We start from the raw sequence: 58757 nt of genomic DNA, 5'->3' as shown, positions 1-58757 counted from the left end.
CTGAGCAGAGAGCCTGAAGTGGGGCCTGATCTCAGGACCCTGAGATCATGACCTGAGCTGAAGGCAGACGCTTAACCGACTGAGCCACCCATGTGTCCCAGGAAACAAACTTTAAATGACATACTAGACCAGATGGACTTAACAGGCATATACATGACATTTCATCCAAAAGTAACAATACACGTACGGTCTTAAGCACTCAGAACATTCTCCAGGATAGATCATATGTTACACAACAAAATAAGTCAATAAATTTAAGAAGATTAAAATAATTAAGCATCTTTTCTGACCATAATGTAGTGTGAAACTAAAAATCCATTACAAAAGAAAATGGAAATGAGTAAGTATGTGGAGATTAAACATGCTACCAAACAACCAGGCTTTTTTTTAATATTTTATTTTTTCATGAGAGACACAGAGAGAGGCAGAGAGAAAAGCAGGCTCCATGCAGGGAACCCGACGTGGGACTTGATCCTGGATCTCCAGGATCAGGCCCTGGGCTAAAGGCAGCGCTAAACCGCCGAGCCACCTGGGCTGCCCAAACAACCAGTTTCAAAGAAGAAATCAAAAGTTCTAAAATACCTTGAAACAAATGAAAATAGAAATACAACATACAAAAATTTATGTAATGCAGCAAAAGTAACTCAGAAGGGAACTTTATCTTTTTTATTTTTTTCTTTTTAAAAATACTTTATTTTTTAAAACAGATTTTATTTATTTATTCACGAGAGACAACACAGAGAGAGAGGCAGAGACACAGGCAGAGGGAGAAGCAGACTCCATGCAGAGAGCCCAGTGTGCAATCCCAGGTCTCCAGGATCACGCCCTGGGCTGAAGGCAGCACTAAACTGCTGAGCCATCGGGGCTGCCCAAAAATACTTTATTGAAATTCAATTTGCCAACATAAAGTATAACATTCAGTGTTCAGCTCATCAAGTGCCCTCCTTAGTGCCCATCACCCAGTTATCCTGCCCCCCATTTCCCTTCTGCAACCCTTTGTTTCCCAGAGTTAGGGGTCTCATAGTTTGTCTACCCCTAGTTTTTCCCCACTTAGTTTTTTTCTTATTTTATTGATTTAAGTAATCACACCCAACAGGCTGGAATTCATGACCCTGAGATCAGGAGTCACACCCTCTTCCAACTAAACCAGCCAGGGGCCCCAAAGAGGGAAATTTACTAGGAGTAAATAGTTACACCAAGAAACAAAGATCTCAAATAACCTAACTCTTCATCTCAAAGAACTAGAATAAATATTAGTAGAAGGAAGGAAATAACAGGAAATAAAGACTAAAATAACAAAAGCTATGAAACAGCTGGCTTTTGAAAAGAGGAAAAAGAAAAAAGACAAACCTTTAACTACACTCACCAAGAAAAAGAGGACTCAGAATCCAAAGGAAAGAGGAGACTTTACAACTGATAGTACAGGAACACAAAGGATTTTAAGAGACTACTATGAGCAATTGTACACAAATAGAACAACCTAGAAGAAATAAACTCCTAGAAATATACCAACACTGAGTCATAAAGAAATAGAAAATCTGAACAGACTAATTATTAGTGAGGAGTTTGAATCAATAATCAAAACTTCCCAACAAACAAAAGTCTAGGATTAGATGGATTCAATGGTGAATTCTACCAAACATTTAAGGAAAATTAATACCAATCCTCCAATTCTTCCCAAAAAACAAAAGAGGCTGAAACACATAAAATTGTTTTACAAGGCAGGCTTTACCCTAATAACCAAATCAGACAAAGTCACCAATAAAAAAAAAAATTTACTGGCAATGTCTCTGACGAACATTGATGCAAAAATCTTTACTATAATATTGGTATACCAAGGGCACCTGGGTGGCACAGTGGTTGAGCTTCTGCTTTTGGCTCAGGTCGTGATCCCGGGGTCCTGAGATTGAGTCCCACATCAGGTTCCCCACAGGGCGCCTGCTTCTCCCTCTGCCTATGTCTCTGTCTCTCTCTCTCAGTGTCTCTCATGATTAAATAAAATCCTTTAAAAAAATATTGGTACACCAAATTCAAAAATTAAAGGATTATAAGGATTAAAAGGATTATAAACCATCATCAAGTGGGATTTGTTCCAGGGATGCCAGGGTGAATCAACATCTGCAAATCAATCAATGTGATACAACACATTAACAAAATGAAGGACAAAAATCTTATGACCACCTCAGTAGATGAAGAAAAAAGCACTTGACAAAATTCAACATCCTTTTATGATAAAAACTCAGCAAAGTAGATATAGAGGGAACAGATTCAATAAAGGCCATATACAACAAGCCCATAGCTCACATCATGCTCTAAGGTCAGGAAGGAGCTAAGAACGTCCAGTCTCACCACTTTTATTCAATAGAGTATTAGAAGTCCAAGCCAGAGCAATTAGGCAAGACAAAGAAATGAAAGGCATCCAAACCAGAAAGGAAAATGTAAAACTGTCACTATTCACAGATGATATATTACATATAGAAAACTCTAGAGACTCCACCAAAAAAAACTTGGAAGGAATGAACAAATTCAGTAAAGTTGCAGCATACAAAATCAATATGGAAAAATGTGTTGCATTTCTGTACACTAATAATGAACTATTGAAAAGAGAAACTAAGGAAAACAATTTCATGGTTGCATCAGGAATAAAATACCTAGAAATAAATTTAACCAAAGATGTGAAAGATCTGTACACTGAAAACCATAAGACACTGATGAAGTAAATTGTAGAATATACAAATAAATGGGAAGATATTCCATGCTCATGAATTGGAAGAATTAATATTGTTAAAATGTCCATACTACTCAAAGCAATCTATGGATTTAATGTAATCCCTATCAAAATTCCAATGGCATTTTTCATAGAAATAGAACAAACAATTCTAAAATGTGTATGGAAGCACAAAAGGCCCTGAATAGCCAAAGCAATCTTGAGAAAGAAAAACAAAGCTGGAAAAACAAACACTCCCTGATTTCAAACTATTACAAAGTTATAATAATCAAAATCAAAATAGTATGGTATTAGCTTAAAAACAGACACATAGGTCAATGGAACAAAATAGCAAAGAAATAAACTCACAAATATGTTATAGCATGAACAGCTAGCTATCTCCTCTAAGCAAAAGACAAGAAAACAATAAGATAATATTTTCAACTTACAAAGTGTCAAAAATGTGAAGTTTTAAACAGGTGTTAGCAAAGCAGAGATTTAGGTATACTTATAACTTTTTTTAAGATTTTATTTATTTATTCATGAGAGACACAGGCAGAGGGAGAAGCAGGCTCCCTGTAGAGAGCCCAATGGGACTCAATCTGGGGCCCCTGGGATCATGACCTCCTAAGCCAAATGCTCAACCATTGAGCCACCTAGGTGCCCCTACTTCTAACTTTAGGTAGGATTTATATTTGAAGAAGCTTGTTTTGGAAGACCATTTGGATTTCAATCAAACTCTAAATGTATAACACTGAGTCTGGAACTTAATTTCTAAGACTCTGTCTTAAAGAAATGGTCATATATGAAGACAAAGATGTATAGATATTCATTTGCAGCCCATTAAAATTAAGAATCAGCCAGTGTTCTATATGCCAGGGGTTCAATTAGGGTACATCCTTATGTAAAATGCTAAGCATCTGTTAAAAAGAAGTGGTTCTATATATATTTTGATATAGACAGAGTTCCAGGAGCTGTTAAGTGGAAAAAAAGAAATCTGACGAACAATGCATAAGATATAATCCCATATATGTTAACTTATATGTTTAAAATGTATACATTTACATATGTTTTAATTTGTATATATTCACTAATCGCTCTCATTAAGTTGCATTGTTCTAAACATGCTAAAGAATGATCTCATTTCATTCTCACAACTTTAATACACCATTGTTACCAGTGAGGAAACAGAGGCACAGAGAAATTTTTTTGTTAAGATTTTATTTATATATTTGTCAGAGAGAAAGTACACAAGCAACAGGAGCAGCTGGCAAAGGGAGAAGCAGGCTCCTTGCCCAACAAGGAGCCCATTGTGGACTCGATCCCAGAACCGTGGGATCATGACCTGAGCCAACGGCAGACACTTAACTGACCTAGCCACCCAGGCGTCCCAAAGAGGCACAGAGAAATCAAGCGACTTTCACCAGGTAAGATTTAAACCCAGGCATTTGACTCCTGAATAACCATTAAACTACAGAACGAAAGAAAACTGGAAGGAGGCAGTGTTGAGAGTATACCCGAGGAAGGCAAGGGGAGTTGGGGAAGGGGCATTTGAAGGTTTTTCATACATTTCTATATCTGAAACTTTTACACAATGTGTTCATCATTTACTTATATACTTCTTTAAGTTCAGTAATTTTTAAAAAGATTTTATCTATTTATTTTAGAGAGAGAGAGAGCAGAGGAAAGGACAAAGGGAGAGGGAAAGAAACTCAAGCAGACTCCATGCAGAGCGCAGAGCTCGATGCAGGGCTAGATCCCAGGACCTCAAGATCATGACCTGAGCCCAAACCAGAAGTCCAATGCTTAACTGACTAAGCCACCCAAGTGCCCCTACTTACATATTTTTAAGGTGGATAAAGGATTGTCAAGGGGCTCACCTCTGTTCCGTTATGTCAACAAATTTTAAAATAATTCATAATTAAGAAAAAAAACATGGAGAACTTTTCTCCAAACATTTTCCAATTCCATTTGCTTAAATTGTGTGAGATGTTTGAGGTTTTTGTGTTATCTCTGTGGTCTTTAAATTTTTGATATCACATTAGTAAGCCGTATATTGATTTAATTACCATAGATAACCCAGTTAAATATTAAGTGTTAATAATCATTTAGCATTTTATAACCTAGCTGTGGTTATAAAGTAGGGATTCCACATACTTCCTAACAGGTCCTTGAAAATGGAGCTGGCTTGGAACTCATTCTTTATTGTCTTCCTAAGCTTTTCATGCTGGGGCTTGGATTGGGAATCTGATAGAAACTTCATGTCAGCTGCTGGTCCTCTCACCAATGACTTGCTATACAACCTGAGTGGTTCACTGGGAAACAAGACTTCTAATTTTGCAGCAGAAGACAAAAGCATTTATGTTTGTCAACAACCTGTGCCTGCTTTCCTGCTGGAGTATTTCAGCAGTGTTCGTGCCAGTGAGATCACCCATTATAAAGTATTCCTACCGTGGGCACAACTTCTCCCAGCAGGAAGCTCCAAGAACCCAGACAGCAAAACAGTGCAGTGCTACCGGCGATTCCTTGAGACCCTCAAGGCTGCACAGCTTCAGCCCCTGGTCGTTCTGCATCACCAGACTCTCCCTGCCAGCACTGTCCAGAGAAGTGAAGTCTTTGCTCATCTCTTTGCAGACTATGCCACATTCGCCTTCCACTCCTTTGGGGACCTGGTTGAGATCTGGTTCACGTTTAGTGACTTGGAGGAAGTGATAAAAGAGCTACCCCACCAGGAATCAAGATCTTCACGTCTCCAGACCCTCACTGATGCCCACAGAAAAGCCTATGAAATTTACCATGAAAAATATGCTTCTCAAGGTAAGTACACATGACCCCGAAGGCTGACCCACTGGCAGTCCACCCAACTTCCCCAATCCTCCTTAGAACAGGACTTAGCGTTTCTTCCTATTCCCCTTCATATGTATTCTTTAGTGAGAAAAAAACATTGTATTGAAAACTTCCCAATGGAGAGAGGCAGAGGTGGCTTATATTGCATAGTGCCTGGCACTTCCTTTGAAAACTCCTTTTAGGGATCCCTGGGTGGCGCAACGGTTTAGCGCCTGCCTTTGGCCCAGGGCATGATCCTGGAGACCGGGGATCGAATCCCACGTCGGGCTCCTGGTGCATGGAGCCTGCTTCTCCCTCTGCCTATGTCTCTGCCTCTCTCTCTCTCTCTCTGACTATCATAAATAAATAAAAATTTTTTAAAAAAAGAAAACTCCTTTTAAGCTCTCCTGCCCCAAGTCTTGAGTTTGTGCCACCACGAAGTATCTTCCTACCCTTCCTTCTACCGTCCTGCCTCCCTTACTCTCTAAGGCTTTAAGATTGCCCAGCCTCCCTCAGTCTCCTCTTTTACTCATGCAAACCAAGGTATGCATTCTTTAAAAAAAAAAAAAAAAAAAGATTTATTTATTTGAGAGAGAGACAGAGGAAAGACCTGGCCAGGGATGGGGGCAGAGGGAGAGAGGGAATCTCGAGCAGATGCCCAACTGAGTGTGGAACCTGATGTGAGGCTCAATCTCGTGACCCTGAAACCAAGACCTGAGCTGCAATCAAGAGTTGAATGCTTAACTGATTGAGCCACCCAGGCACCCACAGGTTATGCATTCTAACTGAAGTTTACATTCTAACAAAGAAGACAGATAAAATAGTGATATACTGATAGGTAGTGAGAAGAGCAAAATTGCAATGGTTCATATTCTGCTTCAAAGTTGATTCTGATCCAGGGTCTGATTCGGTAGGTTTGGGCAGGATTAGTACATTTGTGATTTTGATAAATTCCTAGTGAATCTGAGATACATCAGTTTTGAGAACCAGTTTTGGATTGTATATGCTTTCTGGCTTTTATTATATACTGCATCTATATTTGTATACATAGTATATAACATATTTGCATACTTGTGTATTCTACTTTTTAAACAAGATATTTTATGAGTATATTCTCATTTTATTAAAAATTCATTGAGAGAGAGTATGGTTTATAATGGTCTTATAGATTCCCATCATATGAAGGGATCACAGAGTTTTAATATTTCTCTCATTTATATATATATTATTTTATACATAAGTTTAATTTTCATCATTATGAATTACATTGCGATAAGCATTTCTATACATAAATCTTTGCCTACCTTCCAATGAATTCTTTCTGATTCTTTGAATTGAAATTACTAGGTCAAAAAATGTACATTCTTTAAAACTCTAAAGCATGTTACCAAATTACCTTCCAGAAAAATTATAATAATGTATACCAACAGTTATAAAACTATTCTGACCCTACTCAGCCTATCCTCAATGATGTAATCATTTTTGTTATTGGTAATTTGACAGCTGAAAACTATTATCTCCTTATATGCTTCATTTGCAATGTATTTGATTATAAGAAGATCAAACATTTTTTCTATGTTAAAAATGAAAGCAGGGGGCACCTGGGTGGCTCCATTGGTTAACTATCTGCCTTCGGCTCAGGTCATGATCCCAGAATCCTAGGATTGAGTCCTGCATCGGGCTCCCTGCTCAGCAGGAAGTCTGTTTCTTCCTCTGCCCTCATGATATCCCTCCCTTTTACTCATGATCTCTTTCTCTCTCTCTTATTCTGTCTCTCTCTCAAATAAATAAACAAAATCTTTTTTTTAAAAAGTGAAACCAGGGGATCCCTGGGTGGCTCAACAGTTTAGTGCCTGCCTTTGGCCCAGGGTGTGATCCCTGAGTCCTGGAATTGAGTCCCATATCAGGCTCCCTGCATGGAGCCTGCTTCTCCCTCTGCCTGAGTCTCTGCCTCTCTCTCTCTCTCTCTCTGTGTCTCTCATGAAAAAATAAATAAAATCTTAAAAAAAAAAAAAAAAGTGAAAGCAGGGCAAGGGAACAAAGAATGTGAGTGTGGACAGAGCCATTTCAGATAGGGGTATCAGAAAGGCTGTGTCCTTAGAGACGACAGCAAGGGAGGGAACAAGCAAATAGATTGGAGCAGAGGATTCTAGACTGGGAGAAAGTACCTGCATGGGGACAGCAACAAGCCCAGCAGTCAGTTTAATGAACTTGGAGGAGATGGGGGTGATGAATAGAAGCTGAATTTGAAAATGGATTCTTTGGAAAACCTGTCTTGGGGAGGGTGAGCAAGTAAATGTTCGCTGTAATTCTACTGAAGAAGCACTGGGTGAATGAACTTTGAGAGAAGGTTTGTTCATCTCAAAGGAAAATCTATCTTGTTTTGAGGACAGTCTCCGTAGACTTATTTTGATTATAAAAATATATAAACATGTTTATTAAAATGTTTGCAGATTCCATTTTTAATCTTTATCAGGTTACTAAAGACTATTTTTTATACTTGTACTTTCCTTTTCTTCTTCTGCTCATTCCTCCCATCCTATATTTTGTGTTTCATCCATATCACTAGATTTTCTACCCCAATATAATGCAGGACACAAAATAAATTTTTTCCAGTCTCCTTCCTACTCCAAAAGGTGGTTTTCCTTCTCTCTTTCTCTCTCTTATCCTCCCTTCCCTTTTTAGTCCAATCCTGTAGCTTTTGTTCTTTTTAAAATATACCACCTAATATACACAAAAAAGTTGTATAAATATGTTTGTTTAAAGCAGAATACTATTAAAAAATTACTGAACTGCTTTTTTTTAGAAGATTTTATTTATTTATTCATGAGAGACACAGAGAGAGAGGCAGAGACACAGGCAGAGGGAGAAGTAGGCTCCATGCAGGGAGCCCGATGTGGGACTCGATCCCGAGTCTCCAGGACCACGCTCCGGGCCGAAGACGGCGCCAAACTGCTGAGCCACCTGGGCTGCCCGATTTTATTTTATTTTTAAAGATTTTTAATCATTATGAGAGAGAGCACAAGCAGGAGGAGGGGCAGAGGGAGAAGCAGACTTCCCGCTGAGCAGGGAGCCTGATGTGGGACTCGATTCCAGGACTCCAGGATCATGACCTGAGCCGAAGGCGGATGCTCCACCAACTGAGACATCCAGGCGCCCAAAGATTTTATTTTTAAGTAGTCTCTGTACCCAACTATTATCCTACTAGCCCCATTCCCCTCTCCCATGTCAGCCCTAAACAACCGCTAATTAACTTCCTGTGTCTATAGATATCCCTGTTCTGAACATTTCATATGAATGGAATAATATGTGTTTTTTTGTGACTATATTGGGATCTGTTGGATGTTCCTTTCATGGATAGGCTGAGATTATGAGTTTTAAGAAGGAAGATTACAGAATAAAGTGCTATTTTCATCATATATCAAAGGTACATATTATCAACATGATTTATGCTGTTGTTTTTTTTAAAGACTTTACTTATTCATGAGACACACACACACACAGAGGCAGAGACATAGGCAAAGGGAGAAGCAGGCTCCCTGCAGGGAGCCTGACGTAGGACTCAATCCCGGGACCGGGGGATCATGCCCTGAACCAAGGGCAGAAGACGCTCAACCACTGAGCCACCCAGGCATCCCTATGCTGTTGATGTTGACCCTGATCACCTGATTGAAGTTGTATTTGTCAGGTATCTCTAGGGTAAAGTTACTCTTTTTTCCTCCTCTCATACTGCACTCTTTGGAAAGAAGTCACCATACACAGCTCACACTGGGGAATTATGCATGCTCTTTTTTTTTTCTTTCTTTTTTTTTAAGTAGGCTCCACATCCAGTATAAGGCTTAAACTCACAACCTTGAGATCAAGAGTTGGATGATCTATCAACTGAGCCAGCCAGGTGCCCCAAGTTATGCTCCCTCTAATAAGCAGCTTTTAAAAGTTCTTTTCTAGAGATGCCTGGATGGCTCAGTCCATTAAGCATCTGCCTTCAGCTCAGGTCATTATCCTGACATCCTGGGATTGAGCCCTGCATGGAGACCCACTTTGGGCTCCTTGCTCAGCAGGGAGTCTGCTTATCCCTCTTCCTCTGTCCCTCCCCACCCCCTACTCTCCCCATCCCCTCTGCTCTTAACCAAGGAGGCAAAAGATTTGTACACTGAAAACTTTAAAACATTGCTGAAAGAAGGTAAAGAAAAAAAAATAGGAAAGACATCATTTGTTCATGGACTGGAAGACTTAATACTGTTGAGATTTCAGTACTGCCCAAAGCAATCTACAGATTCAATGAAATCTCTGTTAAAATCCTAGTGACAGTTTTCGTAGAAATAGAAAAATCCATCTCTAAATACATAAGGAATCTCAAAGGACTTCAAATAGCCAAAACAATCTTGAAAAAAAACAAAGTTGGAAGATTCACACTTCCTGATTTAAAAACTTCCTACAAAAAATAAAATAAAATAAAATAAAATAAATAAATAAATAAATAAATAAATAAATAAAAACTTCCTACAAAGTTACAGTAATCAAAATAATATGGTACTAACATAAGGATGGACATATATATACCAATGGAATAAAATAGAAAGCCCACAAATAAACCCTTGCCTATATAGTCAAGTGATTTTCTATAAGAGTGTGAAGACCTTCCAGCTGGAAAAAGAGTCTTTTCAAAAAGTGTTCCTGGGAAAACTGAACATCCACTCATAAAGGAACAAAGTTGGACCTTTACCTTGCACCATATACAAAAATTAACTCAATCATGTTGGAAAACAGATCAAAGCCACAATGAGGTATCACTTCACATTCATATGAATAGCTGTCATTTTAGAAAGGAGAAAAACAGGTGTTCATGAAGATACAGAGAAATTGTAACCTTTATGGATTGCTGACAGGAGTGTAAAATGATGGAAAAGAGTATGGTAGTTCCTCAAGAAATTAAACATAAAATTATAATATCATCTAACACTTGTGGGGACATACACAAAGGTACTGAAACCAGGAATTTCAACAGGTATTTATACACCTATGTTCACAGCAGTGCTATTTACATAGCTGAAAGGTAGAAATAACCCAAATGCCCATGGATGGATGAATGGATAAATAAAATGTGCTATTTATATACAATGTAATATTGTTTGAGCTTAAAAAGAAGTGAAATTCTGACACATTGGATGAACTTTGAAGACATTAAGCTAAGTGAAATAAGCCAGTCACAAAAGGACAATTATTGTAGGATTCCACATACACAAAGGACCTAGAAAAATCAAATTCACAGAGACAGGAAATAGAATAGTGGTTACTAGGAGCAGGGAAATGGGGAGTTACCTGTTTAATGAATATAGAGTTTTAGTTTGGAATGTTGGAAAAGTTTTGAAGATGAATGGAGGTGATGGTTGCACACAAAGTGAATGTACTTCATGCCACTGAAATATACACTTAAACATTTTAATGGTGGGGCACCTGGGTGGCTCAGTCAGTTGAGCTTCTGACTCTTGATTTTGGCTCAGGTTATGATCTCAGGGTCCTGGGATTGAGCCCTGTGTTGGGCTCCACACACAGCGTGGAGTCTGCTTGTTCCTCTCCCTTTGCTCCTCCCGACACTTGTGTTCTTGTTCCCTCTCCCAAATAAATAAAGTCTAAAAATAAATATAATAATAATAATAATAATAATAATAATAATGGTAAGATTGCCTGGGTGGCTCAGTTGGTTAGCATCCAACTCTAGATTGCGGCTCAGGTTATGATTTCAGGGTCATGAGATTGAGACCTACATCAGGCTCTGTGCTCAGCGGGGAGTCTGCTTGAGATTCTCTTTCCTTGGGAGAAGCAGGCTTCATGCAGGGAGACTTATGAGGGACTCGATCCTGGGACCATGGGATCACGCCCTGAGCCAAAGGCAGATGCTCAACCACTGAGCCATCCAGGCATCCCTCTTATATATTTTTTACTAAAATTTTTGAAAAGTTCTAATCTTTTATATTTGTTAATAAAAAACTATTTGTGTGTTCAATGTGCTGCCTCTGGGGAGGATTCAATGGAAGGGAGGATTCTTGACGGAGAGTTGGAGGTTGTGGAGAGTGGGAACATCCTTCTCATGGGAAGAGTAGGATTATATACAGCATCCCCCACTTGTACTAGTGTTATAACACTAGTAATACCAGCCTGACCAAGCAGTAATAGGTGCTTGAAGCATTGATATTGACAGTTCAGTATTGCCCAGATTACTGGGCATTTGGAGCATTTGAGGCAAAGGGAGAAGAAACAAAAGGAAAGCGGCTATTTTTTGTAGACAACTGTAATGGTTTTTAGTGGAGTGACTTTCCTTTGTGGTGGAAACAGGCGAGTTTATCCTTTAGTGAGGACTAGCAATGCTTAAAAGGGACATGAACTTAATAGTGCTATTAAGTGATTTTTGGCAGGCAGTGATTTTTTATTAAAAATATTTTATTTGTTTATTCATGAGAGACACAGAAAGAGACAGAAACAGAAGCAGGCTCCATGCAGGGAGCCCAATGCAGGACTCGATCCTGGGACTCCAGCATCACGTCCTGAGCCAAAGGCAGACACTCAACCACTGAACCACCTAGGCATCCCTATGCAGTAATTTTTGATGGAGGCTTAAACCCACAGCAAATACCAATTTTGAGCTCTCTATATATGAACACCTATCTTTAATTATGTCTAACAAAAATTGCAAGATAAATTATCCTAAAGCAGAGCAATTACCCCCCTTTCAGTCCCATAGAGAACATGAACCACAAGCTTAGTGTGAGACTCTAGTTTTGAGTAATCTGGATTTTAACAGTATTTTAAAAAGTATGGTTTATGCTTACAATGAGAATAGGTTGGCAACCACAGTGAGGAAGTTTGATTATTTTGTATGATACAGGAATTTCTGGAACTTCAAGTACATTTGTTCCTCTACTTCTAAAAGCAGCTTGCAAAGTCAAATAGAAATGATTCGTGAGTTCATTCTGGATATATGTACTCTTATTTCATTTCATTGGCCTAACAATGACACTAAATTGTACACTTTAAAATGTTAAACACAAGTCGTATGTTCCATGTGTGCTGATGTGATGAATGGAAGCTCGGAAATCTGTGAAAGGCCAGATGGAACCATTAAACACAATCACTGAATAACTAGATAATAGTGCTATCTTATCAGAACAAGGACTCCTTGTCTCTAAGTGATATTCTCTGCTCAAAAGATTTCAAAGTTCTATTATGTTTATCAAAATAAGCCCCTTTGGAGGCACCTGGCTGGTTCAGTTTGAAGAGCCAGCAACTCTTGATCTTTCGAGTTCTGAGTCCAAGCCCCAGGTTGGGCATAGCGATTACTGGAAAAAAAAAAAAAAAAAAAGAAAAGAAAAGAAAAGAAAGAAGAAAAGAAAGAAAGAAAGAAAGAAAGAAGAAAGAAAGAAAGAAAGAAAGAAAGAAAGAAAGAAAGAAAGAAAGAAAGAAAGAAAGAAAAGAAAAAAAAGCCAGCCACTCTTGTAGTTGTTAGTGGTGGCTTCGTTGTCTCAGCAGATCTTCCTCCTGTACAGAATTTGGATGAAATGAAGTCAGGCACACAGCCTTACAGTTTAACTCTCAAACTCTGGTTTTATCCAGTTTTTATTTAGTGTTTCCAAACTACAGGTCTGCTATGTATCCAGTGCTGAAGTTGGTATCTGGAGAGGTTAAAGAAATGTTTAAAATTTTGCTCCTCAATGAGCACACAATCCAGTGGGAGAGAAAGACGCAGGTGCAGGAAAGAGTCACAGAGCAAGACAAACAGCTGAAGAATCGCTGCCGCGGCGGTGGTTCTCTAACAGTGGTCTGAGGACCACTGCATCAGGAGCAGCTGGGAGGCTTGTTAAATACACTTGTTGCCCAGCTCAGCCCAGTGGGGGAGGGGGATCACAGCAAGTGGGTACACGCTGCAGGTGTCCTCTAGTTTTCCCCTCCATTGCACCGTAGGGGCTGAATTGCAGTCCCCACGGTGAACAAGGACCAGAAAACACCAGGTCGGGATAGCACCCTGCCTTCAAAGAGAAGGTAAGAAAGCCGTTCCCACCTCACTGTCTTTACACTCTGGAGGGGCAGCGCAGGGTCATTGCTTTTATTCTGAAAGAGTAACAAGTGTCTTACATTTCAGAATCCTGCTTTAGATGAAACATTCTCTAAAGGGACTTTTTTGGGTGTTTGTTTTTTTTTTAGATTTTATTTATTTATTTATTCATGAGAGACACAGAGAGAGAGAGAGGCAGAGACGCTGGCAGAGGGAGAAGCAGGCTCCTCACAGGGAGCCCGAAGAGGGACTCAATCCCAGGACCCCAGGATCATGCCCTGAGCGGAATGCACATGCTCAACTGCTGAGCCACCCAGATGTCCCGGGACTTTTTTGTTTTTAAAGCCCCCCTGTTATCTAAAATGTTTCAGCTAGGGTAAAGTCATGTAAGTGATGTCTTCAAAAATCCTGTTTAAAGTGGTGAACATTGGGACGCCTGGGTGGCTCAGCATTTGAGCGTCTGTCTTCCGCTCAAGGAGTGATCCTGGTGCAGGCATTGAGTCCCACATCAGGCTCCCTGCGGGGACCCTGCTTCTTCCTCTGCCTCTCTCATGAATAAATAAATAAATAAATTTAAAAAAAAAAAATCGGTGAACGATTTTTCGGAACAGGGAATGAGTCCCCAGGCAGCTCCTGCAGTCCCAGCATGCAGCCTTGCTCACCTGCAGCTCACCTGGTTTCTCTGGTTGGTTTTAGGTGGAAAGCTCTCTGTGGTCCTCCGAGCTGAAGCTATCTCGGAGATCCTGCTGCAACCCTCCACATCTTCCCTTGCCAAGGTAATGACAATCTCGCCCCCCCCCTCCAAAAATAGCATTTGTAATGTCTGAGGAAAGTTGTGATTTTACTTTTAGAACACAAACGAAGTTTTCATCGGTTGGCTTGACATTTTTCCAAGTGCCTCTTCAGAGTGCTGTCCATTCTCTAGATTCATGTTTGCAAACCAAATCTCATTTGTTGCAACCCCAGCTCTTGCTTGGCAAGTGTTAGCTTTTACCTATGCAAAGAAGTCAAACGCCTCTGTTTGCTCTGAGGTTTTTTTAAGATTTTATTTATTCATGAAAGACACAGAGAGGCAAAGATGCAGGCAGAGGGAAAAGCAGGCTGCCCAGGGGGAGCCTGATGCGGAACTCAATCCCCAGGCCCCAGGATCATGACCTGAGCTAAAGGCAGACTCTTAGCCACTGAGCCACCCAGGCACCCCCAATTTTTTATTAAGAGTCCAAAATAGCTTACTGGAGGAGAAGCCAGTTTATATCAAAACAGATAAAAAGAAGAGTAAGGGATTTTGTTTTGTTTTTTTATTTTTTATTTTTTTTTATTTTTTTTTTAAATTTTTTTTTTTTAATTTTATTTATTTATGATAGGCACACAGTGAGAGAGAGAGAAGCAGAGACACAGGCAGAGGGAGAAGCAGGCTCCATGCACCGGGAGCCCGACGTGGGATTCGATCCCGGGTCTCCAGGATCGCGCCCTGGGCCAAAGGCAGGCGCTAAACCGCTGCACCACCCAGGGATCCCTGTTTTGTTTTTTTAAATAATGTTCTCCCTAGAGCATCTTGGTTTCTGCCTCTGCTGAACATAACTTTTTAACTATAATTTTAATAAGAAAAGTTTAAAAATCTGAGAATTGAATAGATTTGGACTTTGTAAGCTTGGCTGCTGGGAAGTAGGAAAGTCATAAAAAAAAAAAAAAAGCTGATTTCTGTCGTTTTGCAGCATTTTACAGGGTGCTGTATAGATACCACAGTACCATATGCCCGACACTGGTGTCTGTGCTCTGATGGAGGCCCCATAGGTCAGGGTCCGGTCTTGAAATTTACCAGCTCAGGAACTTAAAATCCAGATGTGATAAGGTTCTGAATAACCAGCTCCGAGGCTGACTGGCCAGAAGGCCATCTAAATTGATTTATAAGAGGTAATAACCTCTATCAGTTATGAAACCAGACGACCAAAGTGCTGATCAGAAAATTGCTTGTTGAGCAGTAGCCTTTGAACAGATCTCTTCTCTTTGTCCCAGTTTATGCCACCTACTGCTTCTGGATTTTTCAGGAATACAGTTTTTATCACTTCCTTACTGGGAAGCTGCACTCAGTACTCACTCAGAGATTTTAAAATGCATTGCATGGGTGGTGGGTGATGGTGGCACAACAATGTGAATGTACCTAGTGCCACTGAACTTGGTAAGTTTTATATTATGCGTATTTTGCCACAGATTGCAGGAACTGGTGCAGATTCCTCAGGGCCTTCCAGAGGGTGGCTCGGTCAGGCTGTCTTGCTCTCTCTCAGGTCTCCCCTCCTATTTTTCCCAATGTGTATGCTGTGCTTTCCTCTTGCTCTCTGGCATGCACCCTCAGTGTGCTTCCTATCCTAGCTTTGCTCAAATCTCTGCCAACAAAATTCTGGATATATTTGACATCTTCTATAATAAATTATAGAAAAAATTACAACATACATATGCATATACTTTCCATCCAGAGGCCTCATTTAAATAATACTCCCTTGCTCAACCTGATGTGCTCTCTCCCCACTTGGAACACCTAGCCCTCTGTTTAGACCAGCACTTCCCAAGTATTATGTATCAGACTCACCTGGAGAGCTAGCAAAGCGCATACAGGTCGAGGCTTAATGTGGAGAGACTGTCCTGAGTCTTCATAGGCTTTCCAAGATTCCCAGGTGAGTTTGAAGACCACTAGTATGGACTTTGCTTTTAACATTTTTAACTCTGTATTTTCTCATGCAATTGGTGCATTTACTAATACCCTCCATTAAGTTGTAAACTTCTGTGGTTCTCCCTCTTTAAATGTGAATTCTTCATCCACTGTGCTGAGCACAGTGATTTTAAGGGTAGGAACTGAAGGACTCTGTGTTGTAGAGAGTTGACAAAGTAAGAGTTGAGTGCGGGGGGAGAAGGGTTGGGAGTGGCACTCAGCAAAGTGGAGCAATTGTGTGGACTGGTAAGCACTGATGATGACCTGATTAGGAAAGCCATAGAGAGCCAGTGGTGAGTCAGTTATTGAAGGTCCAAGGGCACTTGGTTGTCATCAGATGCTATTATCCAGGGTCTTTGTTCCAAGGGAACAGATCATCCATGAAGGAGAGATGATGGGTGATGATCTAGTCATGATAAAGGCAGCGAGAGAATCATAGTGGTATGTTTATGTGTTTAGACTCTGTAAATCTGAAATTCTTAGAATATGTGCAAGCCAGAGACCGTGTTGAGGGGTATGTCCAGGACCATGAGAGCTGTGTTCTCAGATAACACTATGGACCAAGCTAGGGTCCACTAGGGGGGGGACTTTAAACTGTGCCCTGATAGTGGCTAGTGACTATAACCTACAATTAAAATGAAACCCAAAACACCAGTAGGTTCTGGAGAGATCACTGAGGTCCTGTGGGTGTCTGAGGACTCCACTGTCTCCATTCCAGCAAAATGGAAAGGCTGTGAGGAGGGTGTTGACCAGGGCAGTTCTGGCCTCTGACTCTCTTAGTGTTCACCTCTTGGGTGGGAACCTACCATTTCTGGCATACTGTACTTCATTCATTCACTCATTTTATCATATTCATTTATCCAGCACTTACTATGTATCATGCACTTTGCTGAGTATGTGGTGATATATTCCCAGCAACATGCAGGCACATCCCCCACACACATTCTTATCAGTCCCAGCTTGTCCTCTGCCTGCTATTTCCTTGAAAAATCTCACTTTGGAGTATCAGTTTAGTAATAGGAGGAGAAAGGAAAAAGGATATTTCTCAATAGTGGTTTGTCTTGAAATTGCTTATGTTCTAACGACCTTATTTACTTATTTCTAGGATGCTGTTGATTTCCTCTCCCTTGATGTGTCTTATGAATGCCAAAGTGAGGCAAGTTTGCCACAGAAGCTAAGTAAATTACAGGTAATTTGATCCATTTCCCATATTGATGATGAGTGGAGAGGGTTCCTGGCAGCATATTAGACATTTAATGTCCTGGCTGATGTGTAAACTGGGCTTGCACCCATGGGCAGCAGAGTTGCGCCAGGAGAGATCTCCTGAAAGCATTGCTGGAGAACATTGAGTGGTCAGGCAATCTTCCCTGGAAGGGATAATGAAGGTTATCTTGTTAAATATTTACATGGGTGTCTTGTGTAGAAATCTACTGAGAATTGAAATTCTGGTGTTCTAAGATTTAAAAAGGCATTTTATGGATGGTGGTCATGGTTGTACAATGAAATGAATGTACTTAATGCCACTGAACTATACACTTAAAAATGGTTACTATGATAAATGTTATGTGTATTTCACCACAACTGAAAAAAGACCTTTCACATCCAGGTCTGCTAAATCAGATGCCAGCTATGGGGACCTTCCTGTAACCTCAGGCCCTTTTTTCCTGTTCCTGGTATAGTTTTCCTTAAGTCTAGTGATTGTGACTAAAGTATGTTGGATGCCACCTACCTGCCTGTTAGCTTTCTCTTCTATGCTTGGTCTCTGCTGAGCAACTTCCTTGAGGAAGACAAATTCCAAATTCCCTGGAGTCCTGACCATTATCCCACCTTCTGACAGGTTAGAATGGATTGTACATCCAGTGGCTTCTCTTCCGCCTTTCAGAGTCCTAGCAGCATTTTTATCCTTACTGCCTTCTCATAAGCCTCTCTGGGGATGCCTGGCCACCAGCATTCATCCCTGCCTTCCTCTTGCTTCTGCAGGGGTGGGTACAAAGCCACTTGTGTAGATTTTTATACAAGATTATATATATATATATACACACACACACTCACCTCTCTCTCTCTCTCTCTCTCTGTGTGTGTGTGTGTGTGTGTATATATATATATATAGAATTTTATATATAAATATATATACACACATATATGTGTGTGTATATATATATATATATATATACACACATATATATATATAGAATTTTTTTTTACCTTAACAAGATAACCTTCATTATCCCTTCCAGGGAAGACTGCCTGACCCCTCAATGTTCTCCAGAAATGCTTTCTCGCAGTGCCATGCTGCATCTGCTAGCTTTTCAAAGCTGAAGGCACCTTATCTGTAAAGAAGGGACATTGTTGCAGGTGACTCAGAAAATAATGTGCCTGCCTGACTGCCTTTGGAAGTTGTTTTATCGGTGTCTCTCAGGGGCCCTTGACCCCTCAGACGAGGAAAAACTTGGTGTTGGAAAAATGACCAAACCCAACCTCCCCCCAAAAGATAATTTAGGGTTGACATGACAAACAACATGTCAACCTTCAAATGTTTCCTTTGAGAGTGAAATGGCTTAGAAATGGGAGAAAAGTCACACTTGTTCCATTTGAATGAGGACCTCCTCTTTTTACTTTTTATTATAGAAAATGTCAAATATATCCAGACTTAGAAGGAAAAGTATAATAAGCCATCCCCAACTTCAAAAGCTATTGGCTCATGGCTGATCTTGTTCCAACTATCACCTACCTTCCCCTTCTCAAGCCAGACTGGGGAGGTTTTGTTGTTACTATTATTGTTTTTAACTCCCGACCCTGAGATCAAGACCTGAGCTGAGATCAAGAGTCAGACACCTAACTGCCTGAGCCACCCAGGTGCCTCTTGAGCTAGATTGGTTTGGAGCAAATCTCAGACATTCATAAATACTGTTATGGTGGCACCTGATTAAGCCTCTTGTGGTAACAAAGGCCCCTAACACGAGTGGGTGGCCTTGTTCCTAGTCCCAACGTGGTGCTTGATTCTGGGAGGAGCTTTGTAACATGTTGAACCTCTCTCTTTGCTGGTGGTCAGTGAGGAGGGTGGCTGATGTTACTGAAAAGTGTAGATTGTTTTCCCTCAGAGCCTAGAGTCTGCCCCCTTTATTAATTGACCTGGCTAGAGAACATTTCCAAAACCAGAGTGTTTATAGCTTCTCATCTTGAAAATTTGTCTATATTATCAAAAGACTTACTCTAGGCAGTTTCCATTCACTTGCTGGCTTTTATTTTTTTCAGACTATTGAGCCAAAAGTGAACATTTTCATCTTCAATCTAAGATTCCAGGACTGCCCTTCCACCAGGAAGAACTCTGGGCTGCTCTTTAGCATTCGCAAAGGTGAGTGGACCATTGATGGAGAGGTTTGTTTCTTTCATTCCAAGTTTTTATTTAAATTCAAGTTAGTTGACATACAATGTAGTGTTGGTTTCAGAAGTAGAATTCATTGATTCATCACTTACATTAAATACCCAGTGCTCATCACAACTGGTGCTCTCTTTAATGCCCATCATCCATTTAGCCAATTCCCTACCAATCTCCATCAACTCTTCTCTATAGTTAATAGTCTCTTATGAGTTGCCTCTCTCTGTTTTAACTTTTCCTTCCCTTCTCCTATGTTCATCAGTTTTCTTTTCTTTTTTTAAAGATTTTTATTTATTCATTCATGAGAGATACCGAGAAAGAGAGGGAGGCAGAGACACAGGCAGAAAGAGAAGCAGGATCACGCCCTGGGCTGAAGGCAGGCACTTAACCGCTGAACCACCAGGCATCTCCATCAGTTTTGTTTCTTAAATTCCACACACGAGTGAAACCATATGGTATTTGTCTTTCTCTAACTGACTTATTTGGCTTAGCATAATACTCTAGTTCCATCCACATCATTCCAAGTGACAAGATATCATTCTTTTGGATGGCTAAATATTCCATTGTGCATAAATACCACATCTTCTTTATCCATTCATCTATCGATGGACATGTGGGCTCTTTCCATAGTTTGGCTATTATGGACATCGCTGCTATAAACATTGGGGTGCAGGTGCCCCTTTGAATCACTGTTTATATCCCTTAGAAAATACCTAGTAGTGCAATTTCTGGGTCATAGGATTGTTCTATTTTTAACTTTTTGAGGAACCTCCATACTATTTTCCAGAGTGGCTGCACCAGCTTGCATTCCCACCATGGACAAGAGGGTTCCCCTTTTGATGGAGAAGTTTTGAATGACATTTGGTGCACTAGCTTGGGGAGTAGCAGTGTTAAAAGTCTGGGGTTCCAATAAGAAGAAGGACCAGAGGAGGGACCAGAAGAGGGACTGGAGGAGGGCCGGTTGAGAGCCCACCCCAAATGGGTTTAGTGTCCCTTGCCTTTGTATTATTGGTCCCTTACATCCCATTAACTCAAAAAAGAAGAGAGGCTCTGTATAAAGAGGACAGAGATGCCTTCATCTTGTGGAAATAAAGACCATCAGGCTTCAGGCTTCAGGTCTAAATATGGGAACTGCTCTGTGCCTGAGGGTCCCTTTTCATTACCCCTCCCTCCAGGATCTCTCACCTTGGCCCACCTCTGCTTACCCTTGTTCTTTCTCCCATAACCTTAGCTTGCACATGGCCCTGGTAGGCACCTTGCCGAACCCACAGCTCATGGACAATCTTCTCTGTGTCTCTTAGTTCAAATTCATGAGAATGAATCTGATTCGTGGGCCATGGATCAGGAGATCACTCCTGGTCCAATCAGGTCAAGGAAAAGGTGAATTGTGTTAAGGCATCAGGGGCTGAGGGCTCCTAGAGAAGGGCAGGTTCATGGGTGTCCTGATATTCATTCCAGTCACCCTATAAGGCAGTGTATGGCAGAAGTCAGTGCCCTTCTACCTATAACCAGGGTTCGGCTGGCTTCACAGGCCTCATGCCATTCCCCAAAGATACAACTTAACTCTCACCCTAACTCACTTTTGATGGCATAATGATTTCTGTTCTTAAGTTCAGTCCCTTTCTAAATGGCTAAAACAGTCAATTTTATATTTATACATAGTTCACTACAATTAAAAAAAAATCCATCTTTTTCTGTTGAGTTCTTCTGAATTAATTGTTCTCCATGTGCGGTCTTCAGACCAGCAGCATCAGCATCACCTGGGAACTTGCTAGATAGCCAAATCTTTGAGCCCTATGTCAGATGCACTGGATCAGAAACTCTGGGGATGGGGCGAGGTGTCAGCAATTTGTGTTTAATGAGCTCTGCAGGTGATTTGGATGCACACAGAGGTTTGAGAACCATTATTCTAAGTACATGGAAATAATTCCTGACCTCCTTAGATCTTTAGCCCCTGGTATTTTCAAGGGAGCTTAGAATGATTGCTTGGAGTCTGGGTGTGTTGTATAAATAAGAAAACAATTGATTGTAGTCCTGAATATTGTTGGTTGGGTTTCAGAGAGTGTTAATTAAACTTCTTCTTTTACAGCCATAAATGAAAACCAGAATCTCACCATTGGGTTTGATCTTAATACTTTCCTAAGCTGTTCACCAAGTTCCAAGAAAAGGTAATGTTAGATTTCCTGTTGAACTATCAATAGCTGATATTTGAAGAATATCTTTCACATGTGTCATTTAATGGGACTGTTTTCATCTGCCTCTTGGCCAGTGATTTTGTTTTGTTTTGTTTTATTTATTTATTCATGAGAGACACAGAGAGAGAGAGAGAGGCAGAGACACAGGCAGAGGGAGAAGCAGGCTCGATGCAGGGAGCCCAATGTGGGACTCAATCCCGAGACTCCAGGATCAGGACCTGGGCCAAAGGCAGGCGCTAAACCGCTGAGCCACCCGGGCATCTCTTGGCCAGTGATTTCTATCCTGGCCACTGTGGAAGTGAGAAACAAAGGCTCAGAGGGACAGCAGAGAGGGAGCGAGCCTGGCTCTATTGCATCTTACCCTGGGCCCACATGTTTCTGCATCCTCACTTCTCCTTCCTCATTCTGCACTTGTGAACCTTGCAGTTCGCCCAAGTGCACACAACAAGCTGGGTTGGGACTTGAACTGCCTTCTAGTTGAAGATCTTGTAGGAGGTAGAGTTAAAGATAGATCTGACCACCCCCTGAGAGTACATGGTCTGAGTATGTGAGGTGAGTTCTCTGCACCTGTTTCCTCCTACGAACTGTGAAACCTCTTTCCCACAAGGAGACAGTGTAGGCAGGAGATTCAGCTGTTGCAGTGGGGCAAAAGCCTAACTCAGTGACTTTTTTCACATGAGAGGTTTTATTTATTTATTTATTTTAAGATCTCCCCGGTGCCATGCTGCATCTGTTATTTCTCAAAGCTGAAGGCACCTTATCTGTAAAGAAGGGACATTGTTGCAGGTGACTCAGAAAATAATGTGCCTGCCTGCCTGCCTTTGGAAGTTGTTTTATCGGTGTCTCTCAGGGGCCCTTGACCCCTCAGACGAGGAAAACATGGTGTTGGAAAAATGACCAAACCCAACCTCCCCCCAAAAGATAATTTAGGGTTGACATGACAAACAACATGTCAACCTTCAAATGTTTCCTTTGAGAGTGAAATGGCTTAGAAATGGGAGAAAAGTCACACTTGTTCCATTTGAATGACGACCTCCTCTTTTAACTTTTTATTATAGAAAATGTCAAATATATCCAGACGTAGAAGGAAAAGTATAATAAGCCATCCCCAACTTCAAAAGCTATTGGCTCATGGCTGATCTTGTTCCAACTATCACCTACCTTCCCCTTCTCAAGCCAGACTGGGGAAGTTTTGTTGCTGCTATTGTTTTTAACTCCCGACCCTAAGATCAAGACCTGAGCTGAGATCAAGAGTCAGACACCTAACCGCCTGAGCCACCGTGCCTCTTGAGCCAGATTGTTTTGAGGCAAACCCCAGACATTCATAAGTATTGTTATGGTGGCACCTGATTAAGCTTCTTGTAGTAACAAAAGCCCCTAACATGAGTGGGTGGCCTTGTTCCTGGTCCCAACGTGGTGCTTGGTTCTAGGAAGTAGAGGAGGAGCAGAGGGGGAGGGAGAGAAAGAAACCCAAGTAGACTCCACACTGAGCACAGAACCCAATGCTGGGCTTGATCCCATGACCCATGAGATGACAATCTGAGCCGAAATCAAGAGATGGGCGCCTAACAGACTGCACCACCCAGATGCCCCTGAGAGGTTTTAATCTATGGTGGGGTTGCAAATAATTTCTTACTGAATGACTGAAGTACCCAAATTGTTAGTGGCATATTAAAAAAAAAATTAGAACAGGTTTGAGGTTACTCCCATAATGACACCCTCACACACTCATAATCTAACATGCTTCTCAAGTGAGCAAGCAAAGGATGGTATGGAAACCATCACGGGTTGTTCTCCAGAACCCTCAGCCTCCCGTGGGTATGTTACCTGCAGGAGCTTCATGCACCATGTGTTGACGAAGGTCATAGACTGGAAAGAATCATTTGGCTTCCCAGACTTTCAGCTAGAGTTCTTGCTCTTCACCTTAGACTTTGCTGGGACAGCCCTGTCCCAGGCCATATGCTTCTATTGCTACCAGCTCTTTGTACTGTTCCTCTCCCAACACTTGTATATCTCCTTCTGTTTTGTCCTCTCAACTCACTTCAAGCCAGCAGGTCAAATCAACAAACCCAAAGCAGTTGCTGCATGTAAGGCTTTGTCCAGGGAGTATGAACGGTGGAAAGAGGAGATAGGTCAGAACTTCTCCCTGACCACACTCAGAGTCAGTGGAGGAGTGCTGGGCTATGTCTTTTCAGAAAATAGAACTCAACAGGCCATAATAAAAGGGTTACCCTGAAAGCTTGGGGATTGCAAAATAACAAGATGTCATGTGATACCAGCTCCAAGGTTCTTCCTCTAAACCTTGGCCTGAAGCAAAGGTCCAAAACTGGCTAACATTAAACTGATAGCCGGGGGTCCTCATTCAGATGGACGTTGGTGGAGAGCCCACTAGGGGCAGGTGCAGGGGGGGTGTCAGTTTCCACCAGGACTAACATCATTTTCTCTTTGAGAATTTTAAACCTCAAAGGGGAGACAGGCCCACAAATGACTTTAACACTAGACTGTGGCAGGAGACATAGCACTGCTCCCCAGACAAGGGAGAAAGAGCATTATCTGGGATGCTCTGAGGCTGGGGACAGGGGAAGGACAGACCCTATGGAGGGCCTGGGCATAGGGATTGAGGCTTTGTGTGCTAAATCTCTTCTCAAGTTAGGCAAACCCTGGACTCCCAGCATTAAAGCCTTTAGAGTAAATGGAGGGGCACCTGGCTAGCTCAGTCAGAAGAGCATGTGACTCTTGATCTCGGGGTCATGGGTTCTAGCCCCAAGTTGGGTGCAGAGATGACTTAAATAAATAAACAATTTTAAACAACAACAAAAAGCCTTTAGGGCAAATTGTATTTTACCGAGGGGCTGTTTATTTTTTCAAGACCTCATTTCCTCCAAGCCAGGAGGACAGTCAGGGTCAGGAGGGTTGGGTCAGAGCAGCTATCCATTGAATGGATATCACTTGTGTCCCTGATTGTGCTCCAGAGACCTGTATATATTATGGATAATCCATAACTATAGATCATTCCCTCCCCGACTGCTGTGTTGGTAAATATGTTAGCAGATGCTTCAGAGAAGAAGAGGTGCTCAGGTTTGGAAGATTCAGGTTTTCCTCTGTGGGATGGAGGTCCCTGTGCAGTATCCCTGTCACTTCTACTGGTTCTGTGCTCTGGGCCAACCCAGTACAAACATTATCCTCTCTCCACATGACGGCCCTTGGACAGGAGGTGCTCTTGTACTGCACCTCCTTGCCCATCCCCAACCCCGGCGGCCCCCACTCCATGTATTTTCTTCCTCAGACCAAACACACCCATCTACACAGACCCCTTCCTCAAGGTTGCCCTCTGCTGATGTGACTGCCGCAGTATAAACCAGTTTTCCAGCCTGCGGGCCAGAACTTGGAGATTGGGAAATCAATTGAGGGTTTGTTTTGAAATGTTAGAAAAAAACCATTTTATTTAAAAAAAAAAAAATGAAGGGAAGACAGAAGGAGAGAAATGGACTAAAAATAAAATAGAAAATAGACTGTGTTTGTGTAAGGATAGCATTTTTGTATTCTATCTTATATATAAATTAGGATGAATGTATATTTGAAATATGAAATACTAAAAAATACATAAACATCTACACACAAATATAGTGGTATGTGGTTAAAAGCACAGACTTTGCCCTGAGATTTGCAGACTGTGTGATCTAGGAGTTCTCATTTAAAAGAAAATAAGATGTGAGTTCATTTACATTAAAAAGGCTGGAGATGGATAATCTAGAGTAGGTACAATGATCAGGAATCCAGGCTCCTATCTTGTTGTTTTGTCATCCTTAACGAGGCTTCTACTTTATGGTGCAGGATGGATGGTTGAGTGCTTGCCATTATGTCCATAATCCAGGCAGCATGAAGCAAGGCCTGCCACTCACCATGCTCCTACAGCGCCCCAGGCAGGTCCCGGTGGAAAAGCTAGGGTTACTGTTTAGCTGGTGCCTATCAGTAGACCTATACTAGTCGCTCAATTATTGAACTACTTCTGTGCCCGCTGGTAAATAGGTCCACTGATGCCTAGAACTTGCTCATTTCTTTCTCTCTTTCAGTCTCTGTTTCCTTTTTGCAGGATAAGAATAAATATAGTGCTTGTCTCATAAAATTGTGAAATTACACAAGGGACCATTCTTAGCACAGTGGCCAGCACAGAGTCAAGGGATAATGAATTAGAGCCATCATTATTATTGGCTGTGCTGTTTGTATGTATGTCTGTGTGTATTTATAACAGGGGGGGAAGGGCAGAGAGAGAGAGAGAGAATGTCAAGCAGGAGCCCAACCCAGAGCTCACCATCAGGACCCTGGGATCATGACCTGAGCGAAATCAAGAGTCTGATGTTTAGCTCACTGGGCCAGGAGGTGCCTCAATTAGCTATGTTTATATATATATATATATATATAAACCGTAGTTAAGGAAAAAAAGGATGGCATCAGAGGCAAACAGTACTGAAGGACGAGCTGATCCGGGGATCAGCGGGCTGCACACAGCATCTGGAGTCCTGCAGGTGGCTCAGCGGGTTAGCGCCGCCTTCAGCCCAGGGCCTGCTCCCGGAGTCCCGGGATCGAGTCCCACGTCCAGCTCCCTGCGTGGAGCCTGCTTCTCCCCCTGCCTGTGTCTCTGTGTGTCTCTATGAATAAATAAATAAATAAAATCTAAAAAAAAAAAAAAAAAATCACCGCCCTCCGAAGGGGCCTGGTAGTACTCTCCCCGTCGGTGGGGACTTTGTGGGTGGTTTCTGGCTTCTGCCCCCGGGCTCCTGGGAGGTCGGCCGAGGCCCGGCTCTCGGGCTCTCGGGGGCGCGGTGCTGTCTGCGCGCAGTCAGGCCCTGTCCCTCTGTCTTGCCATCCCGCAGCGGGCCCTGCTCCCGGACCGACGCCCGGCGCCCGGCGGCCCCGCAGGACCTGGGGGGCGCGCGCTCCGCCTACCGGGGGGCGTGGGGGACGTTCGCCAACGAGTCCCGGGCGCAGAGGGACGCTTTCCTGCAGGACGCTTTCCCCGAAGGCTTCCTCTGGGGCGTCTCCACCGGGGCCTTCACCGCGGCAGGCGGCTGGGCCGAGGCCGAGGACGCCGCGGGGCGCGGGGGCGCGGCGACGCCCGAGCAGGCCGGCAACAGCTACAGCCACGAGGCGGCGGCCTGGGACGTGGCCCTGCCCCGGGGCGTGCGCGCGCAGGTCTACCAGTTCCCCATCTCCTGGTCCCGCCTGCTGCCCGGCGGGGGGCGCGCGCCCAGCCCCCGCGGCGTGGCCCACTACGGGCGGCTGCTGGACGCGCTCCTGGCGGCGGGCGTGCAGCCGGCGGCCGCGCTCTCGCACCGGGACCTGCCGCGCGCGCTGCAGCGGCTCGGCGGGTGGCGCGACCGCAGGGTGGCCGACGCCTTCCTGCGCTACGCCGCCTTCTGCTTCGCCACCTTCGGGGACCGCGTGAAGCTCTGGGTGACCTTCCACGAGCCGTGGGTGACGAGCTACGCCGGCTACGGCAGCGGCCGGCACCCGCCGGGCATCTCGGACCCGGGGGTGGCCTCCTTCGAGGTACAAGTGGCCCCGGCCCCGGGGGGGGGGGGGGGGGCTCCCGGGGGGGGGGGCGGGGGGGGAGCTCTGGGGGGGAGCTCCCTGCGGGGGGGGGGGGAGAGCTCTGGGGGACTCCCTGGGGGGGAGAGCTCTGGGGGGCTCCCTGCGGGGGGGGGAGCTCTGGGGGGCTCCCTGCGCGGGGGGGGGGGGGGAGCTCTGGGGGGGGAGCTCCCTGCGGGGGGGGGAGCTCTGGGGGACTCCCTGGGGGGGAGAGCTCTGGGGGGCTCCCTGCGGGGGGGGGGAGCTCCCTGCGGGGGGGGGGGAGCTCTGGGGGACTCCCTGCGGGGGTGGGGAGAGCTCTGGGGGGCTCCCTGCAAGCGGGGGGAGAGGTATGGGGTGCTCCCTGCAGGGGAGGGGAGAGGTATGGGGGGCTCCCTGAACCGGTCACCGGCCGGGCAAGGGGACGGGAGGCCGCCCACTGGCCTTGTCATCCTGCCCGTGTTTCCTTCCAGTCCTAGCTCCCTTGCATTGACCGTGTACTCAGTGCACTCAGTTTAGTGCACTTTTTATTTTTATTTTTATTTTTTTTTAAGATTTCACTTATTTATTCATGAGAGACACAGAGAGAGAAAGAGGCAGAGAGACACAGGCAGAGGGAGAAGCAGGCTCCATGCAGGGAGCCCGATGTGGGTCTCGATCCCTGGACTCCCAGATCACGACCTAAGCAGAAGGCAGCGCCTCAACCACTGTGCCCCCAGGCGTCCCTCCTGAACACTTTCCCGTGTGCTTACAGGGCCACAGTGGCCGGATCTGCTGGTTGTCATAGGGCATTGAGCCCCCCACCCCTGGCGCAGACTGGAAGGCAAGCATTCCTGCCTTTTGGAAAGGACCACAGTTTGCCATTGGTGTTTAGGACCCAGTGAAGGACTAACATTTGGAACGTGAGAAGCAGTGAGGAGTTTGACTTCCTAGAGCATATTTTGATAGGAAATTCCTCAAAAATAAGTGTCATCATCTTCAGATGATAAAAACCAAAAAGGAAAGGAAGCTAAGCACTCGCTCCTGCACTCCAGTTTTTACTTTGTGCTTTGTATACGCGATTTTACTTAGTCCTCCTGAATGGATCCATAATTACCGCTTCTTGCAGACAAGGAAACTGAGAAGATTGAGTTTACTGAGCAAGTCAGTGACAAAGTCAGGATTCAAATCTAAGTTTGTTATGCTCCAGGCACCCTGCTTTTGCCTGTTTTCCCACAGTGCTCTGCCAAGGGAAGCGGTTGACTTTTGTAAGACCTTGAGTTAAATCTATAAAGAAATTCCCGGGCTTGTGTTTTCTTCCTAGATTTCACTAAGTAGAAAGGAGGACAGGTAGGCTAAAAAGACTTGTCCATGCCTTGTATGTCAACTAAAATAATTCCCCCAAATTCGTTGATGATGAATTAGTAAGTACTTATTGAGACAAAGGCGAATAGCAGTGGGGAGGTGGAATACAGGCTTAGAGTCAGGCTTCCTGCAGTCTACACGTCTCTGGATCTTGTTTCCCTCATCTGTACAGTGGTAATAATAACTATACTTGCCAGATAAGGTGGTTGTGAGGAATTCACGAGAGAATTCATTAACAATGTTTACTATGAAACATGGTTTTTGATGCTGTTGCTATTGACCTGTCGGTGGTGGTGGTGGCAGCTTGTAGATGTTGATTTACTGACTTTGTTGTCTGCATTGTGGGTATTACTAGCACTGGTGTTGATGATAATGTCAATGTCAATATTGTCCATGTTGATTAATTGACACTGTTAACATCAGTCTTAACTGCTTGTTGATATTGTTGACTTGTTGACATTGGCATTAACTTGTCGATGACTTGCTGATGTTGTTTACATTGGTGGACATGTTCAGCGATAATGTTGTCATTAACATGGGTAACATTGACACTGGTGCTAACTAGTTGTTGGTGTTGTAGACTTGCTATTGATTCATGGTTGTCATTGGCTTTGCTATTGGTTGTTATTAAACACTGTATTTCCTTCTTTTTTCCTTACAAGGTGGCTCACTTGATCCTCAAGACTCATGCCAGAGTTTGGCACCTCTATAATAGATACTATCGTCCACAGCAGCAGGGACGTGTAGGCATTGTGTTGAACTCAGACTGGGCAGAGCCTCTGTCCCCAGAGAGGCCCGAGGACGTCAGAGCCTCGGAACTCTACTTGCACTTCATGCTGGGCTGGTTTGCACACCCCATTTTTGTGGATGGAGACTACCCTCCTGCCCTGAAGGCCCGGATCCAACAGGTGAACCAACAGTGCCCCAGTCCTGTGGCCCAGCTCCCTGAGTTTACTGAAGCAGAGAAGCAGCTCCTGAAAGGCTCTGCTGATTTTCTGGGTCTGTCTCATTATACCTCCCGCCTCATCAGCAAAACCCAACAAGATTCCTGCATCCCCAGCTATGATGCCATTGGAGGCTTTTCCCAACATGTGGACCCTGCATGGCCCCAGACCTCATCCCCTTGGATTTATGTGGTGCCCTGGGGCATAAGGAGGCTGTTAAAGTTTGTGTCTTTGGAATACACAAGAGGAAAAGTTCCGATCTACCTGGCTGGGAATGGCATGCCTATAGGGGAGACCGAAGATCTCTTTGAGGATTCCTTGAGAGTAGACTACTTCAATAAATATATCAATGAGGTGCTCAAGGGTAAGAAAAGTGGATATGCTGGTGATGGGAAGGCGGGTGGTACTTCTCCAAGTCTTCAGAGTTTTGTTTAATGAGACAAAGAGAATCTACCAAGAAAATGAAGCCAAAAAGTAGTGTTAGTAGTAATAGCAGAAATCCTTCACATCAGCCCCCTTGTCTCCTCCAGAAGCCTCAAGTCTCTGCTTCTTTGTTCTTATTCCCTATAATGCCTCTTTCCACATTCTGCCCATCTGAGTCTTATCCATTGATCAAGACTCATCATCTTGTAATGCCTTCGTTTAACAAAAATGTATTCAGTGACAATTATATACCACATGTTGCACAAGACCATAAGGGTAAAATATTGAACAAATATCTTCTTTTCCCCATAGGATAATCAAAGTCTACAGAAGCACACAGAAAATTGCAATATAGGATGACGATGGCATTATAGCATGGGACTCCAACCCATTAAACCCTCATTGTTCTGGCCACATTAATCTCCATCTCCTTTAACAAGCTATAAAATCTACATTCCACATCATTCACTTTAATCCAATTAATTCATATCTACAGAATCATTCTTAACCTGGCACAGTTTCATGTATTTTAACAATTTTAAAAAATTTTAATTCTAGGATAGTTAACATACCATGTTATATTGGTTTCAGGTATACAATATAGTGATCTGACAATTCTGTACATTACTAGTGGTCATGATAAGTGTGCTCATAATTTCTTTCACCTGTTTCACCCATCCCCCCACCCCCTTTGGTAACTATTTGTTCTCTATGCTTAAAAGTCTTTGTCTCTTGTATCCTTTTTTTTGTTTCTTAAATTCCACATATGAGTGAAATCATATGGTATTTGTATTTATCTGACTGACTTATTTCACTTGGCATTTTACCCTCTACATCCATCCATGTTGTTGCAAATGGCAAGATTTCATTCTTTTTTATGGTTGAGTAATATTTCATTGTATATAAAAATACCACATTTTCTTTATCAATTCATCTTCTGATAGACACTTGGGCTGCTTCCATAATTTGGCTGTTGTAACTAATGCTGAAATAAACAGGGTACATATATCTTTTTGAATTAGTGTTTTTGTTTTCTCTGGGTAAATGCCCAGTAGTGGAATTACTGAATCATAGGGTAATTCTATTTTTAATTTTTTTTGAGGAAACTCCATATTGTTTTCCACAGTGGCTCTAGTAATTTACATTCCCACCAGCCGTGTATGAGAGTATGTTTTCTTTTTTTTTTTTTTCTTTTTAATTTTTTTTTTTAAATTTATGATAGTCACAGAGAGAGAGAGAGAGAGAGAGAGAGAGGCAGAGACACAGGCAGAGGGAGAAGCAGGCTCCATGCACCAGGAGCCCGACATGGGACTCGATCCAGGGTCTCCCGGATCGCGCCCTGGGCCAAAGGCAGGCACCAAACCGCTGCGCCACCCAGGGATCCCGAGAGTATGTTTTCTTCACCTCTTAACTAACACTTGTTTCTCATCATTGAGCAGATGTTCAACCACTGAGCCATCCAGGTGTCCCCATAAAGCAGACTTTTTTTTTAAGATTTTATTTATTTATTCATGAGAGACACACAGAGAGAGAGAGAGAGAGAGAGAGGCAGAGACACAGGCAGAGACACAGGCAGTGGGAGAAGCAGGCTCCATGCAGGGAGCCCAACGTGGGACTCGATCCCGAGTCTCCAGGATCACGCCCTGGGCTGAAGGTGGCACTAAACCACTGAGCCACCCGGGCTGCCCACCATAGGCCTTTCTATTTCTTTTTTTTTTTTTTTCCCTTTCTATTTCTGTCTAAGCAATATCTACTAACCTATGAGGCTCCTGTTCATCTTTATGTTTCCAGAGACTATTACAGACTGGGATGAAGTAGGTGCTTACTAAATTATTTATTGAATGATTAAATAAACTATATAAAATACATGAATGATCTACTTCTTATACAGTCAATGTTTGTTGAGAGGCTGTGTAGCCTGATAAAAATAGGGCTTAATACTTTGCTGGTTCCCATTTTGAGCCCAAAGACATTGCTTTACTCTGATGCTGGTTTGTGGTTGACTCACTAGACTTTCCCCCCTTTTCTTTCTTTTCCTTCTCTCGTGGTTCTAGAGGCCAAATGTCCAAAATGGAGATGTCAGTAGGGCCACTATTCCTCTGAAGTCTCCAGAGTAGGCTCCTTCCTTGCCTCTTCCAGCCTCTGGTAGTTCCAGGCATTCCCTGGCTAGTGGCTGCATCACCCCAATCTCTGCCTTCATCTTCATGTGGACCTTCTCTGTTTCTCTTTTAAGGATACTTGTCATTGAATTTCAGACTCACCTGGTTAATGCAGGATGAGCTCATCTTAAGATCCTTTATTACATCTACAAAGACCCCTTTTCCAAATAATATTACATTCATTGGTATGGGAAGATTTGGACATATCTTTTTGGGGACCACTATTCAACCCATTGTACCAGGAAATACCTTACTGTAGGCTTTATTTCTCTTTTTTAAGATGGGATATGTGATCATTTTATGTCAGTATTGCTAAATATGAGGAAAAACAAAAGTATATTTTAAATATTTATGCATTCTATGAAAATTCAGGGAGCCCTAATAATAGCAGATGGGACACATTCTCATATTCATTTTAAGACAGGGATGCTCCTCTGGACTGAGATTTATGACCACAGATGTGGCCTGATGATTTTGTAGAGTCTTGTGGATTTTTTCTATTATTTATTCTGGGGAAAAAGGGTTAACATTTTGAGGTAACCTAAGTCCCCTCCAAAATGTGCATATTAAAAGGAAAACCTTTAAATAGCAACATCAGTAATAGAGACTTTAAAGTAATCCTGAGTTATGTTTTTCCCCATAGCCATCAAGGAGGACCTGGTGGATGTTCGAGCTTACATTGCTCGTGCCCTCATAGATGGCTTCGAAGGCCCCTCTGGTTACAGCCAGAGGTTTGGGCTGCACCACGTTAACTTCAATGACAGCAGCAAGCCAAGGACTCCCAGGAGTCCTGGGAGGAGCCAGGAGTCTGGCTACTTTTTCACCAGCGTCATTGAAAAGAACGGTTTCCTTCCCAAGGTAGTCAAGAGCCTGCCACCACCCAGTACGGCCGACTTTCCACCTAAAATCAGAGCCTTCCCTTTTCCATCTGACGTGCCCTCCAAGGCTAAAGTAGTTTGGGAAAAGTTCTCCAACCAACCCAAGTTTGAAAGAGATTTGTTCTACCACGGCACTTTCCGGGATGACTTTCTGTGGGGCGTGTCCTCATCAGCCTATCAGATTGAGGGAGCTTGGGATGCTGATGGCAAAGGTCCCAGCATCTGGGATAACTTCACCCACACACCAGGGAACAACGTGAAAGACAATTCCACCGGAGACATCGCCTGTGACAGCTATAACCAATTGGATGCCGATCTGAATATGCTTCGAGCTTTGAAGGTGAAGGCCTATCGCTTCTCTCTCTCCTGGTCTCGGATTTTCCCAACAGGGAGAAACAGTTCTATCAACAGATATGGTGTTGATTATTACAACAGACTGATCAATGGCTTGGTGGCAAGCAACATCTCACCCATGGTGACCCTGTTCCACTGGGACCTGCCCCAGGCCCTCCAGGATATTGGAGGCTGGGAAAATCCTTCCTTGATTGAGTTGTTTAACAGCTATGCAGACTTTTGTTTCCAGACCTTTGGGGACAGAGTCAAGTTCTGGATGACCTTCAATGAGCCCACATACCAGGCATGGTTAGGTTACGGCTCAGGGGATTTTCCTCCAAAGGTGAAAGACCCAGGCTGGGCACCTTACAGGATTGGCCATGCAATTATCAAAGCTCATGCCAAAGTCTATCACACTTATGATGAGAAATACAGGCAGGAACAGAAGGGGGTCATCTCTTTGAGCCTCAGTACACACTGGGCAGAGCCCAAGTCACCGGAGCTCCCAAGGGACGTGGAGGCAGCTGACCGAACCCTGCAGTTTTCCCTGGGCTGGTTCGCCCACCCTATTTTCCGAAATGGAGACTATCCTGATGCCATGAAGTGGAAAGTGGGGAATAGGAGTGAACTTCAACACTTAGCCACCTCCCGCCTGCCAAGCTTCACCGAGGAAGAGAAGAGCTACATCCGAGCTACAGCTGATGTTTTCTGCCTCAATACCTACTCCTCCAGAATCGTGCAGCACAAGACACCCAGGTTAAATCCACCCTCCTATGAAGAGGACCGGGAGACCACTGAGGAGGAGGACTCCTCGTGGCCTTCCACGGCCGTGAACAGAGCTGCGCCCTGGGGCACGCGAAGGCTGCTCAACTGGATCAAGGAAGAGTACGGGGACATCCCTATTTACATCACTGAAAACGGAGTGGGGCTGGGAAATCCCAAAGTGGACGATACCGATAGGATATTTTATCACAAAACCTACATCAATGAAGCTTTGAAAGGTATGTGAGAATTCATTTTTTAAAAAGATTTTATTTATTCATGAGAGACACAGAGACAAAGGCAGAGACACAGGCAGAGGGAGAAGCAGGCCCCATGCGGGGAGCCCAACGCGGGACTCGATCCTGGGGCCCCTGGGCTGAAGGCAGGCGCTCAACTGCTGAGCCACCCGGGCATCCCCATATGTGAGAATTCCTATCCCCCTTACAGAATCTTCAGCAGCCATATGTCATGTGCCTGACATGGTTTGACAGAGTGGGTTACACACCATTGACAAGTCTCTCTTAGGCCCTAACTCCATAATTCTTTTCCCATCTGGGGTTACGTATCCCTTTGGAAACCGGAAAAAGGATGTGGTCATCTTCCCACGCATACAGAGAATTTTCGTGGGTCCATCCATTCCTTATTGAGCAACCACTATGTGACAAGTTCTATCCTAAGAGCAGTGAACAAAAAGATAGGATGGAGCTTATATTCTGGTGAGTTCCACGAACTCCAGAACAAGAAACCCTTCTCTAATTCACATTTGTATGTTTAACTTCTAGAGTGCACTGAGACTCTTGATTTGAGATATGTCCCTTTACCCCAACAAAAGAATATGATTTTGCAAAGATCAGTCATTAATTATTGCTATGAGGGCACCAGTGCTGGCAAAAAGGACAAGGTGACTTGTCTGTCTGGACACACATTTGCTGTGTGCACAGGTTAATGGTTGAGGCTATTGTCTTGAGTGAGATGCTAGTCTAGGCCGGGCTTCTTGGGGACCTCACCCTCCTGGTGTAAAGCTCTTCTCTGCTCCCTTTGGAATGTTCCCAGCCTATAGACTTGACGGTGTAGACCTTCGAGGATATTCTGCGTGGTCTCTGATGGACAACTTTGATTGGCTGAATGGCTACACAGTCAAGTTTGGACTGTACCATGTTGATTTCAACAACAGAAATAGGCCTCGCACGGCAAGAGCCTCCGCCAGGTACTACACAGAGGTCATCACCAACAACGGCATGCCGCTGCCCAAGGAAGATGAGTTTCTCTATGGACATTTTCCCGAGGGCTTCATCTGGAGTGCGGCCACTGCTGCGTATCAGGTGAGAAGTCCAGGGCAGTTCAGCAACATGTGTTGCGTACGTGCCATGCTGTTGGCTCGGGGCTGGGAGGGCAGGGACACGGGATTCTCACAGCCCTGGGGAGGGAAGTATAGATGCCGTGCAGGGGGTCTGAGAGGCCCTCTTCCTTCAGCCCCGTTTCTTCACATCCCCAAATTCAGGCAGACCAGCGGGGTTTCGAGGGCCATGCTGAGGCAGGTGTTGGCAGGCGAAATGGAGCAGGTAAATCTGGGCACGAACACTCAGGCAGAGACATGCAAACAGGAAGATTCTCTGCTGGAATATGTTTATTTCTTACCTAGTCCCTTCCAAGCCGGCAGTTTGCTCAAAATGGCTGTCACGTGGGCCTGGGCTAGTCTCGGTGTCCTGACGGCATCACGTTGCTAGCTGACGCACGCCAAACCAAACTCACTCATACAGAAGATATAGGGGTTTTGCTTTTTCCCAGAAAAATAAAAGATAAAAAGCAAAGGGACTGGCCCAGGCAGTTAGTGGGGAGTCCCCGCTTTGTATCCTCTGCCTCCGTTTATTTCCTCTGAGGCAGGAGCGGGGGCTCTGTGCGCTCTCGTGGAACCTGGTCGGGGTCAGCGCTGTGAGCTGACCTGACTCGGTGTGCTCAGCCGGGGGTGTTTTCTAGCCAGCTAGAGCTGCTGATGTTTCCGAGGCGGGTGAGGGTTGGCTCGTCCCAGGCCGCACTGCCGGGTTGCCATGAAGTCTCAGACCACATTCTGCCATCTGGACATTGGGGTGTTTTTTTTAGATGCAGGGGAGATACCCCCCTTTTTAATTACATTTGCTACTTTATTTTTTAATTTTTTTATTGGAGTTCAATTTGCCAACATATAGCATAACACCCAGTGCTCATCCCATCAAGTGCCCCCCTCAATGCCTGTCACCCAGTCACCCCAACCCCCCGACCACCTCCCCTTCCACCACCCCTAGTTCGTTTCTCAGTTAGGAGTCTCATGTTCTTTCTCCCTCTCTGATATTTCCCACCCATTTTCCCTCCTTTCCCCTTTAATCCCTTTCACTATTTTTTATATTCCCCAAATGAATGAGACCATATAGTGTTTGTCCTTCTCCGACTGACTTATTTCATTCAGCATCATATCCTCCAGTTCCATCCACATCGAATCAAATAGTGGGTATTCATCCTTTCTGATGGTTGAGTAATATTCCATTGTATATATAGACCACAGCTTCTTTATCCATTCATCTGTGGATGGACACCGAGGCTCCTTCCACAGTTTGGCTATTGTGGACAGTGCTACTAGAAACATCGGGGTGCAGGTGTCCTGGCCTTTCACTGCATCTGTATCTTTGGGGTAAATCCCCAGCAGTGCAATTGCTGGGTCGTACGGTAGCTCTATTTTTAACTCTTTGGGGGAACCTCCACACAATTTCCAGAGCAGCTGCACCAGTTCACATTCCCACCGACAGTGCAAGAGGGTTCCCCTTTCTCACATCCTCTCCAACATTTGTTGTTTCCTGCCTTGTTAATTTTCCCCATTCTCACTGGTGTGAGGTGGTATCTCATTGTGTTTTTTATTTGTATTTCCCTGATGGCCAGTGATGCAGAGCATTTTCTCACGTACTTGTTGGCCATGTGTAGGTCTTCCTCTGTGAAATCTGGACATTGTTAATGCACAGAAAAAAAATAAATGCACAGATACAAAGACTATTCACGAATCCTGTGCTGTGGGCTGGAGGAAACCCCAGGTCTTGGTCCTCTTAGGTGCTCTGGCCGACACCTTGCGTGAAAGAATCACTTCAGGAAATGCCAGGATTTCGGAGACCCCATTCTCTTACTCTTACTTCATGCCAACAGAATCCACTGTACAGGGTTTTCCCCACTTTGGCCTGATTGACATTTGCATGGATAATTCCTTTTTGCAAGGCTTTCCTCTGCGCTGCGGGGTGTTTAGTAGCATCCCTGCTCTGTACCCACTAGAGGTCAGTAGATTCCTCCTCAAGCTGTAACAGTTAAAAATGTTGCCAGTCATTGCTAAATGTCTCTTCAGGGACAAAATAAATAGGCCCTGGGTGAGAACCACTGCCCCACAAGTTCATGGCTGGACACAGGAAGGGTTAGGAATGTATTCTCCGGCACAGGTTTCAGACCCTGTAGGAGTCTTAAGCCCTGTCCATGCAAGGAGAGGAGTGTCTTGAAAAGCTTTGAGCCAGCCCACATCTTGAGTGAGTAAACTGGCATCAGCAAGCACCCATTTCTATCCATCAGGCAGTCAGCAGGCATGATTGTCACCATTTGTGATATTAAGTAGTCTAATCAGCAAAGTGTCACGTATGAAGCAAGAATTAATGAGACGTGCTTATAGTGTGGACTTCCTGATTAGATACTGCCTGATTGTTCACTTTTTCTCTTTTTCTAAGATTTATTTATTTATTTTAGAGAAACCGAGTGAGCACTGGGCGGGGAGAGGGTGGGGTGCGGTGAGAAGAGGGAGGAGGAGAGACCGTCCTAAGCAGACTTCACGCTGTCGATCCCACAACCCTGAGATCATGACCTGAGCCAAAACCAAGAGATGCTTAACCAGCTTTGCCACCTTGGCGCCCCTGATCATGCGTTCTTTTTAAAACCTTTTATTTGGAAATCTTTTAACATACAGAAAAGTTGCAAAAATAGTAGAGGACTCCTATGTACTCTTTCCTCATATTTGTCAACTGTTAAAATTTTACCATTTGCCTTATTTTCCGTGTGTTTATACATATATAGTATATATTTATATATGTGTGTGTATACACACACATACACACACACACACACACACATTGTATGTATATGAAACAGATTTCATTCCTTGAATGAGAAAGTATTTGCCAGGTTTCTCTATCATAAGATTTTAAGTTTTTTGTAGTTATAATAAATATTTTGTGGCAAACTACTTGGAGACTCTATAACCTATTCCTCATCAAATTTTACCCACTAGTTCTAGCAACTGTTGATAATTTTTGCCTGAATTGGTTATTACTGTGATCACTGACGAATGGCAATTTTCTCATTTCATTATTCCTCTTGTGTTTGTTAAGTGGCATTCAACAGAAAGGTCAAGCTCTGACTTTTCTATTTATTCATACTATATAAATATGCATCAGTATGGCCTCATGGAGTCCTTTTTATTCAATGAGTTATACTTCTGCTATTATTAGGTATTCAGATGTTCACATTTTTCCACATTTTACCATGGAGAGTGCCTTTTAGCCAGATCCTGTGTCCTTTTCACATGGCCCACCATTCTTTGGTCACTTCCTTAGTTCATTCTGGTACAGAATGTTCCAGGATCATCTTGGACCTTTACTGCCTGAGCCCTGTAACCATCCCTTTCTCTAATGAGCCCTGGCCTCTTCTCCTGGACAGGAGCATTTAGAAACCGAAGTCTAACTGCTAGGTGTGCTCACTGCTGCTGGGGTGTCAGCATTCCTCAGCCCTCACAGTAGACAGAGCCAGGAAATACATGTGTGTACACGTGCACAAACACACACATGTGCACTTATATGTATTTCTACATCCACCCCAGCTCTATGTAGATTGAAAAACAATGACTTCATACCGATGTCCAATTCCAATCCAACTCCACAGGCTTCATGCTAGCCTTCCCGTTACCCATATTTGTATCTCCTTTCTCTAATGGCAGAAAATCTAGTTCCTAATAGCCTCATCATTGTCACTTATTTTCTCCATCCCCCTGCATTAACTAATCTCGTTGCCACCAAAGCTATCTCATGCACTGGTGCATGCCTGCTGGCCCGGGACCTGCCACTTGCATGGAGGCTGTGCAGGCCAAGCCTGGGCGTGTGTTCTTGGGATGCCAACACTACCTTAGCTGCATCCAGTTACATAATATCACAGCATATGTGCTGTAGTGCTTTAAAGTAAAATAGGGGCACCTGGGTGGCCCAGTCAGTTAAACATTGACTCTTGATTTTTGGCTCAGGTCATGATCTCAAGGTTGTGGGATGGAGCCCTGAGTCAGGTGCCTTGCTTGGTGGGAGTCTGCTTGGGATTCTCTCTTTCCCTTTCCCTCGGCCCCGCCCCCCACCCCTGCTTGTGCACACTTGCTGTTTCCAAAATAAATAAAAAATAGAAAAATTAAATACTAGAACTTGTATGTATCGCATTACCTAAGTCTGTAAGTAAGCATTTGCCCAGTGGCTTATGGTCACCTTCTGTATAAGGTAGGCGGGAAGAGTAAAGGAGGCACAGAAACGGTGATAAAGGTCCTGATTAGAAATTCTGCTTCCACTCCTGACATCGCTGGTATTTGTTTGACCATGATTGGGGGTGGAGGCATGTGCAATTGTTCATTCAGACTTTCAGTGAGCACCTGCCATACACCAGACACTGCTGTGTTAAGTGCTGGGACACCAAGATGAAAGACACAATACCCTGGGAAGTCAGTCGGCACTTTCGTAACAGTGTGATGCAGAGAGACAGTGCCAGGATGGACAGAAAGTGTGTACAGAAAGCTGTAGGAGTTCGGAAATCAGAGGGTGACCAGAGAAGTTTCCCAGAGGTGGCGCTGACCTGCATCCTGATTCACGACTCCCTCAATGACAAAGAAACTTGGGAGGGCTTGACAGCATAACCTAGACCGTGTCTTGTCCCCTTGAGGTTGAAGGTGCATGGAGAGCAGATGGCAAAGGACTCAGTATTTGGGACACGTTTTCTCACACACCACTGAAGATTGGGAATGATGACAATGGAGATGTGGCCTGTGACAGTTATCACAAGATTGCTGAGGACGTGGTCGCCCTGCAGAACCTGGCTGTGTCCCACTACCGCTTCTCTGTCTCCTGGTCTCGTGTCCTCCCAGATGGAACCAACAAGTACGTCAATGAAGCAGGCCTCAACTACTATGTGCGGCTCATCGACGCTCTGCTAGCTGCCAATATCAAGCCCCAGGTGAAGTCGGGCCCCAGTCAGGCCTTGGTCAAGTCCAAATGGTGGGGGGTGGGGCCTGCTGGGCCAGGGAGCTCCATGTTACAAAAACAAAATGCTGTTTTCAGATTCAATTTTTGAGCTGCCAGTAAATTCACATGGTGCAGAATTTAAAAAGTATGAGAGTCCACAGTGATGATTTTCCTTCCATCTCTGACCCCCAGCCAGCCAGTTCCCCTGCCTCAAGGCAGCCAAGTTTGCTAGGTTCCCATGTCCTTCTTTTGCATAGATTAGCCAGGAAATGTCTACATGTGTGCATGTTTGTTCCCTTCCTCCTCTTTTTTCATAATGGTGACATACATGCAGTTTTAAAAGCCTATTTGCTTTTATTTAACAGTATTGCTGACATAGATTTCCATATCCATTATCTCCTCATTGATTCTTTTAAAGTCATATGGAATTCTATTTGTACCCTACTATCTTTCCTGTTTATCAACTCTTCCCTGTGATGTTTCCAGTCTTTTGCCATTTTAACCACGAGTGCAATGAGTAATCACAGACATTTGTAATTTCACATGGGTTAAATAGCCTGTAGTCCTAGGAGCAGAATTACTGCAGCTAAAGGGTGTGTGTGTTTCAGCTAGTTATTATGCTCACTTGTGAGCTTACTTTGCTCTCACCAAAATTTTAAAATTTTACTTGGGAGCCTAAGAACACTTTTCCTCTTTACCTGGGCCATATGTGGTAAAGCACTGGAGGGCACGGTTCTGTGAAGCTCGGCGTTTCCTCTGTTCTGCTGACTGCGATTACATAGTGCAGCCAGAATGTCATCTCCATGTTACTATTTTCCCCCCTAAATAAAGTGCTCTCTGGACTTCTTCCCTCATACTGATAACATTGCAGGAGCGAACCAGCCATGCAGCACTTCTTACCCTGAATGCGGAGAGAGAACATGGCCAGGTGGCTGCCTGCAGGACCCCACGGTCTCAGCGGACAATGAACTTCATCACACACAGTTCAGAACATCAGAGAGCACGTAGCTCAGGGCCAACAGTGGAACAGTCTTTGAGGGCATTGAGACGCTTGGAAAGGGAAAGCGTTGGGCACGGAAAGCTTCAGGGAGGTGTGGGTCTTGAATAGAGAGGAGAGGGAATCCCTGGGTGGCTCGGCGGTTTAGCGCCTGCCTTGGGCCCAGGGCCTGATCCTGGAGACCTGGGATCGAGTCCTGCATCGGGCTCTCTGCATGGAGCCTGCTTCTCCCTCTGCCTGTCTCTCTCTCTCTCTCTGTCTCTCATGAATAAATAAAATCTTTTAAAAAAAGAAAAAAAAAAGAATAGAGAGGAGAGTCTGGATGGATACGTGGGCCGGGGAAGGGTCTGCCATGTAAAGGGAGACTGTGTCTGGGCTGAAGATGGTTAGTGACCCAGTGGAGCCTTAGCCCACATGGGCATCAAGGGGAAGGCCAGGAGGCAGGAAGGACGACCTGGATATGGCCAGGGAGCAGCCTCCAGCAAGGTATTCCCGGCTCCACAGGAAGAACCTCTAGATATATTGGATGACGTTTCTAGGGTGTCCCCCCTTTATAAGCAAAACACCTCCACTCTCCTCCTCGAGCCTCAGAGCCTCAGCGCTCAGCAGTCTACCCAGGCGGGTTCTGGAGCGCTGGTGTTTCTAATTCCTGACGACCACTGAGGCAACACTGAAGAGCTGCCTGGGGTCGGCCACTTGTCAAGGGCTCTGCTACGTGACGCAGGCCCCACAAAAATTCCATGACATGCGTGCAGATATTAGTGCCTGAGCCAGGGTCACACAGCTCGTAGGTGGCAGAGCCGGGACTCAAACCAGGCTTTTCAGACCTAGATGTGACTCCCACACGCCAGCACTGCTGTCCCCGCCACTCCGCCCCCCCCCCCCCGCCCCCAAACCTGTGAGCTGTTTTGCCTTTTCATTCTCTGCTTTGGTAGCATCTGTGCTGGTGCTTACAGCACCCATGAGTTCCCGTGAAAGGGGACTGATGGAACTGCGGGTCTTGCTTTTTCCACAGGTGACCATTTACCACTGGGACCTGCCCCAGGCACTCCAGGATGTTGGGGGCTGGGAGAATGAGACCATTGTGCAGCGCTTTAAAGAGTATGCAGACGTGCTCTTCCAGAGGCTGGGGGACAAGGTGAAGTTCTGGATCACTCTGAATGAGCCCTTTGTCATCGCAACCCAGGGCTATGGCTACGGGACAGCAGCTCCAGGTAAGGGGCCCAGGCTCCACTTGTCAGCTCTTTGGAGCATGGCATCCTCAGCCCCACCAAGACTTGAAATCCAGGTGGCATTGGAAGAGGCCAGGAAAGCTCCATGGCAGTGCCTCGGAATCCCTGCCGCTTCTTCAAGGCTGCCTGACAGGCAGCAGCGTGCCCCTTCTGACACCGCTTTTTCCTAAACGTGGATTTTACATCTTGGTATGTCCAAATGGCTTCATTTCTTTGTGCTTTTTTGGCCCGCCTCAGATGGGAAGCTCCCTGAGATCGGAGACCGGGACTAACCGAGGTAGGAAAGGATGAGCCATCAGACTGTATAGGTCCACAGTGTGTTTTCTGCAACTTCAAAATCCAAAAGTTTCCAAGAATTGATTTGGCTGACCTGAGCTCATCCTGACTTGAACTGATACAAGGCTGCTTATGGGCATTATCTCACTTAGTGTGGACGTTTCTGCTGCAGCCACGTTCCGGTCCTTGATTACAGAGAGCTGTCCTGGGTGCTGTGATGTGTAAATATGTTACGTGCAACTTAGTACTTTTCTAACACACAAAACTCTTGTACTTCCAGACCACATGAACCCTAAGGGTTTTTTTTTTTTTTTTCCTAAGGGTTTTGAATCAGGGATTGTGGACCTGTCCCTTTAGAACCATCCAATTCACCTTTTCTCTAGTTCTGAGCAGAAGAGTGAATCTGCGTTCACATGATTCCTTGGGATCCCATGTAAATGCTGGAAAGAGCCACAAATTGTTACATTTATCTCCCATTGGTCCTCGGCTGGTGCTTTGGTTTACCATTCCTTCAACTTCCTTCAGTACGTGAGAGCCCACCTATCTCACGATGTTTGCTCTCAAGGAGTCTGTGTCAGCTGCTTCTACCAGCTGCATTCTCCAACCCTTACTTCCACTGTAGGTCCCCCAGAGAGCGCCAGGATGTCAAACTCCCAAGGCACGTACTCTGCTGGGAAACTGGCCTGAGATGTAGGAGCCATTCTTTGAGAAGGTTACAGAAACCGACATTTACTGAGTATCTTCTCACCAGACACAGTGCTGCTAGGTGCTTCACATACACAGTCTCCTTGCCTTCTCACAACAACTTTCTTATTGCTCACTTTGCAAGGAGGAAACTGAAAGACTGAATTACCCTAAGTTAGCCAGCTAGAAACAAGTGAAGGATTTCAATTCCCTTCCTCCTAACCAAAATCTACACTCCTCTCAAACGTAGAAGCCGTCTGTGGGGAGAGAGTGATTTTCTTGGCCATGTTCATTCTTTGTTGACATCCATGTGTGCATTTCCAGGAATCTCCTTTAGGCCTGGCACTGCCCCCTACGTTGTTGGCCACAACCTAATAAAGGCTCACGCTGAGGCCTGGCACCTGTACAACGACGTGTACCGTGCCAGTCAAGGTGGCGTGATTTCCATCACCATCAGCAGTGACTGGGCTGAGCCTAGAGACCCCTCTAACCAGCAGGATGTGGAAGCAGCCAGGAGATACGTTCAGGTCTGTTTCTCCCCTGGGCTTTGTTAATACGCTTGCCTGTTTCTCCTTCCTGTCATGAGCTAATGGAAATGGAATTAGATTGCAAAACAAAGATTTAGGTTCAAGACCCTGTTTTGCTCTTACCTGATTTTGTGAAAAATCACCTAAACATTTTTATACATTAGTTTTCTCATCTATGAAGCAGAGACGACCTATCTATATCACAGGTATGCTGTGATCCAAGTTCTTTGGGGATGAGTTTTCTTTTAAATCTTAAAAATCATTTTATGTATAGCCCTTGCTGCATAAAATGCTGGCTTGGAGCTAACAAACAGGAATTCCATCTCTTCAGTCTCCAATTTGACTATAGTAGCTGATAGAGCTGGGCTGCAGTGCCCCACTTCACCCACCTGTAGGTGTCACCATCTAATTTTATTTATTCTCCCTAAGAATTCCTTGAGTTGGGGGGCCTTTAGATTCTGTGAAACTCATTAGTGCCTATAATTTTCCAATTCTGTGAGTTTAACATCTTTACATGAATCTTTGGTCATGGAATTTTGCTCCTTGAAAGTAAGAGTCACAGGGTGCCTGGGTGGCCCAGTTGCTTAAGAGTCCAGCTCTTAAAAAAAAAAAAAAAAAAAAAAAAATTAAAAAAAAAAAAAAGAGTCCAGCTCTTGATTTCGGCTCAGGTCATGACCTCAGGGTCGTCAGATCAAGCTCTGCATGGGGCTCCATGCTCAGCACGGAGTTTGCTTAAGATTCTCCTTTTCCCTCTGTCCTTTCCCCCCATTGATGCTCACATTCTCTCTAAAATAAATAAATCTTTAATAAAAGGAAAAAAGTAGAGTCACTAGACACCGGATGCCAACAAAATGGCGGATCCTTTCTTCAGTGTGAGGCCCTGACACGAGGAGAGAAAAGCGTGGCAGTTGTCAGGGTTCAGCATTTCCCTGGCTCTTGCTAGCGTCTCTGACAGGGTTAGAAAGCACCCTCTCTGGTGCTTCAGCATCTTTAGAAAAGAAAGCCGAGGGTCTCTCTCTCTTCACTGGCCCCCACTTTTAAAAGTCTCTGTGGAGGAGCTTGATGACAACGGCATTCTGAGGGGACAACACGGGTCTTAGTTTGCCAGACTTCACAGAACTTGGTAACAATGATCAAATTAATGAAAGCAAATAAGAGCTTAATTTTCCCATTTGTCAGTCAACTGGGGAAGAAGTCTTAGAACAAAAATAATGCATCTCTCATTTTAGACTCACAGAACTGGTAAATTAGAGCAATAATTTTCCTGAAATCAAAACCCCAAACCTCAGGAAATGTTAGGCCCTAATCTCATTAGAATGAGCCAGTTGTTCATTGGAAACTGCGGCCCAGAGTCATGAGACACACATACCCTAAAACCAGCTACCACAGGAAGGAGCACTCTGCTACCTCAAGTGTGCAAAGCCTCTTTTGCCAGGGTGTGTGTGTTCCAAAGACCCCTGAGAGGCTACCCTCAGCCCACATTTCAGGCATCAGGCAGCAGGGGAGGGGGGGATGGGGAGAGACCGAAAAAGCCTCAGGACCCCAGCATCATAGCACCTGGGCGCCACATGTCCTCCCTAAAGGTAAGAATGGCCTAGACCCCATTCAAGAACATAGCTTGAAAAGTTCCCCAAAAGTTGGATTGACTGTGAATCCAGAGCCCATGAAGCCCACCCTTTGCCTTGAGCAGCCAGGAATGCCTTCCAACTCAGCCCTCCCCAGAAAGTTCTGGTTGATCCCTAGGATGATGGGGAAGGATCTGCTTTGTGGTAAGAGGAAACCCACAGCCTAGAGGCTTCTGGCCTCTCCCAGTTTCTCGTGGGCCCCCAGCAAGGGCAGCCAGGCAGCACCTCTGGAGTCCGAGGCAGTCCTCAGCGCCTCCCTTTGATCTGCAGGGGTTGAGGATGCGGCCCTGCCCTTCCCAGCCACAGCAGATGGGGCCTGTGGGCATTTAAGCCGTGAGGAGATGGCGAGTTTAAGGGGGGTGGGGGTGGGGGTGGGAGGAGCGGGTGGTTCTGAGGTCAGGGACTTTTGGGCGGGAAGCTGTGGCCTCCTGGAATGCCCCCTAGCTGATGCCACGGCTGTCCTCCTCAACCCCACCTGCAGTTTATGGGAGGCTGGTTTGCACATCCTATTTTCAAGAACGGCGATTACAACGAGGTGATGAAGACACGGATCCGTGACAGGAGCCTGGCTGCCGGCCTCACCAAGTCTCGGTAGGTCCTGGCGCCCACATGCCCAGCCAGGGAAAGGTCAGGGGGAGGTTTGGTCTGTGGAGGCTCCTGGTGGACGCTGTGGGGAGAGTGTGGCCGTTGGGGTTAGAGAGGCCTGCTTTAGGCCTGCTCTCTCTCAGCTGCCCTGCTTGCTGGGGACCCTGAACGACTGTGCGTGTGAAGCTCTGAGCTGAGGACAGGGCCTTGCTAGGTGTTCGAAAGAGGTAGGTGGCACTTTATTACTCTGTAGAACAGCCAGGAAATCTGTCTCAAGGGCACTGACTTCTTAGCAACCCAGTACCTCACACAAGGACAAGTTCCTCAAATCATCTTATTTACTCTGTCACTATCACCCTAGGAGTGAATGTGGGTAGCAGTGGGTCACTGCCAGGCATGTGCCTTTTTGTCATTTGGCCAGCAAGGGGGTGATGGTTGCACCCAAACAGTCCTACTTGTGGCCCACTCCTCTTCCTGTCAAGGGAGTAACAGCAACATGGACACCTAACGTTTATCCACCTTCTGTGGGCACTCTTAGTCCTATTTAAAGAGGAATAAACGGAGGCACAAAGAATACGGCAAGATTACCCAGCTGTTGAAGTGACTGAGTTGGGATCTGAAACCTGGACTTGACTCCAGGGCCCATACTGGGTTCAAGAGTCCTCCAGCTGGGATTAGAGGCGTGTCTAGGAGACAGAGCCACCTGGCCTTACAGGAATAAACCCTGAAGCTCCAAAGGAACTCATGCCACCACGAACAGGGAAGATAAAAGGAATTCTAAAGGCATGGATTCCTGACATCGCCCGTGAGGCTTCCCCCCACGGAGCCCAGGGGCGCAGGCTCAGTAACCCAGTCCCCGACCCTACAGTGCACCTCTGCCCCGGCTGCGCAGGCCGTGCCGTAAGGTCTGACTGCCGACTCTGGTCTCCAGCAGGCAAGTCCGCACACTAGTCCACCGACAACTCGCCTGAGCACCTGCTGCGTGCCCAGGTCAGGGCCAGGCCCTGTACCGTCCACGTAAGGAGGGGCTTCCAAATCTGGCTCCGCAAGCCGCCGGCACGCCAGCGGGGAAGAGAGGAACTTTACCGCTCTGGGGGTCTCTTCTCTGATTTCTTTATGCAGAGAAACTCAGGAGATGAGGTCAGAGCGGGCGGAGTAGACAGGAGACCTCACGGACAAGGTGGGACAGCGGTTAAGCTGGGCCGGGCCGCGACAGTGAAGGGAGCGCGGGAGAGCAGAGGGTGCTCCATCCGAGGGGAAGGGGGTGTGCACTGGCCTGGTAGGAATGAGTGGGGTACCTGCCACTAAGAGCTGGGGGGCTGGCCCTGTGATGGTGGGTGGGCAAGGCCACAGGGGCTCAGCCTTGATGTCACAGGCCATAAAGAGCTACTGCTGGCTCCTGGGCAGGACAGTGAGGGCGTGAGGGGTTTGGGCTTTAGTTTGCTCCCAGCATTTCAGAAGCCCCAGTGGGCGAAGGTTAATTATGCAGAAATCTCAGTCAAGATGAGAATGTTCGGTGTCTAAGCAGGGTCATCCTCGGGCAAACCTAAACTAACAGCCCCCGGGTTCCTGTCAGGACACATACGTAATCAGATTCGGCTGTGGAACCTGTAGGTGCTGCACCAAGTGCATGTCCGTCACATTCCGTAAAAAAGCCTCACTTAGACTATGTGTGGAAAGTTCTCCATCAGATATTTAAAAAAAAAATGTAGTAAAATCATATGAGCGTAAACATCCAAATCCTGTAAAACTGATTTATTAAAATCAATAAATTTTTAAATGTAGTTCCCCTACTAATAAGGATGGGCTTTGGAGAAAAGACGCATGCCTAAACCACAACAAAAACAGAGTAACTTAGGAAGGGCAGATTATGGAAATACAAACTACAAGATATTATAACCTTGTGAACATGAAGGGTTAATCTCAAGGGATGTATCTCCGAGATGTTATTTTCAAAATCAGAAGCTGCGTGTTAATTTTTGAAGTAAATGTGTCTGTGTACAGTGTGTACATGGGGTCCCTGTGTGTAGCCCTGAAGGTAAGGTTTATAAAACAGTCACTTATATTTCCACTTGGCCAACAGGAAGAGAGGACCCTGCCTCAACACAGGGAAGTGAGGCTTATGGTCTGGTGGGAGGAGCCTCGGGTGCTCTCAGCAATAGCTAGGGGGACTCTCGTTGCTTCTGGACAGCTGCCCCCCTCGTCACCACCAGGCCTGTGGGTTAGAATGCTCCCCCACCTCTGCCCCAAAGCATGATGCTCAAGCCCCGCACTCTAAATGGCTCCTTCCATCCAGGCTCCCGGAGTTCACGGAGAGTGAGAAGAGGAGGATCAATGGCACTTATGACTTTTTTGGATTCAATCACTACACCACCATCCTGGCCTACAACCTTGACTATGCCTCATGGATCTCCTCCTTTGATGCAGACAGGTAAGCTGGCCAACAGGGCACCTGGAATAATCCCTGGAGAAGACCGCCCCTTTGCCCAGCTCTTACTGCACAGCCTCAGAAAGCTGCCTCCCGATGCCGTACATCCTGAGGTCTGAAGAGAAGTCCCCTCCCGAGATACCTAATCACCTAAGCAAACCTTTGAGAGTCTGCTAGTCACACCAGCTAGGGTTTCCAGGGTACTTCCCACCGAGACAGGCATGCTTGGAGTTTTTGTCAAACATCTTCAAGTCTTTTTCTTCCCTTGGTTTTCTTCTTTTGTCACATTTGTTTCACTTATCAGATATATTTCAGTCAAAATAAAAGTAAACAGTTGGGGTTTTATTCCCTTTTCAGGGTAAAGGCCAAACTACTATTTTTGCATTACACAAATACACTCATGATGGAAACATCAGAAAGCAAGAATAGAAAACCCTTGTGTGGGTGTCATCCCAGAGGTGTATGCCTGTGTGTAGGGGTATACTACCTCGCTTTCTCTTCATAAATATAACATGTAAATATATATATTATATAAATTACATAATACATACTTTATGTAGTATATATTTTTACATAAAAATATATTACCAAAACCCAAGATTATATATATATTCTATCTTGTTTCTTTTTTTTTTTTTTTTTTAAGACTTTATTTATTCATGAGAGACAGAGAGGCAGAGACACAGGCAGAGGGAGAAGCAGGCTCCATGCAGCGAGCCTGATCCAGGACTTGATCCCAGGTCTCCAGGATCACACCCTGGACCGAAGGCAGATGCTAAACTGCTGAGCCACCCAGGAATCCCCCTGTCCAGGTTCTTTTAAAACAAACACCTACACCACCACCGCATTCTGCAACCCCCAAAGTCGGACTTGCTGAGGGGGCGGAGAACACTCCCCTGCTGGTCCCTGTCCAAAAACCCACTGGGCTCTCACTGCCTCCTGGTTCCTTGCACTGTCTCCCAGTAACCTGTGTTTAAACTTAACAAAATGTTCTGTCCAGTTCGGCTGAGCAAGATAAGTTACTGATAAGACTTTTTTTTCCTGAAGGATTTGGACATTAAGATCTAAGTAACTGATCCTTATTTGAAATGTAGGATTCTGCAGAGAAAGACAAATACCATATGATCTCACTCATATATGGAATTTAAGAAGGAAAACAGATGAACATATGCGAAGGGGAGAAAAAGAAAGGAGAGGGGGCAGCCGGGGTGGCTCAGCGGCTTAGCACCACCTTTGGCCCAGGGCATGATCCTGGAGTCCCAGGATCAAGTCCCACATGGGCTCCTGCATGGAGCCTGGTTCTCTCTCTGCCTGTGTCTCTGCCTCTCTCTGTGTGTGTCTCATGAATAAATAAATAAAATCTTTAAAAAAAAAAGAGAAGGAAATAAAACACAGAGGAGACTCTTAATGATAGAGAACTGAGGTGTGACGGAGGGAGGTGGGGGGATGAGCTAGATTGGTGATGGGTAGTAAGGGGGGCACTCGTTGTGATAAGCACTGGGTGCTGTATGTAAGTGAAAAATCACTGAATTCTCCAGAAACCAATACTGCACTGTAGGTTAACGAAGCAAAATTACATTTTTTTTTTTTAAAGTGCTTCTGGAGATGTTCCAAGTTTCTGTGCTTCCCCCAGCAGGTACTTATTTGGCACAACCTGTTGCCCTGTCCTGGTCCATCACTGGAGAGACGCAAGGTCTTGGGCACTTGAAGCAGGTCACAGCCTACATGCTATGCTCTCTGTCACCACACAGATGACCCTGGCATCTGGGTTTGCTTGCTGAGCTTAAATGTAGGAAATGGTGCTTGTGGCCACACCTGTGGTGGTGACTAGATGTAGCTGGCTCCGAGAAGCCCTCGGCTCTCCTGGCACAGCACTCCTATCCCACTGGAGACTGTGATCAGGGAATCCCAGAGCGCTTCACACGTACTGTCCCACGGTGCAGTCTGTGAACAGCCTACAGAGGGTTCAGTCCATGAGTGCCCAAGACCATGCCTCTGTAGAGGTGCGGAGCGCTCAGGTGGCCTGTCCCGGCTACTCCAGCATTGAGCAGCAGGACTAGAATAAAAAAGGGAGAACATGAGACAATCTGACTCTTCTGTGGTTAGTTATGAATGTCAAGTCTAGACTAAACCTAAAGCTTTTCCTAGTGTAAATCCTGCTTTGTGTTTTGTGCAGAGGGGGCTCAGGATTTTCAAATTGAGACTAATCTCTCATGTTTGAACCGGTAGGGGAGTTGCCTCCATCACAGATCGCTCTTGGCCAGACTCTGGTTCCTTCTGGCTGAAGATAACACCTTTTGGCTTCAGGAAGATACTGAACTGGTTGAAGGAGGAGTACAACAACCCCCCAATTTATGTAACAGAGAATGGAGTGTCCCAACGGGGAGAAAGAGACCTCAATGACACCCTAAGGATCTACTACCTCCGCAGTTACATCAACGAAGCCCTGAAAGGTAGGACAGACAGGCCCATTCCTTCCTCCGTGTGCACCTTTCACCACTGGAAACACCTAACATCCCTGGTTAGGGGAGTACCGCATTACAGGAGACCCTGTCAGAAGAAAGAGGCAGCTTCTCACTCCCGTTGGGTTTAAGTTTTTCACTGAGGCTGTACTGAGTCTTTTCCTTCCTATGTTTAAGCTCAGCAAGCAAACCCAGTTGCCAGAGTCATCTGCTCTGTGGAATCATCCCTGATGTCCAAAGTCCCTGAACAGCAGCAGCCTGCTGAGGGCAGGGGCTGGGAGGAGGAGTAGGCTGTGGGGGCTGTCTGTAGCGTCTTTTGTTCCTAAGCGAAAGTTTGAGACCTTCAACAGAACTCCCTGGGATGGGAGTAGGACAAGGGACTGTAAGTAAGGCTGAGTGACCGAGTGAGCACTGCAGCAGTGGGAAGAAACAAAGTCCTATTCCGGGTCACCTGGGTGGCTCAGTCGGTGAGGCATCTGCATTTGGCTCAGGCCATGATCCCAGGGTCCTGGGATTGAGCTCCACATTGGGCTTCTTGCTCGGTTGTGAGCCTGCTTCTCCCTTTCCCTCTGCCTACCTCTCCCCCTGCTCATACTCGCTGTCAAATAAAATCTTAAAAAAAAAAAAAAGTTCTATTCCAGTGAAAATCTTTTCTAAAGGCCACTTCTTTTCTTTATGAAGGAGCATTAACTCTCTAAGGCTCTCCCGACTGGTATCCCAATATGTGGAGACAGGATTGCAGATGACTCAGTAGGATTAATGTAGTCTACCCATATTCCTGATTCCCATTCAGGGCTGAGCCTTTCTAGAAAAATGCTGATGGCTCTAAATCCATCCACAGAGGATCCTTCCCCTGCAAGCCAGGTGGGAGAGCTGTGGGGAGGTGTGGCTTCTGTAGGTCAGCAGAATGGGGGTCTTATAAAACAAAGAAAGCTAATGCTGTGGCCTCTGCATTTGAGCAGCTGTGCAGGATAAAGTGGACCTTCGAGGATACACGGTTTGGACTCTGATGGACAATTTTGAGTGGGCCACAGGCTTTGCAGAGAAGTTTGGTCTGCATTTCGTGAACTACACGGACCCTTCTCTGCCTCGGATCCCAAAAGCGTCAGCCAAGGTCTACGCCTCTATAGTCCGGTGCAATGGCTTCCCTGACCCTGCTGCAGGGTCACACCCTTGTCTCCAGCCAGGAGGTGAGACATGGCTCTGGGAGGGACTAAAGCCAGAGGGTTGGAGGGGCCTTTTCAGTCTATATTCTTCTAGTTTATTCCCTACTGCCTGCCTTTCCAGTATTTATTTTCTTTCTCTTTCCTTCCTTCCTTCCTTCAACCAAAATTTATTTTCTTTGCTCCAAATATTTTTAGGATTGGAACAATGGAACTGAGGATAAATGTTACATCTAGAAACCAGGCCCTCGTCTGGTCTTGTCCCAGCCCTACTGTTAACTGTGTGATCTTAGGCAAGAAACTAGGCACATGCTTCCAGGCTGATGTGAGGATCTAATACAATGACTGCAAACCTAGTGCTTGGTACGATGGAAGGGGCCCAATATTTGAATGATTGACAAAGCATAAATTACTATAGAAAAGAGATAGTTACCCACTTTAATTGACAGATTTTTTTTTTTTTTTAAAACAATACAACTACTTCATTCAGAGGTTCAGTAACTCAGTGAAAGGGATGCATCTGGTCATCACCTCAGTGCGCTCACCCTGGATACCTGTGTGACTCCTCTATTCCAAGGACCTAGCTTCGGCGTAATACAGGTTACCGCTGATCTGCTACCTACCTCTGTACGAATGCATAAACTGCCCTTTGTCTTCCTCTCCCAGATGCTGAAGCTACTGCCAGTCCCATGCGAGAGGAGGAAGTTCAGTTCCTGGGGTTAACATTAGGTACGACAGAAGCCCAGACAGCTTTGTACGTACTCTTTTCTCTTGCAATTCTTGGTGTCTGTTGTGTGACATTTCTGTCATACAAATACTGTAAGCACTCCAAGCAAGGGAAAACACAAGCAGGCCAACAGGAACTGAGCACAATTTCTGCATTCTGACCTGCAAGTTGCCACTTGCTCCAGTTCAGCAAACAAGCGTAGTTTGCCCGTATGCCTGTACTGTGCACAGAACTCCTTGGATCTCCTCTTCTGCCTATACCAGACTTCATAAAGGCCTTCTGCACTGTTAGGGACCACTTTAATTTTGAAGGCTCTCAAGTCCCTAATTAAAATGGAAATATCTGCATCTTGTCCCAGTATCAGGAATTCACTGGCTCTTGTGGAAACATACAAGTACTGAGCTTATCTGGTGGTTCTGTGAGACACTTAACTGGGCTGTTTTAAGGTTCAGAGACTTCAAAGGTGGAAATATGAGTAAAAACCATAGCAATTTTTTTTTATAAGAAATCAACTCAAAAAAAAAAAAAAAAAAAAGAAATCAACTCCACTGTTTGCCTTCTTCCTCTCTCAATCTGTGGTAATTCTGAACCTCATGTAAATCCCTATCCCATCTTCCTGTGTCTTTGCAAATACTCTTCTCCTTAGGATGCCCCTTTTTCTGAAAATGCCTTCAAGTCTCAGCTCAAATGATATACCTTTCTCTCCACATAGCTGCCCCTGATTTCCCCAAACATGCCTTCCACTACTTTGCTTATAAATATCCCCTATTACAGTTTGTCCATATTCTAGTGGAAGTGTATATTTCCCTACTCTCAGTTCTTGAGGATAAAGGACCATGTCTCACTGTCTCTAGCAAGCACATTTTGGAGACAGGGCATAGAAAGCACACCTGTTCCTTTTGTGTGTTTTAGTCACAAAACACACGCAGAGTAGTGCTGGGAGCACAGAAAGATGATGTGGTCTTTGTCAGTTCCCCTCAATGTGCTAATAATAATAAGACATCTAGGATATTGGAGAGAATGGATATTTGGGAGAATTTAAAAATAAAGGGTGGCTTTCAACTAAATTTAAGAGTAATCATGGCTTGATTGGTGGAATATGCAACTCTTGATCTTGGGATCCTAAATTCAAGCCCCACAGGTGGCGTGGAGTTTACTTAAAATTAAATAAATGACTGATTATGCTTGAAACTGTGTTTCCTGCGAGCATTCCTTACCTGAGTTTCTTATCTGTAGAAAATTCCTATCAAATGTTTCACTGGTGGGGGGCAAGGGGCAACCTGACAATTTGTGGTATAGAAACATTTTTCTCCATCGATGGACTGGAAAAGTTTGTCAGATGGGAGTAAGGGTGGTTCTAAAACATATGAAAGACATTTCTTTGGCATAAAGACCCAGTATTGTGTCAATTACATCTAAATCTCAAAATTCAATGTAACTTATTTGAGGAGGAGGGGGCATAAAGTTTCACATTAAATAAACTTGTGGGAAGAAGAATAATCTGGGCAAAAGAATATTAAAACATGGGGATCCCTGGGTGGTGCAGTGGTTTAGCGCCTGCCTTTGGCCCAGGGCGCGATCCTGGAGACCTGGGATCGAGTCCCACGTCGGGCTCCTGGTGCATGGAGCCTGCTTCTCCCCCTGCCTGTGTCTCTGCCTCTCTCTCTCTCTCACTGTGTGCCTATCATAAATAAATAAAAATTTAAAAAAAAAAAAAAAAAAAAAAAAAAAAGAATATTAAAACATTATGGAGCTAGTTATTAAAAAATAGGTTGGTAGCACAGAAAAGATCAACAGAACAAAAGCACATACACATAAACTACATATGCACATGAAGCATAGAACAAAGGTGGCATGCCAAATTAGGACAGAGGGAGTAGACCACAAATGGTGATGCATCAAGAGGTTAGCTCCTCAGGATGTTAGCCACTGGAAAGGGAGCCAGATCCCAGATTTAAATGTAAAAAAATTAAACCATGAGAAGGCTAGGAGAGAGATGGGTGAATTTTTTAAAGTTAATTTTCAAAGTAAGAAAGGTATTTATAAGTAAGACTTAGGACCCAGAGGCCATAAAGAAAAACACCAATAAATGTGATCACACAAATACTGTGGCAGAAAATTACCATCAACATCAAAAGATAAATAGGGAGAAAATATTTATAGCATATTCTAGACAAAGGGCTAATTTTCTTTATATACATCAAATTCTTATAAATCAATAAAGATGAAAAACCAGCAAATACAGTCAGTTCTCAAAATAAATGGAAATGATCAGTAATATTAAAAAATGCTCAACTTTCATTTGTGATCAATACAATGCATATAAAATGCACACAATTTTTCATCTACCACTGACAAAGATGAAAAAGTGTATGTGGGGAAATGGACATTCTTAGATACTGTTGGTGGGAGCAGCACTCCGGCAGCTTCATTTATGATACAAACCGCAAACACTCTATGGCTCAGTTATACAAACATATCCTATTGGTATATTTTCACAGCTAAGACAATGCTGTCCCAAGGATGTTCAGTATAGCACTATTTCTAATAGAAAAACAAAAACAAGCCAAAAATCTCCTGTAATAACCCATGGATGCTACCAAAGAATGAATAAGTTGAGGTACATTTATCAAATAAAATGTTACACAGCCATTAATAAGAATGAGGTAGCTATGTGTTGATAGGGAAAGTTCTTTAAGACTGTGTAAGTAAAAAAGAGGATGATCGTATTTAAAAAATAAAGATCACATATTTGCTTATATATGCATAACATTTTTCTGAAGATTACAAAAAGAAACTGTTAATAGAAGTTACCTCTGGGGAAAAGAACTAGAGTAAGATGCAAAGAAAGAGACTTCATTTTCATTTTACAGCCCTCTATATTGTTTTGAATTTTTTACCTAAGTATACTTTTTAAAATATAAAATTGAGGGATCCTCTTACTCAAAGATTGTGAATTATTCTTTTATGTACATTTCTCTGAAATCTATATTAAATTTTTTCAAGCAAATGGACTTGAGGTATTCCAAGTTTCTGCAAGTATATTTCTAAAAGTTGTTAGGTTTCAAAACCCATTTGAAAGGTTGTTTGTTTTTTTAAGTCACGTATTGCTGTATTTTTTAAGATTACAAACCTTTACTTAAATGGGATGCTTGCTGGAAATATTTCTTTTCCAAACTTTTTAGAGTATGCAAGTAATATGATCACCGCAGAAAATCGCAAAAACTTATTAGGGTGCAAAAAGAACTAAGACCACTATTAAATGTTTGGTTGTTTTCTTTACATTATGTTAATACAGATAATACCTATATATAAAATGTATTTACAAAGCTGAGATCATATTGTACCTACAACTTTGTATTCTGCTTTTTCTTCCAACACATAACAGATAGTCAATGAATAAATATATTAATCTGAACTGATAAATTAGTACTGTACCATTTCTCCTCATCAAAAGCTAATTACTTCTGCAGAAGGCATTTAGTTGATGTAAGACTTAATGAGTACGTTTGTACCTAAACCTTGTCTGCATTTATAATCATTCCTTAGAAAAAAGGATCAAGGAGTTTAAAACATTTAAGGTTGCTGATATTTTCTGGAGTATACCAGTCTTCACTCTTACCAACATTACAGCCCAGATGTTTCCTTGCCAACACTATTAACATTTTAAAAAATCATTATTTCATAGGTGAAAAAACAAGTTTGTTCTGAGAAAATTTCTTCCTCCCATAATTGAGTCATCTGTATGTTCACTCGAAAGCACTATCTTTCAATCTAAAAATGGAAGGTTAAATAAAAGAGGAACTGTCAAGCTTACTCTCTTTTTCAAACATTATGAGTTAGTAGTCTCCATTACCAAAAACAAAGGGACGAAGTATCATATAAATCAGGTTAAGAATCTCTTTATAATTCTTAAGAATAACCAAATGAGCCTATCTTTATTCCATTATTTCTTGTGCTACCTATATGTAAGCTTAGGTCTTCAAAATATGATTGCCCAGAGCAAAACTTCAGGATGAAGGTGAGAGAGAACTAGTTGTAACTCAAAAACTGTTTTGTATCTGAGGAGAACGGACTATACATAACATTACACAAAGTGATGCCTCACTGACTTAGGACAGACAGTAACATAGCATCGATGTATGTCAGAAAACTTCCTTCAGTGACATTTAAAGTAGGGTGGTCACAGCTATTTCTGAGATGAGATAGCTCCAGGGCAATACTGCGGGGGTGGGTGGGGCGGACAAACACACGACCTCAACAGAGCCCTGTGCAACAAAGAGATGCTAGTATAACAAAATTTAAAGGAAAACTAAGATCATTTCGATTTTTGGAAAAGATTTTTTATTCAGTGTTTAAGATTAAAAACTACAAGATTTTGCTTGCAGATGATGAGCAAAAAGAGAAAAGTTAAACATAAATTATCATCTGGTTGGCTAGTTAAAAATGCTCTGACTCAGAGTCAAATTACTCAGTGACATACCAGTTACTTTCTATGGACTTAAGAGACCTGGAGCAAAATAGCTCTAAACAGAACGTGTCATCTGAGCGCTTAGGGCTAACGGGTATATGAGATACTGAATAAGAAAGCTGATAAAGGGGGGCTGTGACAGACCTTTTGATTCTTTTAGGCTTCTAGCAGTTGGTTACCATATATGCAAGGACCTAGGGGCCAGTTATTTCATCTCTTGAGTTGTCTGAGGAGTTAAACAACTTTAACCCACTCACTAAGCAGAAATAAAGAGACACTTTATAGACCAGCTGGAAAACAAAAAAGCAGTCCCATTTCTCCAGTAGAATTTTAGTTGCATTAAATCATAAGGGAAACAATGATTATTGCACATACTGTACTGTCACACTACATCTGTTGAGTAGAATTTCCATTCCAGGTGTTGTTTTCATCTTCACCGTCATCTTGAGTCCTCAATCTGTAGATCTTCCCCTCCTTCTTAAAGTCTTCCCCCCGTTTCTCCAGCACTCTTTTCCTGACTGGGTCCCTGATATAAGAAGAGGGAGAAAAGAAAAGGCGACAAAGTGAAAACAGCAGCAATCAAAGCTGTTTCTTCTACAATTCCGTCAGGACAGGCAGCTAGACTTTAAGGAGAGTCCATGGGTGATAATCGTTATCTCCTAACACGGCACAAGTCCATACAGGTTTTTTGGCAGTTTAACTTCAATTGTTCTCCAAGTCAAATGAGCCCAGTCACTGCAGCATTTCCATGTATCTTTTGATGACTCTCTACGCTTCAGGAGAGTGGGGCCATCTGGAAATGAATCTTTCATTTCGTACACAAACTTGATATATCTACTAAAATGTGTATAACTTACACAGCACCTTAGAGCTTATCCAAGCTCCATTCATAGCCTAATTTACAGAAATCATCAATGATCAATTTTTAATCCTTTCATAATCTTTAAGAAGGACTGATTTTTATAAACAATATTAAGAACAAACAGGCTTTCAGCATCTGAAAATTGAAAGGAAAACAGGGGTGAAATTTAAGCTG

At 44.2% G+C, this 58757-nt stretch overlaps 2 protein-coding genes across 3 annotated transcripts in view; one reads left to right on the top strand and one right to left on the bottom strand.

Moving 5' to 3' along the window:
* The first annotated feature begins 4884 nt into the window (after nt 1-4884).
* On the top strand, nt 4885-54441 carry LCT (lactase). Of its 2 annotated transcripts, XM_041739462.1 has the most exons (17): nt 4885-5524; nt 14280-14359; nt 17396-17479; nt 19546-19645; nt 21759-21837; nt 26739-27414; nt 29439-30084; nt 32946-34514; nt 35329-35597; nt 40246-40536; nt 42557-42755; nt 44058-44260; nt 46367-46476; nt 48767-48901; nt 51128-51351; nt 52323-52550; nt 53190-54441. In XM_041739462.1, the coding sequence occupies exons 1-17, from the start codon at nt 4885-4887 to the stop codon at nt 53408-53410; spliced, it is 5754 nt and encodes a 1917-aa protein (XP_041595396.1). In that variant the 3' UTR covers nt 53411-54441. The 2 variants fall into 2 exon arrangements, with proteins under 2 accessions (XP_041595396.1, XP_041595397.1); XM_041739463.1 differs by lacking the exons at nt 4885-5524; nt 14280-14359 and adding an exon at nt 15724-15762.
* A 3136-nt stretch (nt 54442-57577) lies between these two features.
* Nucleotides 57578-58757, bottom strand: part of UBXN4 (UBX domain protein 4) — a 46885-nt gene continuing 45705 nt past the window's right edge. The window contains exon 13 of the mRNA XM_041739464.1: nt 57578-58247. Coding sequence (XP_041595398.1) covers nt 58109-58247 — 139 coding nt within the window. The 3' untranslated portion in view covers nt 57578-58108. The remainder of the gene's footprint in view (nt 58248-58757) is intronic.

This window comes from Vulpes lagopus, chromosome 24 (assembly GCF_018345385.1).
Source record: "Vulpes lagopus strain Blue_001 chromosome 24, ASM1834538v1, whole genome shotgun sequence".
NCBI classification, from domain to species: Eukaryota; Metazoa; Chordata; class Mammalia; order Carnivora; family Canidae; genus Vulpes; species Vulpes lagopus.
This window is presented reverse-complemented; position numbering and strand designations above follow the sequence as displayed.

Bases quoted from the DNA above. Each gene is read 5' to 3' on its own strand.
- LCT (XM_041739462.1), top strand. From the start codon at position 4,885: ATGGAGCTGGCTTGGAACTCATTCTTTATTGTCTTCCTAAGCTTTTCA. The intron at 19,646-21,758 runs GTGAGTGGACCA...CTTCTTTTACAG, and splicing joins GCTCTTTAGCATTCGCAAAG to CCATAAATGAAAACCAGAAT. The intron at 27,415-29,438 runs GTACAAGTGGCC...TTTCCTTACAAG, and splicing joins CGGGGGTGGCCTCCTTCGAG to GTGGCTCACTTGATCCTCAA.